This window comes from Ostrinia furnacalis, unplaced genomic scaffold (assembly GCF_004193835.3).
Source record: "Ostrinia furnacalis isolate ACB-3 unplaced genomic scaffold, ASM419383v2 OfSCF6417, whole genome shotgun sequence".
Classification (NCBI taxonomy): Eukaryota; Metazoa; Arthropoda; class Insecta; order Lepidoptera; family Crambidae; genus Ostrinia; species Ostrinia furnacalis.
The window spans coordinates 249642-321370 of NW_021136656.1; the positions used below are offsets into that span (position 1 = coordinate 249642).

Here is a 71729-nt window from a genome sequence, read left to right on the forward strand (position 1 = left end):
CAATTCAATTAAATACACTTGTTCATTCATCTTCATCATCATCAGGTCATTTTAATCATTTAGTTCGACTCTCTCTAATTTACTTCTTATCCACGGGTAGAGCGGGTGAGAGTTGCCCTTTTCTCCGTTACCAGGTGCCAGAACCACGCGGCAAAGAATTCACTTTAATTCTTATTTGATTGTTCACTTGTTGTGTATTGCAGCGAGCCGTGGACCTTGAGGAGTTGCCCGCGAGCAGCAGCACCACCACCGCGGCTCCCAACATCTGCGCCCCGACCACCCCCTGCGGCTGGTCCATATATAAGCCCCAAATCAAGATCATCGATATGTTCGTCGTCAACGGCTAGTGAGTAACCTAACCATTAACTTACAGCCAACGCCTAATATTTATAGAGCCTTTCTACAAGCACCCGTCAGTCGTTGTAGAAAGTCTTGTATATTTTCTTACCCAAAAATTAGCCAAGTGCGTGTCGTGACACGCGCTTAAACTACTATTACTCTCAAACTAACTGATCTATCTTAACCGTTATAGTTTTCCTTGAAAGTTCATAAAAAGCACTATTATTATGAATTTTTCCAGATTTTTCTAGCCAACAGTTTAGTTTTTAGAAGGGGGACGCCCTACTCGACCAAAAATTGGCACTTTTAACTTTAATATTTTGCAAACGGATTTCTAAATCGAATAATAGTCTTAGAAACCCCTAAGCCATTTTAAAAGACCTATCCAACGATACCCCATACGATGGGGTAGAAGATGAAAGAAAAATCATCCCCACTTTACATGCTTTACCCTAAACATTTTTTTTCAAAATTTTATTCTACCACTTATTTAATCAGTCGGCGTGATTAATAATAGGTAACTACTTACATGTACTTGTACAAAATTACAGCTATCTAGTGCTAATAATTTTAGGGTTCCTTGTCACGACTACGACGAAAGCAAAGGTTAGAAAAAGCCTAGACTTGAAAATGAAGCAAGTTTCTTTAGATAAGATTCAGTCATAATAACTATCATTTAAAACTGAGCTGAGAACAAGCGACATTTTATGTTAATTTACACGTGTCAGTAATTTTGGCTCAACCTGTACCTTCCAGGTTCTATGTCTTCTACACAGATCTTCTGAAAAGTCTACAAATCTTCTGATAATTGTCATCTGATAAGTCAACTAAGCACCTTTATTGTAAATTTCAGTTGCATTTGCGAGGAAGGATTGAACTGCGCGATCGACGAGGACGACAAGTCGGTGAGCACATACGTGCACAGATGCCGCCAGCCCGGCAGCGTGACTGAAATTAGCATTAAGAAAAGATAGCATGTGGGGACTCCTCTCGTCTTTACATAAGCTGCATTCCACGTCGCCAGCAGCTATTCACACACACCCCAAAGGGCCCTATTTCGAAATCGAAACCTCATAAAGTCACATCAACAAAAGCAAGATACATCTAGGCCTCAGATTGGCTGAATTTCAGGACCGCTTTATTTAACAAACTGAAATGATCGTTTTTTCTATCGGTTGAGATAAAGGCATACTTAATTATTTGTTATGTAATTTTAATGTTTTTAATTCTAATAATATTTTATGTATTTTTTGTAGTATAAAATCACAAATACACATTATAAAAGTTTTTAAAACAAAAATTTAGTTACGTTACAGAAAGGATTATATGACCAAAGTTACTTTTTTTATTATCACCTTTTAATCTGCAGTGTTCTATCATGACGAAATGAAAGTATTTAATTTTGTTTGTAATGACCAACAAATACAAACTTTGTGGGGGTTTTGACAAGAAAATGAGCCTTAGGCTAGATGACAAAATTTCAATTATTAGTCCGTCAGATAGTTAATTAGAAAATACTCGTATTTTTATTTTCTTTCTTAATTAAATGATAACACACTACTACCACATACTACCACAGCTACTACATAGAGTTGAAATGGCGTGTTACGTCACGCCTATGTAGAATTTTTACTTAAAAGTGACGTCACACGACCTTTAATCTCAATTAAGTATGTAATTATTCGATACGTGCCCAATATTTTTTTTCGGCTGTTTGGTGTAGTGGTTCGAAACGGACTACTATTCCGGAGGTTGCGGGTTCGATTCCCGCACAGTACAAACATTTGTGTGCATGAACATATTTGTTTGTATTGGACTGGGTGTTTTCTATGTATAATATGTATGTATTTACAAAAAAAAAAGTATTTAAGTATGTTTATATCCGTTGTCTAGTACCCATAGTACAAGCTTTGCTTAGTTTGGGACTAGAAGCGCAGTGTAAATTTCCAAAGATATTTATTTTTATTATCTGTCTGACGGACTAAATCGAATTTAGATTTCATTACCAGTCATCATCCGCTTTTTTTTTGTTTAGTTACGATAAGTTTTTTAGATTATAAGGCTGATTCAAGAATATGCCGAGGTACCACTGCTAGTCCTCGGTTTCTGAGGTCCTACATCCAATTTGCTTTTTATTCTAATATTTTTCAGTATTTGTTTTGTTAGGTGATTTACTATGATTTTTTATGTTCATTAGTGTCAACAAAGTTTAGAAGTTAATTTTGACGCTTAACTCAGAAACCGGGGTTCGAAAATTAGGTTCGGTCTACAAAAGTTGGTAAACTTTAAATCGTTATGGTGACAGGTTGAAACCTGGACCATTCCTTGATTCAATCCGTCATCAAAACAATTTACTCAAATTGTGGGTGCTTTCCAGATGTTTGTAGCCTAAACTAAATAAGGTATAGGTACTCACATTGCTATGTGGCGTGCATATGCGTGTGACTTTTGGATGAGATAGTGGAGACATAGAAAGGAGAGATCCTGATGACCAACCCATGTTATTCGAATGTCGTAATAGGTATGGCCTCGTAGCAAAGTGAATAATATTCCTGTGGTAGTAGCCTCAAGCGTAAAGTTTAATGACAAGCCAGGCCCGAACGGCTGGGCATTTCCTTCCACAACATCTATCTATTATGTTCAGAGCGAATCAAATAAAATAAATTTAGGCAAGAATTAATAAAAATACTGTGACCGCCTAATTAGCGGCTAGCTTAAATCCTTAATAATTATAATTTGATAATGTCTTTGTTTTAAGTTCTGTTATCATCATTGAAAAATATTATTATTTTACTGATCTGTTCTTTTGTAGTTAATAATTCCGCCTCGCTATTAATTATTATTTTTAATGTAATGTACCTACCTCATACGTCACCTTTTACTATCAACTTTAATAGAAAATGAATAGGTAGGTACCTACTTTTTAATGTGTATAAGTATAATTCATAAATTACAATAAATGTACTTATTATTAGATTAAATTAGAATTAACTATTTGATGAAATAAAGAACAAAATTGATTATTGAGTTAAGTAGTTTCATTTAATTTTATTCAGTGTTAACAAATGGTAACCATTCATTTATTTAAAACTTATCCTAATCCTATCCTAACTAATATTATAAATGCGAAAGTAACTCTGTCTGTCTGTCTGTCTGTCTGTCTGTCTGTTACGCTTTCCCGCTTAAACCTCGCAACCGATTTTGATGAAATTTGGCATAGAGATAGTTTGAGTCCCGGGAAAGAACATAGGATAGTTTTTATCCCGGTTTTTGAAACAGGGACGCGCGCGATAAAGTTTTTCTGTGACAGACAAAATTCCACGCGGGCGAAGCCGCGGGCGGAAAGCTAGTATGCACGGTATCCTTCCGTTTGGCCAAATTACTTTTCGCCAAATTTCACTTCGCAAACAACTTATCGCCAAAGTTTCATTTCCCAAATAAACTTTTAGGAACTGTACTTTTCGCAACTAATTCATTTGGTCAAATTATCATTTGGCCAAATTTTACTTGGCAAATGTTTATATAGCAAATGTTTTATTTTGCCAAATATTATATCCCAAATGATTTGTTTGGTCAAATTGACACTTCACCTACTTATCCACCGTTACCCACAAATCAAAGCATAAGCCACGATCGTGGTTTTCACAAGAATTTTATGTAAAACAAAGAGATTGCAGAAAATAGTATGATTGCAGGAAGTAGGTATTGCAGAAAATAGTAGGTTAGGTTAGGTTAGAACAGTGACCCTTAACCGCGCGAAGGCGCGGTTAACGGCGCGGTGCCGCGGTAGCGGCCGCCGAGCGCTAGAATCACCTCTATTGTTAATGAATCATTTGGAAATTTCGATAAAAAGAATGAAATATGAAAAATAATTTAGAACAAATTTTATATTAACTACACACTAAACAAAATAATTCCATTCTATGCACCAATCAAATTATTTTGTAAATAGTTTATCGTGGAATATTTTTGCCAAATGTAACATTTGGCAAAACATACTTTGCCAAACAATAATTTGCTAAACAATAATATGCCAAAAACGACATTTGCGAATTAAAAGTTTGCAATAAGTGGTTTTGCCAAATGAGAATTTGCCAAATGAAAATTTGCGAAACGTTGTTTGCGATGTGATAATTTGGGAAACGTTTTTTGGCCAAACATTAGTAATCCAGTATGCACATAAAACCCTGTACAAAGGCGAACATTCTCTTCCAGTTAACCATTGGAGGTTGGCAGTTCGTTGGTCATAAATAAATAGTGGCTATAAATCCACTGAAAGTAATAAATCATAGAAATGTAAACACATGTAACAACACTTTCAGTAAATACCTAAATGCATCAAAGAATCATCGATTAGATAGGTGCATAAAATTGTAAAAGGGTTTTCAGGATTCTGAAAAAAATATATCGATTCTCGGCAATAAAATATAGGCGTCTTAAAATAATGGGGAACACTCATTAAAAAAATAAAAATAAACTGATTTAAAAACCTTTTCCTCTTTACGAAGTCGATTAAAAAGTTTCGCTTAGATAACCGCAAATCCATGTTAATGGTTGCAGTCATAAAATAAAAAATTGCTAAATTAAATACTGAGTCTGTTTTCAATAAAAGTATGTGAAGGCAAAAGTAACTATGTACTGACGGAGGATGCCCAATGGCATTAATTTCGCATATTTACTTATGTAGGTACCTACTGTGTTTTATGTGGATGTTTTAAATAAATAAAATTGGTAACTAGTCGCAAATGACTGCGGCTTGATTACAGCAACTGTGAGGTAAGCTTAAATTGTAACTAAGCAACTTTAGCTATATTTAAAAGCTACGATTATAGATATATAAATAAATTACTCTAACAATTAGGTGCTAGCTTATTATTGTACAATATTATTAAATAGAACCCGCCACTATTAATAATACCAAAGGTTGATTATTATGAACATTTCCAAGCAGCGAGTTGGGCGGTCCGCCCGACGAATCAATTACTTAACTATGTATTATAAGACTACCCGAAACATACGACATAAGTTTAAATTCTTTCTAGAACTCTCGGCTAAATTACGACTTATAACAAATTGTGAGGGTAGTCGAAACTTTCAAGTTCTTGCTGCACGGGAGTGGTTTGCAAACATAGACATTTGTATAATATCGATACCACATCCGTATATATTGCGGCCGCCCAGTCCCGACCGCTCCTTTCATACATCGAGTGCGCGACTTGAAGGTAGTCAATTTAAATTATTCTTTGTGTCATGGATTCAATCACGTACAATAATTTCGCCATGGAAGAAACGAAGCCGATATTTACAACTGCTAGTGATGCAAAAGCTACCACAACAACAGTAAGTAAAGAAGAAAACATCGTACCCACGTTTTAAATTTACGATCGAGGAAAAGTTGTAAAAGTTTGTGATTATGAGAAATGTTTAAATTTTATTTTGTGATTGATAATAATTTAAGCTACAACATAAATATCTGGCGGTATCAACTGTTACCCGATTTTAAACATAGTTAACGGATATTAAATATTTTATGCAACATCATAGAAAACACGTTGCGAGCACGTTATTTTTTGTCAAACGAGGGAGGTACAGCATTAATCTATTTAATATTGAATTAATTAGAATGTTCTTCATCATAGGAAAGTTTTGCACCGTCGGACAACAGAAACATGTCAAATCCATCGGAAGGCGTGTTTTCTCCGATGGCCCCTCCTTTCCAGGCGCGTGGTGGCAACGAGCTCATGAACCTCCTGGCGCAACAGGAGCCGAGAGCTGCCGACACAGGTATTAGAACCATATTTGCAATTATTTTGTTGTCATACGGGATTATTTCCATTATTTAGCCATTTCATACGCTCATTTTTACAGACCTAAGGTTTTAATGTTAAGGTGATTATACAATTGCAGTTGGATAGTTTTTGAAATCTCAAGCAACGACTTTTGAACCAGTAAAATAAAGTTTTAATTTGGTCCACATGAATTCTTTAAGTATGTATGTACGTACAGTCTTGGTAATTACGGAGTACTAGGTAATTCTAATTAAATCAGGTGCTTAATTAAATAAAAATAATATGAGTCCCAGGTTGTGGTAATTTATATGGCTACCAGTTAACGAAGCTGCTCATTAGGTATTCTTTGTTGCAGCTCCAACGGCAGCAAATATGGACGATGTCCTCATGAACTTCCGTATGAACGGCTCTGAACTGCTCTTTGACGACATGGATCAAAATTCCCAAAATTACTTCAATATGGGTGTGTATTTGACGATTATTATATTATTCAAATTATCTGTTCTTTCCATTTGCTTCTGTTAAATTAGAGAAGGTCGTCCTCCTGATCTGATAGTAATGTTTTGAAGCAGGATTAGGTACCTGCTGAACTTACTTCGATATTTACTAACCAATTTTAAAGTTCTTTTACAGTTAAGTAGGTAGTTTTTTTCGTACTCGTATTTGTACCTATCCTAATTGCACAGTTCCCATGGGATAAATGACTTAATGTATGAAAACTGGCAGGTAACACCAGGTCGGAGTCCGTGGCATCATCCAGCGCGAACCTCTGGGGCGACGGCTCCTCCGTGACGGCTGGCCGTAATGGGGAGATGATGGACACTTTCGACTTTTTGATCAAAAGTAAGTGAAGTAAATAAATTTTGTCTTCCTAATAAAATATTTAATTAGGTACATTTTATCCTAGATTTAGCCCGAATAGGATAGGAATAGGAATACATCCTATTTGAATGCAAAAATCCAAATTATCGCAACAAAATATTACGGTTCAATTATGTTGTAAATGGAGATAGGTTAATCATAATAAATAAATAAGTAGACTACAGAATACGTTAGATCTGGGGGCGGGGGGCCCCTGTTAGTTTGAGGGACCTTTTGAACTTAGCAATTTGTCATGAAACAGTGGTTGCCCCTTCGATCTTGAAGCGCTGGCCACGTGCCGAATGCCCAAAGAAAGGCGGGCCTGCTTCGCCCATTCGTAGGTTCAAATTCAAAGTCATTTTTTTTATTTGTATAGATAGACTATTTAAATAGTACTTACAAATCGTCAAATATTTTGCTCATAAGGAGCCTCTACATGTCTCGTAATCTTTTTACCCTACCTGCAGCGCTTCGAGACCAACATTGCCAAGTGCTGAGAAGAAGCGCCGCAACAAACTACTCACATTGCTATGTGGCGTGCATGATGCGTGTGACTTTTGGATGAGATAGTGGAGACATAGATGATAGAAAGGAGAGATCCTGATGACCAACCCATTTTATTTTATTCGAATGTCACTCAGTCGGTCAAATATATTGTGGTTTTCTCAGGTCTGTCGTCGGCCAACAACTACGTGTCGATGCTGACCAGGGAACAGCTGTCGGTGCTGCGCTCGATCCGGCCCAGCGTGCTCTACGAGTTCCTGCAAGAGGTCGCCAAGGTCCGCAGCGATAAGCGCATGCGCCGCGCCCTGCCTAATGTAAGTCCTATCGCCCGTATTTACAAACATTACTATGAGGTCTCACAGTGCGCGTGAACGCACAGGATGACATACGAACTATTCAGCTCTATTCAACGCTGTGCGTTCAATTTGCTGCTTCACTTAAAAAGCAAGCTTAAAGCTTTTATGTAATGAACCGCCTCTGTGGTCTAGTGGTAAGACTACCAGACGCAGAGGTCCCAGGTTCGATTTCCAGTGGGGGCAGATTTTTCTGTTCAGTTTGTTTGGTGGTAGGGTTTGTTTTAAGTCCGCCTGGCTAGCTACCACCATCTTACCTAAGTCTGTCGCCATAACAACAATGCTAACAGCATTGTTGTGTTCCGGCAGTAAGAGGTAAGATAGCCAGTTCCTCCGTGGTTGAGGATTCCGGGTGAAGCTCGCTTCCACCTTCAGCCTGATCATCACTTGCCATCAGGTGAGATACAGGCCAAGAGCTTCCTTGTTGTGGATAAAAAAAAATTAGAGAGAGCTACGTACTCTATTACATTATATAGCTTCAACACATAAGTAAACTTCTGTAAGTAAGAGATGATTGGTTGGGTTTCTCTCTTTTTATCCATGTAGGTAGCTCGGATTCGATTGTGATGAAATTATTTTGTGCTGAAACTTTCCAGCCTATGCTCAATTTCAAAGTTGATTTATTTGCCTAGTAAAAAGGCCACGCTTTTACGGTTTCCTTAAGTTTACTAGCGTCGATTTCTCACCGCGATATCTTTTCCAGGAATGTGCATTCTGCAAGAACAACGGCGAGAATGAGGAGTGCTACTCGTCGCACGCGCTCAAGGACTGGCGCGGACGCGTGCTGTGTCCCGTGCNCCCAGTACTCCGCGCCTTCCGCTGCCCGCGCTGCGGCGCCACCGGCGACCACGCCCACACCATCAAGTACTGCACCGTCAACAAGTACCCAGAGAACTCCGATGCAGGTCAGTACCTCTAGCATGAACAACTTTCGTCTTCGAATCGTTTGCGTATTCGACAAAATTCGATACTCAACCTTCGAATTAAACGATGACGTGACAATTTTGATTCTCAAAATAAGTTTCGTGCAACCATTTCTCATACTAAGTTCACGCATATGAATACGCAAACGTTTAGAAACTCAAAAGTTTTTCGTGCTAGCCGTACAGTTTGCGATATTGCAACGCGATTTTTCCCTTTTTGGCTTACAATGTATGTTTACAAATATTAAGTTTCGGTAGAGTGGAATAAACTATCCCTACTCTTCCCGTGGTTGTTGTAAGAAGCGACTATGGGAGAAATATTCTAACATCAAGCCTCCTCAACCTTTCTACCCATGCGTGTGAGTATAGATGAAATCTTCTTTTTACCTCTGATAAGTCAGTCAGGGTCGTTTACTGCAATAGTCTTGATGATTTCAAATATGTGTCATGCCCTTGTCTTTCTTGATGATAAAGTTATCTTAACTGGACCTTAAAGGTAGTTCTCATTAGCAAGGCACTGAGGAGGTAACCATGCTTGGTTTAATGCAAATGTACGAGAGCTTTAGTAGCATAATGGGGAGTTCAGCAAACACATCCTACGCCCACAAGATGTAAAACATATCGCCCCCCAAAAGATACTGCACTTCCTAATGGATGCAGGACTCGGAGGCGAACTGTAAGGAAAATAGCGGCGATCACAATAGGTCGATAACGGTCGCAGTGATACTAGGACTTTATTGAACTAGAATAGCCGCTCAACACAAAAAAAAATGGGGAGTTAGCTAAATGGGGATAAGTACAATCGGCTCTTATACAATGGTGAATTTGTTCCAGGTTCGGATCGTTCAGTAGGAGGGCTGTCGCGTCGTCGCGCGCCGACCGCAGGCCTGGCCGGGCTGACGCTGCGTAGTGCGCCCGCCACACCCGCGCCCGCGCCGTCACCCTCCCCGTCCACCGCTGCGCTCACGCACGCTTCTCTCTGGTCCACGTTCGGAATCAACTAAACCCAACGAAGCCGGGGCTATCTGCACAGCCAGCGTCAAACAGTTCGCGACACCTTAAGCCAAAAAGTTCGCAACACGTCTTTGTTACGTGGAATAAGTTTGTTGTTCACTAAAACTTTTTGGCCACTTTGGGTGTCACTAAGTATTTGACGATGACTGTACGATAGATCTTTTTTGTTTATGTACTTTTTGTAGATTCCACTGCCGTTTATATAGGACAGTTCCTAATGTGTGGGAGGGGCGAAAAACAACTTGATCGATAACGCTCTTTTCAATCAGGAATGATGTTATTACTCTGTCTGCCTCTTCTTTCCGTAACTTTTAATAGGTAGGAGAATATCTGATTCTAGCCTACTTGGGACCTACCCAAGGTTCTTGCCCTAGCTAAGAAATGTAAAATCAATAAGTACAGGTAGTAGAGTACCTAGGTACATGGAGTTCGTCAGCAATTAAGGTCTTTTATCAACACGTCACATTACTTCTTCCAGAGGTGTGGCCCCGGCATTATTCTCAGATCGATAACTAAGATGACTCTAAGCTATGTTTAAGGTATATTTCATGTATGGCCAGACATAAGAGCCGAAGTTGAGACCCAGTATGATAACGGTTTCATTTTAGACGGTTCGGCTTTTTAAGAAACAGGCTGGAAACCATTGCTCTATTAAGTTCTGAAGGTTATCTCTTCTATACGACGTAAATCACCAACATTAATTTTATGTATTAATACTATTCGTATTATCATTTTAGTAAAACAATGTTATTATTGGTTTACACATTTCTTTAATTTAAAACTTATTGAGTAGTGATAAATATGAGAACATGGTGTAAGCCGATAACGTGTCAAATGGTTATCGATTGTACTACATGTACTTAACCATTTTTATCAGGATTTAACCTGTATTTCGTTCAACTGTAGTTTCTATACAAACTGTATTGTTTTTGAACTCGTGTGCTGTGTAATGTTCACTTTCTATAACTCAATAGAAATGTGAACAACAACTACGTATACTACAAGTCATTCCAATGGTTCAAATACACATATGCAGGTCATATAATGTTTGAACCCTTTGACTTTTAAGTTTAAACACAACTCAGTTTTTCTATAGTTCTTCATGTAAATTTTTCATTGGCTTTTTAAAAGATTTTTAATTAATTATATCCACTGTATTTCCGTCATCGATTCTTTGTTCAAATACAATTAAATCATTGCAATTCGAAAATATAATGAATTTATTGTTAATCGCTGATGAATTCATTCAATTATCAATTTGTTAATAATTAATTTTAAACTTTGTCCAAATTAATTATAATATAATTCACATCCCAACCAACCAATGAAAAATTACTTACTTTCTTTCTTTTGGATGTTTGGTTTCTACTGTCTAATAAACTTGTGTGCATTATTTATGAGTGTTTTATTTGTAGCGTGAGTGCTCTACTTATGAATTTATACGGAGACTTTACTTTGGCAGATAAATCTAATAGATAATGATCTGAAATACTTCTTGGTCTAGGTACGTTACTTCAAGTTCGTGAGGGATTTTTAAAATTGAAAGTAGCTATAGTCAATTACGACGATTTTATTTGAATAGGTACATTGTTTTCGAACATACGACATTACAATAACAGTAACAGAGTATTGATATACCTACCTTGATTGTAGATGAAAAAAAGTTTTTAAACAAAAGCTTATAGCATTCATTAATTATTATTAGACATCAGCATCATGTTACATTGGAATTAAATGTGCTTCCTGGCAATGGCACTTCAAGGTACAGATAGTTTAACTGTCAAGGTAATTTTGACGATAAATACTATATTGGTTTTACTACTTATTAAGTAGTATAACAAATAATAATATCCGCAGTTCATGGGGTCCTCATAGGATCATCGCAATGTACGAGTAATTTAAAGTTTTTAAAGCATTATAATAACAACAAGCATTGTTGTAACAATGATTTTCCTGTATTTTCTACACACTTTTCTGATTTAAACAACATCTAATGAGTACATTAATATTATCGACATATGATATACTTACTACAGTAAAGTATCAATATAAAAGCATTTTAACAATATACCTACTACGTAAGACTTAATAGTTATTAATATAATAAATTCATCGAAACACGATTGTATACTGTTAATAGTAATAATTCATAGGTAATTTTGCAAAGTGAGTAACAAACAAATATTTTAACGATAATGTTTAAAAGATGGCATAAAACAGATGTAAAAATTGGCAAGTAGGAATAGGTATATTTAATAGTTAACTACCTATACGCATAATAGTTACATTAATAATAATTAATAATGTAGCTTACAACAATAAAAAATAAAATAAAAAAATAATTGCTTAGGTATAGAGCTTAGGGTGTACATTTTTTTCGAGATTCTGTTGTTTAAACATGTCTTCAGTAACAAATAAAGAATCAAATGCTTTGTCTCAGGGAATGATTTTTTTTTCAAATTTATAGCTAATCAAGTTGGAATGTTATGGCAGTTTCATATATTATCGAACAAAATGTTATGCAAATTACGAGTGGAAGATATGAAAAAACACATTTATTTTGAACTTAAATACTGAAGACTGAAATTTTATATCACATGTATTCGATCTAACCTAAAACTAGCGGTAATTTCCGTCAACGTAAAAAATAGACAATTATCAATGGGATCATTAAAACAACTTCATTAAATAATTTTGAAAAGTTACATTATTATGATATTGATTAAATATTTACCCTACAATTAGCACTTAACGACATACATAGGCTTATAAGTTATTACCAAATACTCAAATCTTTGGTTCAATAAGTTATATCAATAAATACATATAATAAATCAATCCGTTATTACCGTTATTTCGTTATTTCATTTCATATTGTATGGCTCGTCAAACTATTATCTTTTTCGTGACAAAATGTCATTAGATATTTTAAATTAATCACTTGTTTAAATATGCAAAATGATTACATAGTTTTTTTTATAATGTAAATAAATATGACACAAATATTTTATGTTAACAGTGACAGAAATACTGAACAAAAATGAGTTATTTAGATATGTATAGTATTAGGTTGCTGCAAGTTTTAGATAACCACTTTACTTGGAAATTTTAAGACACAATGGCAGTGTCGTCACTTCCTGTCACTACATGCTCAAAATACTAATGAATATTGACTAACTTTTACGAGTAAAACAATAAAATGTATTGAGGACTTAAGTTCAGTCGATTGGGTTCCACAAACAACCAAATAAAATAATACATTCCATACAATTATCATGTCTAATGTGAGAAAACAGTTTTAAAGCCTCATAAAAAATATGTAGAGATCATGAATACATTGTAATACAATTACTGTATGTTACTCTCCGATTTACTTGTATTTGAATATTAGGAATATTTATTTTACATAAAAACATTGTATTGAATACTACATTTTATGGAAAAGTCAGTTTACTAACTAGCGTGCAATAATTTGCTGTGACAATCAAAACTTTTCAATTTATATCCTATAGTAGGCAATTATCTATAATCTATTTGAATATTTTTGATTGGTTTAAATATTTGAAGCTCAAATAATCAATTAAAATACCTTTTTTTTTTCATTTTTAGGTCCTAAAAAGATCCTCTAGATCGAACCAAACTTTTGAATCTAATGATTTATTGAAATGTCTACAATACAAGTTAAAAAGTAGTTTAAAATTAAAAACTGTACTAATGGAAGTAAGCTATTAATATTTGTTGATTAAAAGAGGTAGCTAAATTTTTGACCACGAGGAATGGAAGATATAGATGCTAGTTAACATGTCATATTTAAGATATGGATATGAATTGTCAGTAAAATAACAATAAAACAATCTTGAGTGTTGATTAAATACACGCGCAGTGAGAGTATCGGATTGAGTTGAAAACAAACACAAAAATGTAGGCTATATTTCCTAAATTCATTTTGTTACTAAAGCGTCCTATTTTATAACCATTCGTTGGCATTTATGGTGTATTTTAAATCTTATGTCAATAATAACTTTAGTTTTTAATTTTAACATTATTTATAGAGATAAATAGGCATTAAACTACCATTTTCGATCATGATTGACAAGCATCGTAATGGGCGTAAGTGTGACCTATTTTTTCTAATCTAACAAATAACATGTTTTAGCGCCATATTACAATTCATTAGTTACACTGAGTTTTTATCATCGTAGGCCTTCGTTGTCTACTGTTAGCGTCAACGTCTATTTGTATAATGGAATAATATACCTCGTAGTTTTCTTCACCGGTCGCAATGCACATGTGACGTCACCGGCGTGACGTCATCCAGTCGTCGTGTTACCACAGCCATCGTCGCTTCACCCCTGGGGCGTTTCGTCATTCAGTTGGTTGTTCCCCTGAGAAAAATTAGAAGTCAGTAAGAGAAGCGTCTACATAATATTATTGTTTTTATAGCGACATACTTTTGTTTTTAGACCTTAAGCAGGTCAATAAGGTTCGAAATAATAGGTTGAGTAACCTTGCTTTCCCTGCGTGATCGAATCAGAAATGAGGAGATCCGCAGGAGAACCAAAGTAACCGACATAGCTCGCAGAATTGCTGAAATCAAGTGGCAGTGGGCGGGGCACATAGCTCGTAGAGACGATGGCCGTTGGGGCAGGAAAGTTCTCGAGTGGCGACCACGGGCTGGAAGACGTAGCGTGGGCAGGCCTCCTACTAGGTGGACCGACGATCTGGTAAAGGTCGCGGGCGGTCGCTCGCGCGTAATTATGTTGTTATACCCTAGCTAGGTGTCATTGGTCAAAATTCTATGTGCTCACGGACCGGGCTTTACATGTAGTCGCGAAACACGTCTTCTGAGCTTGTTAATACATACCTACCTAGCCTTAGGTCTAGCAAATTCCAAACGTCAATACGGTTCAAAATCCTTAGACTCAGCAAGTCCGATTTTTTCTATGAACCTTAAGTCAAGTCAATAAGGTTGAATATACCTTCGTTGTTGTTGTGCCGCGCGCGCACCAGCCGCTCGGGGTGCGAGAGCGCCAGCTACATGTAGTCGCGAAACACGTCTTCTGAGCTATGTTAATACATACCTAGCCTTAGTTCTAGCACATTCCAAACGTCAATACGGTTCAAAATCCTTAGGCCCAGCAAGTTGATTTTTTCTATGAACCTTAAGTCAAGTCAATAAGGTTGAATATACCTTCGTTGTAGTTGTGCCGCGCGCGCACCAGCCGCTCGGGGTGCGAGAGCGCCAGCTACATGTAGTCGCGAAACACGTCTTCTGAGCTTGTTAATACATACCTAGCCTTAGGTCTAGCAAATTCCAAACGTCAATACGGTTCAAAATCCTTAGACCCAGCAAGTTCGATTTTTTCTATGAACCTTAAAGACAGGCTAATAAGGTTGAATATACCTTCGTTGTTGTTGTGCCGCGCGCGCACCAGCCGCTCGGGGTGCGAGAGCGCCAGCTACATGTAGTCGCGAAACACGTCTTCTGAGCTTGTTAATACATACCTACCTAGCCTTAGGTCTAGCACATTCCAAACGTCAATACGGTTCAAAATCCTTAGACCCAGCAAGTTCGACTGTTTCTATGAACCTTAAGTCAAGTCAATAAGGTTGAATATACCTTCGTTGTTGTTGTGCCGCGCGCGCACCAGCCGCTCGGGGTGCGAGAGCGCCAGCTATAGTCTGGTCCGTGAGCACGTAGAATTTTGTCCAATGACCCCTAGCTACCCATCCTTATCGCTCGCGCGTAATTATATTGCTGTCGCGACTGTGCGAGTGGCACCCGCAGTGAGTGTGCGAGCGCGATAGCAACATAATTACGCGCGAGCGATAAGGATAGGTAGCTACCTATCCTTATCGCTCGCGCGTAATTATGTTGTTATCCCCTAGCTAGGGGTCATTGGACAAAATTCTACGTGCTCACGGACCGGGCTTTACATGTAGTCGCGAAACACGTCTTCCGAGCTTGTTAATACATACCTACCTAGCCTTAGGTCTAGCACATTCCAAACGTCAATACGGTTCAAAATCCTTAGACCCAGCAAGTCCGATTTTTTCTATGAACCTTAAATCAAGCCAATAAGGTTGAATATACCTTCGTTGTTGTTGTGCCGCGCGCGCACCAGCCGCTCGGGGTGCGAGTGCGCCAGCTGCGTGTAGTCGCGAAACACTTCGTTGTACGTGTCGTCGTTGGAAGCCATTTCGCTTTCGCGCATTTCTTCGTTCAGTTTTGTCAGGCGAAGTCTGATGGGAATAAAGAAATATTTAATGTTAGAGAGTTATAATTGGGACTATTTCGAACGTTAAGCTGTTGGTCTAATACTGTTTTGGTAGACCAGTGCAGCTCATAAATACTGACGTCCATGGTTAAGAGTTCTACACTTCGTATGATTTGTGTTGTGACTTTTTGTCGAACGTAGTTTCGCACTATGCAAGATTCATTGTAGGCGTAGTCTTTGAAACAGTCGTCGTTACACCAAACACCACATACCTATTTACAGCTGGTTATTTAAATACAATTCTCCTACATAACAAAAACTAAACGTTCTGAGCTTCCGAAATTACAACTATCACGTTTTGCCACTTGTCTAGAGGGCTGGTGTATTAAGACAAACTTTGGACAGACGTGTCCTGACTTACAAAGTAACAATGTCGGCGTTAGCGTGTCCGACAGCGATGTCAAGCGGCGTGCGGCCTTCGTTGTCGGCGATGGACTGGTCGGCGCGGTACCGCAGCAGCAAGCAAACCTGCGCGAAAAAAGTCAAGGGTTAAACCAAAGATTATCTGGCAGACAATATACATGACATTAAGTTCGCCTTAGGAACTTATTGATGTGGCATTAAAGAATAAACCTAATTAGCAAAAAGTATGTACTTTTTGCTCAATAAGTTTAATATGAGCTATAATTTTAGTGTATCCAGTGTGCTTACCATGAGTTTACATTAGGTGTGCTCGCTAGCGAGTGCATTAAAGTCTATGATTTTATTTCTTGAGAGTAACACACTGTACACACGGCCACACTGTTAACTATCCATTTCCGTTTTTGCTCTCGCTCTTATCAAATGGTGATTCTTTGCGACAGAACGAGATGGCATGACAGGCAATGGATAGTTAACACTGTTGCCGATGGTACATGATGATACACATTTAATGCTATTTTTTTACGCAGTCGCTAGCAAACACACCTAATGTAAACTCATGGTAAGCACAAAGTTGGCGCCATTGAGTTAGGTCTTGTCACTTGGTAGTGGCGAAGACAGTAACGCCAACTGGCGAGCGCTGAAGTGGTAAGAGGACTACCGTATTTGCACTAGAATGGCGCCACTGTAGAGTAGGCCCTGTCATTCGCCAGTGGTGCCAACTGTTAAGTTTAAAAACTAATTTCTGTTCGCCTACTTTAATTTCACGTTTTGTTCCTTATTCTATACGCAATAAAGTTTTAAATAAATAAACATTATGTTATGCTCACTGAGTATTATTACCTGTCCTGTGTGGCCAGCCTCCGTGGCCAGGTGTAGGGGCGTCTTCCCGTCTTCGTCTTGCATGTTTAACTTGCTGCCGTTTAGCAATAGGAACGAGCACGCCATTACTGATCCCTGAAATACAAATACTAATTTGAGAGAAGTTTTTTCAAACCCCCTCGCACTTTGAGGGCTTCTAAACACGCCTTACATAACAACACGATATTATACAAATGGTAGTAAGACCACAGAATAATATTTAAGTACTACGTACAGAAGTTTTACTTCGCGAAGGTATTTAAAAAAATGTATGCTCAATGTTATTAACAATATGGTGTAATTTAGCTCGTCTCAAGAGTCAAGCACCATTTTGTTGACAAACGTCAGTGATCGGCACCGCGCCGAAGCTATAGGGCTGACTTCGGTAAAATGATGTGACGTGAGGCGCCAAACTGCGGAAAATGGCGGAGGAAATTCATGATTTAGTATGAATTATCATGAATAATATTAACTACTTATTTACCTCTCAGTGTCTTGAGGGAGCTTAAAAAAGTACATTCTGTGTTTTTATTATTATTTAGGCAGTTAAATACTGCACAGTATTTAGTACACCATTTTCTTTATTTTCTTCCATCATACACAAGAATACGCGTGCGTGAGTCAATGTTCGCTCGTAAGTGAGGCCTTGTCGAATAGTATCGTGTAGGTGGGCCATCGTGCGTGTTTTGTTTTCGGTGTAAACTCGCGGAGATGAACAGGCCTGGTGAGACTCACGCTGAGCACGGCGGGTGATCGACCCATTACCGTGCGTGTTTATACCGCAGTGCGGTCACGCACGAATTTGTTGGACTATAGTATCTTATCAGTAACACGCCTTACATAACAACACACGCCTTGCATACGGAATGTAACTTCACCAAACTATATTCCGTAAACATACCTCCCAGAGACAAANTTATTTAGGCAGTTAAATACTGCACAGTATTTAGTACATCATTTTCTTCCATCATACACAAGAATACGCGTGCGTGAGTCAATGTTCGCTCGTAAGTGAAGCCTTGTCGAATAGTATCGTGTAGGTGGGCCATCGTGCGTGTTTTGTTTTCGATGTAAACTCGCGGAGATGAACAGGCCTGGTGAGACTCACGCTGAGCACGGCGGGTGATCGACAAATTACCGTGCGTGTTTATACTGCAGCGCGGTCACGCACGAATTTGTTGGACTATAGTATCTTATCAGTAACACGCCTTACATAACAACGTGTAAGCCGTGGCTTACAAGTGGTATTATGGTAAGACTCACGCTGAGCACGGCGGCGTGCAGCGGCGTGCGCGCGCGCGCGTGCGGCTGGTTGGCGTCGGCGGCGGCGGCCAGCGCGGCGCGCATCACCGCCACGTAACTTCGTGCGCGGCCGTCCTACGCCCTAACAGACGGTGGCGGGGACGAGGTGTCAAGGTGTCAACGGGTAGCGGGTGGTCGACCCGCTACCGTGTATACTGCAGTGCGGTCACGCACGAATTTGTTGGACTAATATAGTATCAAGAATCACGAGCCGGTAGACGTAGCGTGAGCAGGCCTCCCACTAGGTGTACCAACGATTTGGTGGAGGTCGCGGGGGGTGCCTGGATGCGAGCGGCGCAGGATCGCTCTTTGTGGTAATCCTTGGGGGAGGCCTTTGTCCAGCAGTGGACGTCTTTCAGCTGAAACGAACGAATATGTGAGCACGACGGCGTGCAGCGGCGTGCGCGCGCGCCGAAATATAGCGATTATAGCGACTATAGCTACCACTTCAACTGGCGGCGCTGGTTCACCTAAAGATAACTTACGGAACCTAACTTCGCGGCAAACCCCCTCGCACTTTGAGGGCATCTGAACACGCCTTACAAGTGGTATTATAAGACTCACGCTGAGCACGGCGGCGTGCAGCGGCGAGCGCGCGNTGCGCGCGCGCGCGTGCGGCTGGTTGACGTCGGCGGCGGCGGCCAGCGCGGCGCGCATCACCGCCACGTTGTGCGCGCGCGCCGCGCGGTGCAGCACGGCGTCCGCTGACAGGCACGATATGTCCTCCGCTGCTGGGGGATATAAAAACTCATTTTATTTTTGCAAGTAGGCTTTTTGCCTTGACCACTTTTTGGACTTTTTGTCGGTCGATAGTTGGGTCAGGCTGTTAATCAGCATGGACATGTATGAAAGTGCGCACATTAAACTAACTGTCGACCAACTAAACGTTGGTGGTCTGCGCCTAGGCTTAAAAGCACTTTTACACGTCCCAGTATTAATCCTACCACTATAAATGGGCCAGTGCTAAAAAGAAGCAGCGCAAGAAACTGAGTCACTATCGGTACCTATACATTTTCAACTACTACAGTCTGATTCCGTTTTTATTAGACAGAGATCGTTTAAAACCGATTCCTAAAACAAAATCACATTTCACGTCGACAAAACTAGCGCTGTTAAGGTTAGGCCGCACTTGAGCGGCTCTGGACTACTTGTGTGACGTATTAGGGCCGCGTTGCAATGAGTATCGCTGAATCGTTCGTCGTTCGTTTGATTGATAGATTGACACTCAATTTGTCAAAAACTTAATGTAATTTGACCAAGACTGGATTCTTCGCGATAGAACGAGACGACATGACTGGAAATGGGTAGCTATACCCTTATTGATGGTAGAGTGACACTCAATTTGTCAAAAACTTAATGTAATTTGACCAAGACTGGATTCTTTTTCTTTGCGATAGAACGAGACGACATGACTGGAAATGGGTAGCTGGGAGTGTGGCCCATAGTGAAATTTTTGTGAGCATCAGTAATTTTTTTATCAAACTACAATAAAAAACTGCAGTGCCACGATAGCCGAACGGTGAAGGGGTCGAATTGGTCGAATCGTGATCCGGGGAACGCGGGTTCGATCCCCGCTGCCGCTCGACTATTGTGGTGAGCTCACTCGTGACACAAGCATATTTAGCTTAGTACGAGCGAGGGGCTAAAGGCCGTTTTGTAGACATCCGTTTTTTCACCGGACGACGGACCGTCAAAAAACGGATATCCTTTGTTTGCTGTCAATTTTCTCGCCGGACCTATGTCCGATGCATGTGCACACGTTCATTATAAACCATACGCCACCGCTAAATCCGGTGAAAAAATCGGGCCGTTGTCCGGTCAAAAAAACGGATGTTTACAAGCGGCCTAACGGGAGGCCTAAAAAAACATTAAAGAGTGTGTTACGACACATACCGACGTCAGCCGTGTCCTCGCCCTCGGTGGACTCGTGGTCGGAGGGCAGGCTGAGGTCCACGGCGCGCTCGCTGGCCAGCTCCGTGCCGATCAGCAGCACGGGACTGTCTGGCAACGACTTGCTGGAGCTTTCCGACACTGAAACATTGGTTATTGACACCATAAAGTACCTAATAATACCAGAACATAACTTGTCTATAGATTATGCAGCAAGAGTTGAAGCGATTGACACTTTTTAAATATATTCTTGATAAAATACAAAATTGAATATACTTTTGTTAATAACGTGACATCTAAAAATGTATAAAGAAATTATGTAAGCAATTTTTTTTTATCTGTATACACTTGTCGCGATAACGTCTTGCTTATTCTGATTTGGGTTCTCTATTCAAATATTAGTTTGAATATGTGTTCGCCTCGACTTTCGTTGTGCGACCTATTAGGAATTTGCGCCTAGGCAATTTTGTTGGAAAATAGCCCATTAGTCAAATGGATCCGGAAAAGTAGAAAATGATCACCCACACTTTTTATTTATTGATCCCAAGCTGAGTAATTTATAAATAAACTGTTGGAATGGATGAAGTGTTTGTTTACCGCTCGTATTGCTGTTGTCGTCGCTTTTCTCGTCAGTGATAGTTTCAGGCACGGCAGGCGCGGCGCGAACCCTGTAACCATATTATGCTTTTTAATATAGTACACAGAAATTTAAAATAATTTTATTCTTAATTTTCTATGAATATCTAAAACCACTAGCTGTTAACGAAAGATATCAGCTGTGATAGCAAGTGACACCAAATAATGTTTCGTAGTCATAGCACAGGCACAGGCTTTAACAGCCCGTTAAATAATTTAACAATAAATAGATAGTCCGCAAAACTAGATCTGAGACGTGGTCGGGTACTATGGGCCTCATAAGAAGGCTCAAGGTCACCCAAAGGGCGATGGAGCGTGCTATGCTCGGAGTTTCCCTGCGTGATCGAATCAGAAATGAGGAGATCCGTAGGAGAACCAAAGTGACTGACATAGCTCGCAGAATCGCTAAAATTAAGTGGCAGTGGGCGGGGCACATAGCTCCCAGAGCTGATGGCTGCTTAGGCAGAAAAGTTCTCGAGTGGCGACCACGAGCCGGAAGACGTAGTGTGGGCAGGTCTCCCACTAGTTAGACCGACGATCGGTGAATGTCGCGGGTGGCGCAGGACGAGTTATGATGGAATTCCTTGGAGGAGGCCTTTGTCCAGCAGTGGATTTCATTCGGGTGAAACGAACGAAAAATAAAGCCCGGTCTGTGAGCACGTAGAATTTTGTCCAATGACCCCAAGCTACCCATCCTTATCGCTCGCGCGTAGTTATATTGCTGTTGCGACCGTGCGACAGGCGCCCGCAGTGAGTGTGCGAGCGCGACAGCAACATAATTACGCGCGAGCGATAAGGGTGGGTAGCTTGGGGTCATTGGACAAAATTCTACGTGCTCGCAGTCCAGATTAGGGGCCATCCATAAAGTACGTCACACGAATTTCATGATTTTTTGACCCCCCCCCCTCCGTCCTTGTCACAGGTGGTCACATTTCTGAGACCCCCCTCCCTAGTGTGACGTCACATGTTTTGCAATTTCACATCGAAAAATTATTAAATTAACAGCAGTTCCGAAATTAGTTTTATTTCCATTTAAATTAAGTAATATTTTTTATAAAATCAACATTATATCAAATATTTAAAACAATTGAAATNACTTGCTAGAGCTTTCCGACACTGAAACATTGGTTATTGACACCATAAAGTACCTAATAATACCAGAACATAACTTGTCTATAGATTATGCAGCAAGAGTTGAAGCGATTGACACTTTTTAAATATATTCTTGATAAAATACAAAATTGAATATACTTTTGTTAATAACGTGACATCTAAAAATGTATTAAGAAATTATGTAAGCAAAATTTTTTTATCTGTATACACTTGTCGGGATGACGTCTTGCGTATAGTTCCAAAATACTGAACTGTCCTATCCATGACATTGACAGTGGGGCGCCACCGTCAATACCGGATCGCTGGTTCCGATTTTTGCCATGTTGGAAACCATATAGTTGAACGATGGTAGCGCCCCCCTGTCATTGAGTTTGGTGGGACAGTTCAGCGTGGGTCATCTATATTCTGATTTGGGTTCTCTATTCAAATATCGGTTTGAATATGTGTTCGCCTCGACTTTCGTTGTGCGACCTATTAAGAATTTGCGCCTAGGCAATAGACATGTTGACACCACAGTCAATTGACGTACTTTTTAAAACTGTCAAAACGAAACTCTCCCGTAGATTTTGTATGGCACTACAAGCAAGTGACGTCACTATTTTGTCAACCCAATTAAACTACTTTTTTCAATTACAATTCGAACAAAAATCGAAATTAACAGGTAATTTAAAATAAATTAGGTTTTTAAGACCAGAATGAAGTCTTTTTAAAACAGTTGTGGTTTCGAATTATTGGGGTATGGTGTCAAACTGTCTATTTTGTTGGAAAATAGCCCATTAGTCAAATGGATCCGGAAAAGTAGAAAATGATCACCCACACTTTTTATTTATTGATCCCAAGCTGAGTAATTTATAAATAAACTGTTGGAATGGATGAAGTGTTTGTTTACCGCTCGTATTGCTGTTGTCGTCACTCTTCTCGTCGGTGATAGTTTCGGGTACGGCAGGCGCGGCGCGAACCCTGTAACCATATTATGCTTTTAATCCAGTACAGAAAATAATAAATAAACTATGAATATCTAAAACCACGAAAAACCTGTTAACGAAAGATATCAGCTGTGACAGCAAGCAATAACTTTAACAGCCCGTTAAATAGTTGAACAATAAATAGTCCGTAAAACTAGATCTGAGACGTCGTCGCTTACTATGAGCCTCATAAGAAGGCTCAAGGTCACCCAAAGGGCGATGGAGCGTGCTATGCTCGGAGTTTCCCTGCGTGATCGAATCAGAAATGAGGAGATCCGCAGGAGAACTAAAATGACTGACATAGCCCGCAGAAGCGCTAAAATCAAGTGGCAGTGGGCGGGGCACATAGCTCCCAGAGCTGATGGCTGCTTAGGCAGAAAAGTTCTCGAGTGGCGACCACGAGCCGGAAGACGTAGTGTGGGCAGGTCTCCCACTAGGTGGACCGACGATCGGTGAAGGTCGCGGGAGGTGCCTGGACGCGGGTGGCGCAGGACCCGTCATGGTGGAATTCCTTGGGGGAGGCCTTTGTCCAGCAGTGGATTTCATTCGGGTGAAACGAACGAAAACTAAAGCCTGGTCTGTGAGCTCGTAGAATTTTGTCCGATGACCCCAAGCTACCCATCCTTATCGCTCGCGCGTAGTTATATTGCTGTTGCGACCGTGCGACAGGCGCCCGCAGTGAGTGTGCGAGCGCGACAGCAACATAATTACGCGCGAGCGATAAGGATGGGTAGCTTGGGGTCATTGGACAAAATTCTACGTGCTCGCAGACCAGATTATAGATCTTAAATGCTAAAGTATTAACCTGCGGCGCGCCCTGCGCACGGACCAGCGGCGGCCGCTGCGCAGCGGCGACTCGGGCAGCGAGTCCGCGGCGCCGCGCGCGATGTTGCGCACGAATGATAGCGACACGTACTTGGCGCGGATCCACGCCTCGCGCACGGCTCTGAAAGATAAAATAATCTTAATTACTTACACAAAATTTGTACTGAGATCTTAAAATGCAAAAGCCCATGGGTTCAGAAGGGTTATTCTGAAAATCGTTATCCGAAGTTTCGAATGTAACCATCCCTCTCCTAGTATGAGCGATGGTGGCAGATGGTTTCGACGGAAACAGCATTTCGGAGTATGCCCGCAGGGGTCAAATCCCAAATCGATCTACTTCTACCCGTGATTGTCCGATCTATTGAAAGCTTGAGTTCGTTCCTATAAGACACTAAAATACCCTAGGAGAGTAGACTGGAGTAGAAAATATAAAAAAAAACTGATATCCGTTCTTGTTCAATCTTGTTTGTACATAAAGACAGCGAACGGTCGGAAATTGAAATGGGATAAGTCTAATTATATCCCTTTTCAACCGTTCATAAAACAGAATTAAATGTTCAAATCACATTGTAAATTACTGCTATAGAAGTTCTTACGTTTCACAATCCGGAGTTGCTCGAGTGACGGTGGTTCCTTCTGTGTTTGCTTCATAAATTAAGTTTACTATTTTATTTCCCAGTTCGGCCATGACCTGTGGAAATAAAGCAAGAACATGTAATGACAAGATAAATGTAGCTATAAAATTACCAACAATTTCACAAAAATATTTTCAAACTATACCTTTATAATATCAGGTTCCCAGTCATCTAAAGTAAGAGATCTGACTTTGCTGACGTGCACGCCAAGTGAGCGATGAATTCCAGAACATTCTGCAAAAGGAATATAAAAATCATTTAAAAATCATCTTTTTCCGTTTTCCACCATAAATTATACGCTAATAAATGTCATGATCATGCAAACTTTACTATGTAATCACGCTAAGTATGGCGCACGCACTCGCGGGTAGTTACATAAGTTTACGGTAGTGGATCTAATAAATTGATTAGGATAATAATAAAACAAGCATCAAATTTTTTGTCAAGAACAAACACCTAAGTTGACGACAGAACAACTAGTTTCTAATTCATATTTTTCATATTAAAATATGAATTAGAAACTAGTTCAGTACATTCAACATTTTAACGACTATAGCGTCAAATTAGTTGCAACAGTTATGAAGTCAGTATTAATAAAACATCTTCAAAATGACTGAATCAGCGATCAATTTTATAATTTGGTAACACTATTTCTTTTTAATCAAATATATTGCAAATATAGTATGAATTATTTATCACTAGCTTTTGCCCGCGGTTTCACCTGCGTGAAATTTAGTTTGTCACAGATCGTCATAAATTATAGCCTATATGTTAATCTGGGTTATAAACAGTAATACTGTAAAGTTTCAACAAAATCCGTTCAGTAGTTTTTGCGTGAAAGAGTAACAAACATCCAGACATCCAAACATCCAGACATCATGACATCCAAACTTTCACATTTATAATATTAGTAGGATTCACGTCTGTCAGTCAGTGAATTGAGAGAAACAAGCGATATTTAAGTTGTTTGTGTACTAATACTAGTACCTGTAAAGACCATAAGAATTTTGATAATGATCACTGAAAGTCAGTGACGAAATCGGGTTTTTTAAGGTATAAAATCTAAAGTATAAGAGCTATAAGCGTGTCCAGTCAAATAAATAATTTATCGGTTGTTGGAACTGATGTTTTTTGTCGCAGAAACAGTTTTTGTTGCCTGTAGCTATTTAAAATCGTTATGTGTATTTTATACGTACCTATACAGAGAGTGATTCCAAGGTTAATGCTAGCCCACCGCGGGTTAGGGCTGCCACAGTCGCAACAGTTGTTGTTACCGGGGATACTAAGCAGCTGCTCCCAAATCCTAAAAAACAAACAGTTTTATTTTGTGTGAAATAATAACACTCATCTTTTACTGAACTTTTTTGTTTTCACAATTTATTAATCTGGCAATACAGATTTAAGGGCTTTAAAATTTCTCCCGGGACTAATTTGTCCTTCCTTTTTTAAATTTTATTGGTTCCTGGCTAGGTACATTAGGAGTAGTGATGGGAACTACATCTAAAAATAGTCTAGTTCCTTATGAGTTGAAACCAGGCCACCACAAACACACTACATTACCGTACAAGCAGCGTTGAAATCTAATAGAATATATCTCGAAATGTTTTAGAGGGAACACTTGTAGCCAGAAAATGTTAATGTGACCCCACAAAACAACATCTATAACTTACACGAGCCATCTTAATCCCTATTCATTCATCTAACACATTGAATAACATGAATAAATGTTTATCTTTACCTCACTTTCCTCATCCTTACATTAGCGACGCTATTCCTATTGTCGTTAGATTTAGAGTCGTCTGGCACGAGAACTAGCTGGGACTCGGGGTTCTCTCGGCTTTGACCGTGCTGTATGGCTGATCGGATCCCGTTTTGGAGCGCTGCGATCCACGAATTTAACATTTCTTCCGAATCAGCTTGAAGCATGTGACTCCTGGAATTAAGTAAAAAAGTACGTCATAAAAACTCATTAAGACTTTTAAAAAGCGCTTTAAAAAATCTCATAAAACTCATTTATTTTTGCAAATAGGCTTTTAATAAGCACTTTTACACGTCCCAGTATTAACCCTATCACTGCTTCGGGACAATAAACGGGCCAGTGCTGAGAAGAAGCAGCGCAAGAAACTCAGTCACTACTGATATTACTACTATTTTACATGTTGCAATATTACTTCAACCCTACTACTACTTCGGGATAATAAATGGGCCAGGTCATTATTTATAAACACGTCAATATTTTTAAATTATNCAATCGATTTTGTACCATAAACTATGAATAATTAACTTAACATAACATAGCATCTCTGGGTCAGTGTGCCAAAAGGAATGAATACATAATCGTGTCTATATTACATAACCGATCTTCCATTTTGTTTGATGGAGCTATTATTATGCGTGTGGCGATTTTGCTAGGATCGTTCCAGAACTTTCGCGCCAAATAGGAACAGACAAGCATATGGTAAACCTAGAATATAATTAAACATACAATGATAGTTTAAAGAAGAAAGTAGTAAATGCAAATTCAAGACACATTCAACTACTACTCGTGAACTAAAGTTACGTTACTTCCTGTTCTTTCCAAAGCCCAGCATTACGAGCAGCAGTATTACGAGGTGATTACAAATAGCCATTAAAACAAAAAATCTATGCTTTGCTTTAAGCGACAACTGGCCGCCCTATATTGAAGAATGCATTCCAGACTGCTCGATACGACCAATAAATAATCTTGACTGGAGGATTTTTTTGTGTGGTTGAAAGGGGGTGCGTCTCAAATAAGTTTGGGAACCAATGCTCTACCTACACTATAATAAATTAAAAAAATCCTTGAAAATACTAATGACTTACTTAGAAGGNAAATTATTTTGGACCATAAACTATGAATATTAAGTTATCAAAACATAGCATCACTGGGTCAGTGTGCCAAAAGGAATGAATACATAATCGTGTCTAATATTACATAACCGATCTTCCATTTTGTTTGATGGAGCTATTAATATGCGTGTGGCGATTTTGCTAGGATCGTTCCAGAACTTTCGCGCCAAATAGGAACAGACAAGCATATTTTATGGTAAACCTAGAATATAATTAAACATACAACGATAGTTTAAAGAAGAAAGTATAGTCTATCCAATATAGCTTGATTAGAATGATAGCTGTCAAACGAATGTGACTAGTGCTGGGTATGTTTCGTACGGTTCACATAGATGTATCGATAAGTTTTCGAAAAAATTATATGAAAAAATGCACCCAATTTTTTTTCATATCTTTATTCATAAAAATGACAATTATAATTTAAATTTAAAGACAGTAAAATTTAAAATTCATGTCAAGGGTGTACAACCTAAGTCGTAGTCATTATCATCAGTGTTCTTCTGTGGTTTTTTCCTCTCGCTAGAGGGCGGTGGGCATCTCTTCTAGAGCAACGGTGCTATGAATACCCAAAAAGTTACCAGTGATTGATTTCCGATGTTTGATTATTTATAGTCTTTTTCACCTAAGATGATCCGTATGACGTTTCGAGTTTGAAAGATTTAGAGATAACTAAACCACTGCGATTTATCTATCGATTTTTTTCGAAGAGTTAGTAAAACCTACTTTTAAGAGAAATATTTTGTATAGGTGTTATTTAACAAAAAACATGTTTTTTTTAATTACAAATATTATTTTTTATTAATAATATTCAAAGNGAATGATGTCCTTTCATGGTTCGTGTTCAAATAAACGATTCCTAAAAAGTACTGGTTCTGTTTCTTTAAATTAAAAACTATTAATTTATTTTCAATGCGTTTATTAAAGTCAATAATCGAAAAATATAGTTTATTTTTGTGATGTTTTTAATAACTAAGTATTCACTGCAATCGATTGATGAACCGCGGAAATAATCGATTTTATTATACAAGAAATACCCCAGCACTAAATCTATTCCGTTTCACACATTGCGTACATTAAATGAAAAATATTTTTACATCGCATTTAATTAAAATATAATCAATAGATCCAGATTTTACTATATACTCGTATTTCAAGACCAGTAGTTAATTTTTTTTCATTATATTGCTAATAAAATACAAATATTTTTTCAAAAATATTCTGCATATGTAGTATGCGTAATATGGATAACCTTGAAGTGTCATACGGATCATCTTACGTGAAAAAGACTATAAGAATGAAATGTTTTTTGGTTTTTAATAGTGATTTAACATTTAGAAAAACGTATAACTTGACTTAAATATGTTAAAAAATTTGAAAAAAAATTTGTTAAATATGTTAAAAAATTAGTTTTAATTTAATATGAAATTTGTCGATATGTCCCATCACTAACATTTTTGTAACTCGAGATAACCTTGTAGAGACGTCGTTAATACTCTAGCTTGATTTTTATAATTTCGAATTACTAGTTATTGGTGTAATTTAACGCTGCATTTACACGAAATTAACATTTTTATTGGAAGCACTGTCGTCGAAAATATTGTTTGTAGGTCAGACGTGAATTATTTCTTGTCCGCCAATATTTAGTACTCATTGATCGCTACTACAAAGTTATGTCGTTACTTTTGATGGCAGCTGTCATTCTAATCAAGCTATATTGGATAGACTATAGTATTAATGCAAATTCAAGACTCATACAATTACTAATCGTAAACTACTAGTTACGTTACTGCCTTTTCTTTCCAAAGCCCAGTAACTTATTTCTTCAGGATGGTCCGAGCAGGGTATTACGAGGTGACTACAAATGGCCATTAAAACAATAAATCAATGCTTTGCTTTGAAAAACAACTACGCCCCTAAGACCGCCCTATATTGATGATTTCTTCTATTCTTTACACTATAATAAATAAAAAAATACTTACTTAGAAGGCGAGAGCACTTCGAAACAGAACCGCCTTTCGCCGTCAAGCACTGGCTTCACTGTGCACAGTCTTAAGTCCTCTTCCATTACAGTCACGTTCAATTCGCCTGTTCTTTTCCTGCAATCGGTCAAAAATAAATCATGAAACCATATACAAACTTGCGTGTAAATAGTTTTCATATTAAAGAGGACCACTTATAAAGGAACACAAGTTTAGATTATTTATGTATCGTTTGTGTATTGTTGCTGCCCAAATAAATAAAAAAGCAGCAGAATCACGCCTAAATGTAAGTAAACAAATAAATCAACACTTCATACATGCAATGTAAGCACTCATCAGTGTTTTTAGTGTGATCCATAATACCATAATATTGCTTTTATTTACTTGGGAATCAAGAGCTAAAACCTAATGTATAAATCAACTAATAAATCAATACTTGCAGTTGCAGTTTACTTTAAACACTCATAAATGTTTTTGTATGATCCATAGTATACTATTTATTCTATTTATTAGGGAATCATTAGCCAAAACTTGATGTTAGTTAGTACCCAAATCTGACCATGAAGTAAGAAACAAAAACAAATACATATGACTCATCATACTCATGATCATGACTGTAGTGAGGTAATTGCATATTATTATTATTATGCTAACGTTATGTATGCCCATTAATATTCTGATCAGAACGGAAGATGTTTTGTTATGTTATGAAACGTCACGCAATACTAATTGCTTTTGTATCTTTAGGTGATAAAAACTATGTTCTTAACCCGAATTCAACTTAAATGAACTGTAAAACAATACAAATTATGTGAAAAAAGGCCGTGACAATCCTATCATAACAATTAATCGCTGACGACCTACATCCAATAGCCTTTAAACACACGAATCGTTGTAAAAGTTTAATTCTTACCGGTTTTTATAGACACGTCGTAAAAACAATTATTACTGCTGCTAATTGGCGTTCAATAACGGACTTTTCATTCAAATAAATTTTTCTACTGTTAAATAAAGAAGATATTTTATTCTTTCTAATTCGTGTTTAACAGGTAAAGTAATGAGTTCTGGCCTATGTACACAAAGAAAACAATATTTGTTCTTAATTACTGGTCGTTCCAATAACAGTATTTAACAAGCAATAGTTTTTATTCGAGAAAAAACGTGTTATTTAGTTCATACCTGTACACTAATCTGTTGTCGTACAAATAGAACCATCGCCTGTTCCACGTTTTGAAAGCATTCGAGGTCCTCTTGAAGAGATAGCCCTGCATTCTGGGAAGGTTCTTGAGGCAGGGCGCGCTCAGCATTCCATCCTTCGCTTCTGCCTCCGCGTCACCGGCCTTACAACTCGGCAGCACAGTATCTTTACTATTCACAATCGTATGACGATTCTCCATCTCTTTGTCGAGTATCTTTGTATCGTTACGCATTGCTGAAACCTGAAAATTCGATCATTAGCGAGTGCACGGGTTATTAAAACCGTATTTTACGATTAAAGTTATTATCTCACTTTCCTGATTTATAATTATTTCAATTAACACTAAATGGCGTTATTCAATGTTAGTATTTGGTTTATGGAAGAAAATGCGCATTGGCATTCATAGTGAAGGATTTTCAGTTAATTAAAATATTATTAATGAAATCGCGTGAATTGTTTTCACCGACATTGCGTTCTATAGTAACTAACTACTCCATTTCCTTATATGGTCTGATTTACAGATATGATAAATCGTATTATTTCTCCAAAAATCGATGACTCTTCTCACTAATTAAGTTATTTAGCTACGTTTATGGCTTTTAAATTATGATTAATTCGATAGCAGTTAACAGGAAGCTCGATTATATTATTTAATATGAGGTAAACGACAAAGAAGGTCGAATAGATATAGATATTGGATAAGATAAAACACACGATGGGTTAATAATACAGCTCACGTTTTAGCACACTTCAAACACATCTACTTAGCAGATATTATTATTGGAATTAAGAACTGGTCACGGAATGAAAAACACGTAGCTAAGATATTCCAATAATAAATACAAGACAACAAACAGTATAAAAGAGTGAAGAAAACTACTCCAAAATCACCTGTAGGTTCATTACTGACTAGTTAGTAGTTGCAATAATAGAAAGACTGATGAAAACTACATCTCTTTAACCTTCGATCAGGTCGAAAGATAACTAACCTAATACACATAATTATATAATTTGTATTATTTAACAATATTACACGATAGGAAATATTATAGAGTTGTCAAATTGAGGTTGAGGTTTTAGCATCCTATAAATATTTACAAGTTGAGTAATTCTTACCTCCTCAGCGGTGGCTTTGAGAAAAGGATCCAAGTCTTCAGTCAAGTCCGCGCCTTGGTGATAATAGGTGCAACACGCTTGCAGGTACGACAGGAACTGCAAACAAAATTGTGCTTTAGCTACCGAGCATACCGTTGGTTATTCCCCTCTACTTGATATCTTGTTATTGTCTATTTTAGGATTTATTGCACAAAAAAGCAATAGTTTCACTCAAATTTTCGGCTTTAAGCCTTCAGGCTTTCGCGTTTGCGATTTGATCGTATCGTCTAGCTACACTGAGCAGTCAAAGTGGGTCATAGAATCACTATCCGTGACTGTACTGGTTCCTAATATTATCTATGTCTATCTAGACTAGACTCACTGGTATTTAAACAAAATCCTATATACAAATACATACGTAACGTATTTCTATACGGTGACGACAGTACCTATCGTGAACATCGGCCATCATGAAAGTTTATGCAGTCTTAGTGTGTGTTATGTATTTATTTTTTCTATTGTGTAGGATACTCGACATCTTTTCACTTTGAAAGCTGTTCTATGCTTACAAACATGACGTGTAAAATGGAAAACCCCAACCAAGCACGACTTATACTTACGAGCCGAGGGTTCTGTTCATATTGATTAGATAAAAAGACCTGAACTGAACAGATAATAGGTACTCGTACTTGTATATATATTGTTTATGTAAGCATTAAATAAGAACTTATATTACTTTTTTCACTTGACAACAAGTCAGGAGTTAAAGGGGAGGGAGCGGTTTTTCATACATTTTACTGCCCCAGTTTGCACAGTTTTCCAGTCAATCCATCAAGAAGTATCGAGAGAAGATAATTGGCTATGACACACTTTACTACATATTTTTAAATCAAGATTTGCAAGCGGAACCCTTAAATAACAAAACAGTTCGTGTAGACAGGACCGCGTCATACACCTATTACTTATTTAAATCATATAACGGATGCAGGTAATGTATGCAAAAGTGGGGTCTTGTGTCATTTAAACATTTATGGGTCGCTCAACCGGCGCAAATACACTAAAGACCGGCTAAGGCTATTATTAAATGACACTCAAAACTAGATTCAAACTCGATTGGTCGATTACCAATAATTTATACCAATAATAAACTTTTTAATGAGCTTGAATACAGATCATACATACGGGCTACTTTCTCCGTCGTACAAACTGTATAATTTATTTTAGAATGAACGAACTAATTAATTATTTAATTGTTATGAGTTGTGCCTATATTGTAATTTGAAAGATAATCAATCATAGTAATCATTATCTCAAGAGTAGAGCTTGGTAAACAAGTCGGAAAAATTACGCGCAAAAGCACTTAAACATAAACATTTTATTCATCTATTGTAATTCAATAAACAAGACACAGGAGAGCTGTTGACGTCAATGCATAATATGTGTTTTTTTTATGTTTAAGAGTGCCTGTTGATCCAACAACCACTTTTCTAGTTATTAATGCGATTTAAACGAGGTTTTTTGCCAATGTTTACACTTTACACACATAAAAGCGATTGCGGACAAATCATGAAAACAATACATTTATATAAGTATACTAATAGGTAGGTAAGTAATAGATTATCTAACTAATCAGATCAAAGCCAACACCTATGTAGAACATGATAATAATATGTATTAGCTATACCTAGTTTACACTTTAAGCATAAAAACGTTATAATACTTATCATGGGCGATGGAAACAACTTAATTACCCGATATTCGCTAAAATGTTTCCCCGATCAGTCACCGAACCACTCAACTATGAACACAGTTACTTTTTGAGTAAAAAGTCCGTCGTTTGCGCAACACAATTGATAACTGTCGCCGAAGACGCCGCGCGCTGACGCAGCGCTCCAAGGCAGACTAACCTTGCCTGCAATGTTTGCGTGGTCGCAACACTTGCTAAACTATTGAAAATCAGCGACTTGCAATGGGCGTTGCTAATGAATGACTAATAACATCATTAGATAAGATCCCACCGGCAGATTACGTTTGTGTCGCTGTTAAAAGTTGTATGACTAGATGTCTTTACAAGTGTGAATGTACGTAGGAATGATAACATCGTCAATGCCTTCATTCAAGCATTATTTCTTTTAAGTTTGTGGTTATTATCAAGCTTATATGTACCTAACTAGCGGCCGCCCACGATTTCGTACACGTGGATCCCGTTTTACCCTCTTAGGGGTGGAGTTTCGTAAAATGCTTTCTTACCAGATGCCTATGTCATAACTTCTACCTGCATGCCAAATTTCAGCCTGATCCGTCCAGTGGTTTGGGCTGTGCGTTGATAGATCACTATGTCAGTCAGTCAGTTACCTTTGAGTTATACAGGGTGTTAGGTAACTGGGTATATGAGCCGACACTAGCCCATGTTAACATGGTCATATAAATGGTATGGTGAAGTCAGAAATTTGATATCATCATTTTTTTTTTTCTTACAAATTTATTCTATAAAATCCGATTTGGATGAAAATTAAAATAATTAATTAAGGCTCATATAACCACTTACTTAACATCCTGTATATATTTAGATAGATATCAATCACCCACCGCCTTCCCTTTTACTTTATTTAACAACTGTGTTCTTTCTCTCTAGGTTGTCTGGTAGAGATCGCTTCATAGCGATAAGAAATCGTAAACTACCTACGCCGTCTTTTTTATGTCTTTCTTTTCTTACTTGTTTTATGTGGTGTTCAACAATCAATTAAGTATTTTGTCAATAGTAGCCCATATTTTTATAGCAAAATATGTAGAATCCATAACTTCCTTCATAAGATACCACAGTGCTATGTACTGCCGTCCGTATATTATAAGTACAATTATTATAATATGTATAGGTAAGTAGTAGGTACCTTTTTACAATATTATATCAAAACGAACCCGTGTCCGTGCGGTCATTAGTCCGAAGTCAATAAGGAAAAATGGTAAATAAATACACGAGGAAGTATCAAGAATCTTTGCGAAAATTTAAACAAAACTAAACAACTTCTCTAGGTTCTCTGGAAGAGATTGCTTCATAGCAATAAGTCGCTGAAATTGTATGTAGCATTGTCACTTTTGTGTATTTCTTTGTTTTCTTGTAAAGTGTTATTTATAATGTATCTATCCAAACTGTTCAAAAAATTGATTCTCAATAACATTGTACCTACCTATTTAAGCTTTGGTTGAAAAATTCAACATACTCGTAAGTTACGATGATAACTATGCTATAGGTTAATAAATGAATGATGTAAACAAAACACAATTATGATGAATCACGTCTAAAAAACTATTATCCACGATAAAGAACGCACAAAGCAAAGTTCTCACGAATAAATGGTATTCCACGATTGTCTGTCTACACTGTGTACTGTGTAACAATTACAGTCGCATCGGTGGCATAGTCGTAGTTTTGAGCTTAACATCAAATAACTAATTGATGACTCTTAGAACTCGACACATCAAACGATAGTCTCTTTACAAAAAAAATAAACTAAAGAAAATTATTAAAAGTTGTTATCAATTTGATAGTTGATGAAAACTAATTTAAATGGAGTTTATTCTAATTCATTAATGTTTAGGATAGCGCCAAACGACTATTAGAATCTTTGAAAGCCCCCGAGATGTCCGCGACTTTTGAAATGTGGTTTTTATAAAAACCTACTACAGAATATAAAAAAATGCAATGTGCATTTTACTGCACTTTCTTAAAGCGGGTCACAGTCATTGTGATACTTATACCAATCTAACAAAAAACATTATTTATATTTCACGATAAAATTTAGATAGCATAAATACCTAAGTAAATAATATAATGGGCGTAACGTTTATTAACACGTTCGCGATAACCCATATTGCGTGCTGACAGTGAGTTTATGAAATACTTATTGGGTGTGGTTCATCATAAACCCACGACGCTCATACTAAATTTTAACACGACAATCACATTACTGACCTAATTAAAGTAAATGATATTACAAAGACTTTTATGGAAATAAGAGAGTTGCAATGTTGTTTTTCTTGATATCATGTAGGTACAATCAATAAGCACTGGCAATATTAAAATTATGCTGATAAACCATAAACTCAAAGGATACTTTGTTAAACTTTATTGAACATTTTATTCATTTATACTTTTGCATATAATACAGTACAGTGGTAGACTTAATGCCAGGTGACATTCTCTGCCAGTCAACCACAGGTCAATTAGGGAGACTAAGGCGGTGCAAAACAATGATGGTTTATAATTTAGATAATATACTTAAAAAGGATTGGACAACATTTACTCATTTTAGCAAAAAAAAAAGTTCAATATTAAAGTTACTTACAGTAGCAAGTATTTCATGCCTTTTCCGTGCCTGCAACATTGTGATCTTGTGCACGTGGTCCAATGCTGTGTGTCTGAAGCACGAGCGCGTTGCCAGCAAGAGATTAACTGTCTCCTCCACATCAGTTACTTTATTACGAGATACCTACACAGGATCAAATAAAAAAACAATATTAGCTATTTCTCTTTATTTATTACTTTCCTTTTTTTTATTATGTCATAAACAGAAATATTCACTAGAAAATTGTCTCAAAGAATAAAAAACTGTTACATGTACAAACAAGGCTTTTTTTTAATCATATAAAACAATGTAACACCCTGTATATCATTAGATAGCTGCCAGATCTGATGTAAATGTAAAATAACTTACATAGCAATACAAATAAACAAAATTTGTATGTTTTCCAAATAAAATAAAATAATAAATAAAAGGACATTGGGAACTTTAATATGAGAAAATGCCCCACGGCGGACAAAGATGGAACGTATTTTATTTCAAAGCTTTATACTTGTAGGTATATTCACTTAAAGCGCTATGTTGTGATATATGGGAATTCTGAGATATGACGAGTCTAAGTTGAAAATATATTTGTCTAAAATGATTTGATATTTTTATATGTTATGTTGTTTGGCATTGCAGAGTAACCAATAAAAGTAAATAAAATAATATAAATAAATAAAAAAAATTAATAAAATAATATAAATAAATAAAATATAATAAATACTTAAATTAATATTAGACAACATCTCATATATTACTCCAACCCAAAATAAGTAGCTAAGGCATTTGTGTTATGGAAATCGGGAACGACGAACTACAACACATCCAAACCAGAGACAATGTGAAAAGATCGTTTTCTATATTGTCCCGGCCGGGAATCGAACCCGGGACCTCAGGATTGGCCCGGCACACCTTGAAAACCGGTGTGTGCGCCTCTCCGCCACCGAGGTCGTCAAAATGTTACCTAAATGTAAAATAAAATAAAATATTAAAACTTCATTTTCTCAATATTATTCCCATATAAGAGAGAGAAAAAAATGCACGGAAATTCATTGCATATTAGTATGTATCATCTGTGATAGGTTTCGTTTGTGTCCGCTACTTTTCGAAAAGTGGGGCAAAAAGTTCCCAATGTCATTTGTTATTATCATTATAATACAATATAAAGAAACATTGTTTATTTAAGAATTTTGACAATAACTTGGCCTTACCTGTGAGTTTCTGTTTAAAGCTATATCCAGATCATTGGAGATTTTATCAAAATGGTGCTTACTTTCTTTAACACCTTTAATATCACTGTAACAAACATATAATTAGCATGTACTTAAAAATAATGTAATAAGTATAATGTTTGAACATTGATAACAAAATGTAGTCATTTACTGCATAAATTATCTGTGAACACAGGCAGGGGTAAGTATTGTGATTGTAAGTGGAATTTTGCATTCCACTTTATTTTTAAATATTAATAAAACAATAACTTACACTTTAATAAAGGCAGTGAGATTCTTCAGTACAGTCCTAGAAGCTTGGTCCAACAATATAGAGTGGTACTTGTTCATCTCTTGCAAAGCATGTATCATGCGGTTGAGGGTGGCCATCACTGTTGGGTCCTCCGAAAAACTCCCACTTAAGTCCCAGAGTGCATTAGTAAATGTCCTGCAAAGTAATATGTAATAGTTTGCATAAACTTAGCTTTTCCTGTGTGCTTGTATTCTTTAATAAATTGAATTGAAGAGGTGTGTGCATTTCATTATTCTAAAAATCTATTGCACTACATAGTTTAACTTATTATATCATTATCAACACAATAATGAAGATAATGCTGTTGTATTATTCATTTTCTACCAGTAAAGCATTAATCAAAATGATAAATAAACTGGCTGTATAAGGAAACAATATTTTTATTCCTCAGTTTGTGTACATTATTGCTTCCAAAGTAACTGACGAATTTGAGTACTATTTAAACATCATTAGTGCAGTGTCATTAACTCTTGAATAGTGGCTTTAATTCAATTAAAAATTGCTTAAATGTTTACATAGTAACCTTAGCATGATGTATATAAAATAATATAGTTTCCAAATAACATCTAAAGGAAACAACGTGAAAGTAGTCCACAGCTTCACTCACCCTCTATGACTCATGTATACTTTGCCAGACTCCACCATAACAGTACATGCTTTGAGAACCTTATCCAACTTCAGCTCCAGGGAATCAATGCTTGCTTCTTCTGTCTCCAATTGTTCCCTACAACGTTACATTATTAGTTATACAATAGCAATTATCAAACACAACACGTACAAATTCACTTTCTATCAATAACTTTCAATGATTAACATTACCTAAACTTAGGAGAATCACGGAGACATTCGTCAAAATCTATAAGTGGCTTCATTTTCACTACAAAAATTATATTCACACAACTATTGTAACTACGACACGATCAACATTTTGTTTTGCAGTCGAACAAAAAACTTATCTCCCATCTACAGCTCCGTTTGCAAGAATTGCAACCCATTTGACAGCTGTTGACTGTTGGCTTTTAGTTTGACGTTGACTGACAAATGACATAACATCCAACTGACATATAAATAGTGCTGCCAAAACCTATCGATATGATTTGCGAGTATGTTTTGTTTCATTCACATTCCATTTAGTTTTATAGCCTGACCAGGAACATAAAAACCCTCGCCATGTTGCGGAAAACTAATGGTACTAATTTCTTTTAATGGCAACAGTAACTGAAAACTTCATTGACATGTCACCTTGCATGTCAGTCTATTGCTGTCAAAGTGTAAACAAACTTTATTTTAAATGTGCGCAATTGGTTTTATGAATTAAATTGCTAAAATATTTTTATAGTCGTGAAAGAAAAGTGGTTCACAATGTGTTAAAGTATTTGTCGAAGAGAAATACTAAGGGTTCGGACAAATTTTCATAGAATAATGTTTCCGACAAAGGTTGTCAAATTGACTGACATGTTTATCGTATAGTACAGTCCACTATGAAAATTAGCTGTGTTTTGTTTCAACTACCTATTTTAAAAAAATTGACACTTTCTAAGTGTTGAATTTTATGGGATTAGGAAAGAAGTACCGAGTTTGAAGCGTTCATGAGCAGACATTGCAGTTGAATATTCAAGTTCTGAATTTGATTATTGATGAATAATAAAATTAATCTACTAGCTCGATTGATGGTTTCATTTAATTTATTTAAATCAGGTTAACCTATAATAATATTTTTTCGTTAATTTATGAAAATATCAAATTAGTCCGTAATCCTGAATCCTGATACATAAAGTAAGCCTATTAATTTAACACAGGTACGACTGTACTCAGTGTTGCACTATCAAATGCAATTGAAGTGCCTCTATGCCAGGGTTTTTATGTTCCTGGTTAGGCTATAGCATAATTATTATGACTATAAAAAGAAAAAAAAAGATTCGTTGTTTTGTGTACAATTTTATATCATAACATTAAAATTTAAATCGCTTGTTTATGACTTTTCGCTTCTAACCCCCTTACTAATAAAACTTACACGCTCGTTGAACAGTGTTTTAAAGTGACGTTTAGTATGGAAATGTAGAGGTTTTACCTTCCAATAAAACCGCCATTGTGCTCCGAGCCTTGTCCGGGGGAATGGGTGAGAGAGCTATTGCTGATTTCATCGTTTTAACAGGTTTTTTCGTCTGGCAACACTGGTTTCCCGCCCTTTTTCCTGCAACATAGACTACAAACCGCGCGAATCATCCCCTCCACCAAGTGTGGGCGCCCATCATGGCGACCGTCCATCGCTCATTGCTCTCACCAGGGGCAATAAAATGCCCGGACAAGGCTCGGAGCACAATGGCGGTTTTATTGGAAGGTAAAACCTCTACATTGTGCTTCCTCGCCTTGTCCGGGGGAATGGGTGAGAAATGTCTGTTAACACCTGGTGAGGGATAGATGATTAGCGCCTTGACCATAACGGTCCACATATTGTAAATTAATTTAGTTTAAGGTACAAAATTATAACACATTAAATAAAGAAAACTAAACTTTATTTCAACTCTTCATAAAAAAAGCAAATATTTATAATATTATGGTTATTAGTTATTAGCATTATCTAATCATCTAAAGGTAAAAATAAATTTGACATGTTGATAAATTGATTACTCCTAGTATTTCTAATTTCCCTACAATAATGTTTAAGAAAGGTCGAAGCCTGATTCCAATTACCTTTTTTAAGAATTTTGTCAATTGGAACATTGCAAAGCCAATTGAGCGATGCAACAGCTGATCTACTGCTTCCTGGGCTAGCATCAATACCTGCGGCCTTAAAAATAGTTCTTACCCAATTAGCAATTACTGTCCTGGAAGCAGGCTTCGCCTTACCTTGGGTTGTAATAAAAAGTTGCTGAAGTGAGCCTCTTCTCGTAGCTGATAATTCGATGACCTTATGTATCCAATACACTGGGTCCAACATTTGATTTTCGTGGGGGATCAGCTTCCACCCCGATTGCTGATGCCGGGTGGTGTCAGTCTTCGAGCCAAAAGTTGGCCATAGTATAATATTGGAGCCGTCATGCTCCAAATGATCAGAAGACACGTTTAAAAGTGTCAAATCATGAATACGTCTACCTAGAGATGTGCCGCTGAGAAAGTTCTCGTTCCCGGCAATATTCCCAGTGAGAATATTCTCGAGAACCGAGAACGCTCCCGGGAATATTCTCAGTGTTCTCGACAGAATACATTTAGTTTTAATATAAATTTTCTTGTTTATATGTGATATTATTTGTAATGTTTCGATGTTTTATTAACTGGGCGTTAAGACTAGTCGTTATAAACAAGGCATAAAACGTGTGAGTGAGATATTGCAGTCTTGCTCACTCTTTTCGTGGCGAACGCGTGCTGCGGCTTTAGGACTCGGCTACGGTATTTGAACATCAGTGTGCCTCTGAGTTTTAAGGCCCTTGCCACCCTGGCGGATTGCAAGCGGATTCAAAGTGGATTTAAAGCGGAGAGGCAACGCGACGGAGAAGCCGCGTGAAAATATCGTGAAGCTTCCCGAAGGCTGCCCAGCCGAGCTGGATTCGATGATTGACCTTTTTTTCGAAGTTGGACCTACCTAACTGGACTGTTTGCCCCAGGTATACATTATATTCAACAACTTCGAGTAATAGAGTCTCCAACTTTTAGAGGAGTGGGTGCAACACGGTTTTTAGACATGATTTTTAAATCTTGTCCATGTTCATTTTGAGACCCACTTGTTGAGAGACTCTATTGAGACCATCGAGCCTTTGTGCCTAGATCTTCCACGATCTCAGCCATGACTACGATATCGTCTGCTGTCTGGGTTATGTACTCGCCGTTGATATGTATGCTGAATCCGCTCCAGCCCAGAAGCTTGAAAACATCGTCCAGGGCGGTGGTGATGACGTCTCCCTGTCTCACCCCTCTCTACAACTGGATAGGTTTCGGGTCCTGATCTTAAAACGGACTGTCACTGTGGCGTGTTTGTACAAGCCTTTCAACACTTTAATGTANAACTTCTGGATTATTGTCTTTAAGCCACTGGACTACAAGCTGCGGATCCCAAATTGGCACTTTTTTAACTCTTGGTCGTGTAAGTGTAATAGATTTTAGTACCTGTCTTACGAAGATGTCCTCGCTTAATTTTTTACCTACATGAGGTTCGCATATAGTCGATATTACCGACTTGTGCAAATGAATTGTAGCAGGCGCCAATTTCTCTGTCAAATGAAGATGTGCTAGAAACTTTGCCAGGTCTTTAGCCAAGGGAGTTGAAACTGTGACATTATTCTCCGCGCACCATTTCACCCAGCGGTTCCACGCCGGTTTATATGATAACGTCGTAGACTTACGCCAACCATTAAGCAGCAGAGCCTTTTCTTCTACAGTCCAACTCTGGAGGAGAGAGTCCCAGCTCCAATCAACCATGCTTCCAGAATAAGGTCCTCTACCCTTGGAAGTGAGTAACCTGTGGTCATGTCCACTAACGTCTCGCTCAGGTTCTGAATTTGAACTGGCCCGCTGAGGGCTCTGTTCTGGAGGTCTGGTCTCCAAAACGATTTCGGCCATTTTGGTGCTATCACTATGTATAGGCCGCTGCAACTGTTCAGATGAATTAATACTCGTGGTATGAGAGACGGGGGTGGAAACACCCACCCTAGATTGTAATTCCACTGCCGGCTGAAGGCATTGTGAAACTCCGCTCTCTTGTCCCACGGGTCCATCGACACGTAGCGCTGAACTACGTGCGCTCGAACAGATGCGAAAAGGTCTATCTGTGGAACACCAAATGTCCGAAATAGTTCCGAAGTTACCTCTGGCAGGAGATGCCATTCCGGGATTGGTTTTCCTCGAGACATGCGGTCCGCGATGCCGTTGAAGCATCCCGGTAGGTGTTGACATATGACTACCATCTGTAAGTCCTGGATGAGTTGACATACCTCTCGAGTCTGTGCCATTAGCATTGGAGATCTCGTCCCACCCTGGTTGCGTAAGTAGGCCATCGCCGTCGTATTGTCCGATTGGATCAAAAGACAGGCACCGTGAAGGTCGTGTGCACAGGCTGCTATTGCCTTCTGGATGGCAACCAATTCCTTGATGTTGCTGTGCCAGCGCTGTTGATGAGGAGCCCACTGACCCGACAGGTGAGTGTCGTTCAGTAGGGCACCCCAGCCCTGATCTGATGCATCGGTTACAAGGTGATGTGTGACCTGAGGTAAGTGAATTAATGAGTGTTCGCTCACCGATCGACGCCACCATTGCAGCTCCTCTATTACTTCCTTGGGTAGGCTGTGTCGTTGCTTTGGATGTCCCTGGCGTAGGATTCGTAGGTGACTCTGAAACAAGCGGCAGTGTAAACGACCTTGAGGGACTACATAATTTGCGAAGTTCAACCTTCCTAGTATCGATTGGGCTTCCCTCAATGAGCATGTTTTCCTCGTTAAGAGTCGCTGAAACTCCACACGAAGTTTTAGTACCTTCTGCTGAGGAAGGTATTTTCGATTTGAGGCTGTGTCCCATCGAATCCCTAAGAACTCTAGGTCCTGCGTGGGGCACAATATAGATTTTTCGAAATTTAGGATCCAACCTAGTACTTGAAGTAAGTGTACTGCAGCCGAGGTCTGCTGCTGAAGCAGACTTCGGCTCTGGTTCACAATCAAAAAATCGTCCAAATATACTACTACCCTCATTCCCAGTTCTCTTAGCTTTTGGGCTAAAAAATTTGTTATCATTGCGAAACATCTTGGTGCGCATGCTATACCGAATGGAAGACATGTCATCTGGTATAGTTTTTGCCTGAAAATCAATCTTAGGAAGCGTCGATGACTTTGAGCTACATTCACGTGAAAGTAAGCTTGTGACATGTCGATTTTTGTCAACCAATCGCCTGGTTGAAGGAATTTGGGTATCTCGAAGTGCGACACAAGATAAAATTTCTTTACCGAAATATATTGGTTTAGGCATTTTAAATTGAAAATTGGTCGATATGATTGATCCGTCTTCTCTATTAGGAACAACGGTGAAACAAAACTGGGACTCACCTGAGCTGGTTCGATTATGTTTGAATCGATCATTTTTTGCACTTCTATACACATTTGTGGGGTATCCGGAGTCTGATAATAATTTAGATTTGGAATAATCAGCGGGGGCTTTTTTACGAATGGTATTCGAAAATTTGAAATCATATTCAAAATCACCTTTGGAGATTTTAGAGCTACCCACCTCTCGAGAAAATGTTTCAAGCGCCCTGCTTGAAACACTCTCGAGTCAATCATAACGACGTCTTTTGGAATCTCCGCCGTGACGTCGTCCACTAGATTTTTTATTTGAGTCATAAGAGTACTTTCGTTTCCCTCGCGATGACAAGTCTTGTTTTGAACTCTGAACTGATGGTCCGTTAGTATTTCCTCGAAAGGAGGTTAAATATTGATTCTTTGGAGCAAATTTTGGAGGTTGTCCTTTAAAGGAAACATTAGTTGTTTTTGCAAGTTGGGGTTTTTGAAAAACTTTTGTAGGACCACCCTCTTTCTCTAGCAAAGAATTAAATTGATCCGGCTGAAATAAAAATTCCGGAGATGGTGGGATCTTTTTGAATTTATCAGCCGTGAAGTTATTTGAAACCGATTTCAAAAGTTTAGTTCGTCGATTGTTAATGATTGAAGCTCGTTTTCCGCAAATAATTTGCATAATATTGTTAGAAATTTCATTGTAATCCTTATCCTCACAAAATAATTCCTTGATTTTAGCACTAAATTCATCATAGGAGACGGACTGCAAGTCCTTCACCCAAGTCAACAATTGAGTAACATTATTTTGCAACATTCCTCTTTGTAAAAGTATGGCATTTGATAAAGCCGCGAACGTGCGTTCACATGAGGGTAGAAATTTATTTTTATCGTATGGTTTCAAATCGTCGTTCGTTTCCAACTCGACAAAACCAGGTTTAGATAAATAAGATTTTTGTGTATCAATGAAATTAATGTTCAACCAATCAGGTGACCCAAATAGTTGCAATGAGTTAATGATGTCAAATCGATCCTGGTCAGTTTTACCAAAACCAGATTCTTTTAATGTTGTTTGCAAGGATTTTAAACAAAACTCTTTACTACCCTCATTTTGCAATTCTGTTTCTAAGGTGGCCGTGGGTGTACTATCTGTAGCACCCGGCAAAATTGATTGACTTGGGATTTCGTTGTTTTGAACAATATTATGCATAAAATTCGTTAATACTTCAACTTGGTTACACAAATTTTCTAATAAAGTATCGGAATTGTGGTACTTAGCTCTTTTTGCAGAATGCCGCCAATTAGCCCGTTCTATCGAGCTACTTGAAGAAGAGGAACTTGTTGATGGTGCCCTTCGTCTTCTTCGCCTCCTCCGGCTCCTTTCAGCATCACCAGACGATGAGGCGTCCATGTTGAATATTTTTTCTGAATAAACTGACAGGACTTCCTCTTAACCTTGTTAATCCTGCGAAGTTCAGCAACGCAATGAGCGATGGACGGTCGCCATGATGGGCGCCCACACTTGGTGGAGGGGATGATTCGCGCGGTTTGTAGTCTATGTTGCAGGAAAAAGGGCGGGAAACCAGTGTTGCCAGACGAAAAAACCTGTTAAAACGATGAAATCAGCAATAGCTCTCTCACCCATTCCCCCGGACAAGGCGAGGAAGCACAATGTCATTTTAAAACAGTGTTCAACAACTGTGTAACTTTTTATTAGTAAGGGGGTAAGTCTAGTATCTAAAAGTTAGATACTATTAGAGGCCGGTCGATCTATTCTCATAAATAAAACACTGGATACTCATCTTTCACATTATATTGCCTTACACTATGACAGCATCTCATTGGCTATAACGATACCGCTATTTTAACGTTTTAGATTTATCATAATTAACAATACTTAAGACATTGTTCCACTTGGATAACTTTTATTCCCTTCGAAAATATAAAAATGTCTTACTAATGATTGATTGTGGTAGTAGTAAGAGTTACTTTTTTGGTTCATTAGTTTTTTTCTGTTTCTAGTTTTATAGGACGAATAAAATGAATATAAAGTATCGATAATGATATTAATATTATGATAAATCAGCTGCATCCTTATTTCGTAGCTTTTATGTTGGTAGCACTGAGCCATGATGACACTTGTGTACAAAGAGTGTGTAATCGTAAAGATAGATAAAGACAGCACTTGAGAAATTTTGTATGGATAGCTCATTAGCTCTAACTCAAATTCTTGTTTTTCACCCTAACCCATTACTGCTATTGTTGCGCGTAAGAGTTGATGTTTGGACTGTTTTGAACTGGTTGAACTTCAAAAATTAACAGGAACTCAGGTTGTAATAAAAAATTAATGAATTAGGTCCAATGTTAAGAAAAAAAAATGGATTTAATAAAACATCTTCTTTTTTTAATACATTTTAATGAACAAAATTAAACTTTGTATACACATTTCAGTTTAATGTAGTTTATTACATATACAATTCAAAATCAATTCTGTTGGAACTATAAAACTGGCTATCTTCGCCATGTTTTCTTACCCAAACACCTGATTCGAAATGGCCCTCTGTGGCCCATTTGTGCATCTGTTCTGTTGAATGCGGTCCTGATATTTCAGCATTATCATCTTGACTGCGTTTGAACTCCCATTTTACCTCAACTGGCTCATTGTCTTCTTCTACATCCTTTGAAGTTTCAGTTTTATCTTGACCAAGAGTTTGTTTTTCTTTTTGATCAAAATCATCTGCATACATATCTAAATCTACATCATCATTTTTACGTTTATCCTTAGCAATAATTGAACTTATTTTTTCATAAGTTTCTTGGTATACATCCATGTTGCCAAGTTTGGTTAAAATCTGATTTGCGAGCTCAGTTACTCTTGTGACATGTTTACTGTCTTCATCAACTATGCCTGCTTTTTTTCGTTTCCACCGCTCTGCACTTGAGATTTTAGATCCAGCACCTTGAAAAATTAAAAAAAAACTTATTACTCAGTAATATTCAAAATATTTTATGGAAATAATTAAAAACAAATGAAGATCCACAAATATAATGTGGCTCAATCAGTTTATCAAAATTTTCGACAGAATTTAATTAGAGATAGGTATACAATTAATTACCAAGACGCTGTAAAGTTTTTGCAATAGTTTCTTTTGGTTTCATATGTTGCAAAATCTCTGTATAGTTGTCTATCAGATTGAATTTCTCCTCTGGTTCTTCATCATCACTGCTCGATTCATCACCCAGCCCCTTGTTGTCATCATCTTTGTGAACTTTGTATTTATCTTCTGGTCTGCCTTTGATTTTGACCCAGTCTATGTTGTCTAGCCAGCCATCTCTTACTTCCTTTTCTTTCTTCCAATGATAATGTCCTTGGGTATCAAAATGACCTTCTTCAAGTTCTTCCTTCATATTGAATGGCGTTATAGCTATCTGAAAACACACACACCATTATTAACATTTGTTTTACCATATCACTTACAAATAAAAAAGACTAAAGCTGAATTTGTTATGGTTAATACAACTTCAATGAATACAACAAGTCGATGAGATCAAAATAGCACTATGGCCTTAATCAGAGCTTGAGTCATATGATTTTTTTGCCAGAATAAATAAAAAAAATATGTGAAAAAGAAACATTACTCACTTCACCTTCCATCCCTCCAACACCGTCTTCTTCACCTTCGATGTCATCAGCATTGAGAACATTGTTTTTTTCTTCTTCAGCGCCGCTATCTTCTTCATCCGAATCCAAAGAATGCTTTTTTCCTTCTTTCTTGTGGACCACCTGCTCTGCTGTATCGAACGCTTCGGATGCAGATCTTTTAGCCATTTTATGCGGTCGGTACACAGCTTTTACGCGATCTTATTGTAGTTTAGAAATGATTAACAAATTTCATTTATCGATTAAAATTATTGTGAAATAAAACAACACAATTTCAATGTTTGATGATGATCTCCTCTCCATAGAGAAAAGTTGATCTCGTTACCATTGCTCGTTTACGTTTACTGATTTTGACGTTTCATATTTTAACGACTGACTGCCCTGTCTCATCTGTGGTCTTCAAGTGTGAAGAAAGTTGTCGGTATGTCGGCGTAGACAGAGAAAATTTTTTCATTGTCTACGGTTGTCGGTGTATATTTTAACGGTAGATAGCAATAAAAACTTTTTCATTAAAAAAAGCAAAAGTCACAACTAACTTCCGTCTGTCATTGTCAAACAAATACGTCAAATTGTAGAAGAAAGTTGTTTTGGTGATTTTTTGTATTGTATTTTTTAACTTTCTGTGAAATTAAAATAAATAATTTGGTATTGAATTCCATTATTACTTTGATTTTTCAGATATAAAATTAATGGTATATTTGTAAACGTACAATAAAGCTGCTATATTTATTAAAATTCAAGTGGAAAACCAAGAAACGACGATATGGAACTTTCTAACAGTGATCCTAATAAAAAATACCTAAAAAATGACCATATCTTAACGGTCCTCTTATGTGCCATTTCAATTCCACTGTCCATGTCCATGTGGATCATGAATTTAGTTTATTCAAAACTTGTAAGAGACAGTGAAGGACTTGACGGTAAATATAATTTAGCTTTTAACTAATTACATGTCTCATAATCTGTTTACTTTAACATAATATTCCTCTTTTATTTTTTAGAACCAGTAGTAATATCACCTGCCAGGTGGATGGCTTCATGTTTTATACCCCTTGCAATGGCAGTTTATGGATATAAAAAGAAGAGTGTCAATCTGAGTGGAGCTGTGTTCGGGTTTCTCGTGGGTCTTGTGTTGACTCTGAGTAACTTTTGTTTTCTGGCAGCTCTGTTTACATTCTTTATGACATCATCAAAAGCTACCAAACTTGGGTCACACATTAAAAAGAAAATTGAAGAAGAATTCAAAGAGGGTAAACAAATCTATTTGTTTTCATAGGAATAGCACACAACACATTATTCTTAATAATATTTTTTGTTTTTTAGGTGGACAAAGGAATTGGATACAAGTACTTTGCAATGGTGGCATGGCAACCCAGCTAGGATTATTGTACTTATTAGATGTTGGTGCATCTGAGAGACCTATAGACTTTGTCAAGGACTACAGAGCCTCCTGGCTTAGTATGGGAGTCCTAGGTAATTCACATATTTTACTAAAATTTAAATTGCATAATTTTGAACTGATTTACTAAAGAAAATATAAATGTTTTACAGGTGTATTTGCATGCTGCAATGGTGATACATGGGCATCTGAATTAGGGACAGTCTTGGCAAAGACTGATCCAATTTTAATAACAACTTTTAAAAAAGTGCCAAAAGGAACAAATGGAGGAGTAACACCAATAGGAATTTTCTTCAGTATCGTTGGAGGATTCATTATTGGAATCTCATATTACTTAGCAATTTTATATTTCTCAGAAAAGGCTACATGGGCAAATGCTCCCCCACAGTGGCCAGTTATTTTATCCNTTTTGTATGGTGCCCTTGCTGGGTTTGTAGGTAGTGTTATAGATTCAATCATGGGAGCTACAGTGCAATATTCTGGTAGGTATTGTTTATGTAATGTTATTAATAAATTATTTGATAGCAGTATATGACACAATGCTTTTTATCTTTTTCAGGATTGGATAAAAATGGCAAGATTGTCTCACATTCCAGCTTAACAACTAAACACATAAGTGGCAGAAATATTTTAGATAACCATAGTGTAAATCTTATTTCCACTGTGGTCATGGGCTTACTTCTACCTACCATGAGTAAATGCTTCTGGCCCATATTTTAAGAAAACAGAAAGGTTGTTTTAAAACTATGCACCACTAACTTGAATTAACCTACAGATAAATCTAAACATTGTAAAGAATAATATCATAGACAACAAATAAATGTGATATTACTATGTTTTTAATTAGTCCTACAAAATATGGTGCTTAGTTCTCATTTTGATGCATTTGTTGAAGAGATTAATAGAACTGTTTGGGTAATAAAGTCAAATTACCTGTTTTCTTTATACTGTTGTTTTGTTTTTTTTGTCTTAATCATAGTCATTGTTAATTTATTTTAGAGTTTTAATGCATTATATATCTAATGCTTTCTATGTACTGACTTAATATTAATGTTGTTTAGGGTGATGGGTGACCTTTGAACGCGTTGACAGTGCAGTGTACCATTGTATTAAATGTTGTTTTGCTATTGTGTCTCGTTTTTGCACAGTAAAAGCGTTGGTTAAAGAAATATTTTTAAAATTAAATTCTTGTATGGCAGATATTTTTTGTACTTAGTTTTGTTACTTAAATTTTGTAGTTTAATAAATGGGAAATATTTTATGTTCTGTTTTTTATTGACTGGCTTAAAAACAGTGTATGGCACAGAATAATATCTAACTATCCTATTCGATAGGGAAAATGAAGTGATCCTGTTTGCGCCGCGCTAGGCTAAATAAAATCACTAACTTTTTAGAACAAATCGTAGGTATAAATCAGGAGATGTGAAATCAACGTAAAAACCGNAAAAAAATGGTATGGTCAATTTATTGGCTATATTATGATCTCACTCAATAAATATTTAGGTTTAACTTTTGAATCTAAAGAAAAAAAATAGGCTGAATAGTAACTTATTTCTTTGCTGCAAGGCGGGTTTGACATTTATGCCATTTTGACAGATTTTTGACGTAGTTGTGTTCCTATTTAAAAAATATGTCTTGTTTTTGTCTCGGCTACTATTCGACGATATTTTATTTCAAACAACAAAGGTGTCCTAAATCGTAAGAAATATTTAAGAGAATCTGCAAACTATTTGCCTCAATGGAACATAGCTAGATGGAGAAGGACGGAGTTCTTTGTTTACTGTAAATTTATTTAACAATTTCAAAAAGAGCTTGTGTGCATGACTCACTCAATTGATCGAAGAGATCATTAATCAATTTAGTGCTACTATCGCAATAATCTTATTTTTCAGATATTCCTGAAGTACTTCTTACCTTTGACTTGGTAACTGTATTTCGAGTTGTAAGTGGAACAAGGAAGGAATGTTTTTTGTGTTTTAAACCATGTCGTCGCCTGCGGAAGAAAGTCCTATTATTAATTCCGATATTGAGAATGATGTGACCAGCAGTCACCGAAATCTTATAGATAATGGACCAGGTTGGTTTGGTTATGTCTTGACAAGTACTTATTACAAAGAATTAGTATTTTCAAGGATGAAACTATGAAAGCGTACATTTCTTTATGTAATAAAAGAATTCGGTAACTATGTATTACACACAAACATTATTTAGTTAGATAATTCAAACTCCAATGAGTATGCTCTTATTTTTTTATTTTTGGTTACAAAATTTAGTGTTGTTTCAGTTGAGGAAACTACAGGATGGATCAAAAGTCGTACTGTGCTGGGTATTATGGGCTTCCTTGGTTTCGCCAATGTGTATGCAATGCGGGTGAACCTATCTGTCGCCATAGTTGCCATGATCAACTCCACGGAAGTTCCATCAAACGAGACATTAGACGTCTGCCCGGCCACTACTCCTAGCAACAGCTCTGTTCCAGCTGTAAGATCAATTATTTACATTTTTATATTATTACTAATTAATTTCCTTCATTGTTATAAATGTAATTAAGTGTTTTAAAATTTAATTCACAGAAAACTGGTGACTTTGATTGGACAACTGAACAACAAAGCCTCATTTTAAGTTCATTTTTCTTTGGATATGTTCTTACTCAGGTATAATTTTTCTCTGTAACTTATAACTGATTCAGTCAAAAACTAATGACAAATTACTAAATACTTCTTTTTCCACCCTTTTTCAGATTCCAGGAGGAAGAATTGCGGAAATATTTGGAGGAAAGCTTGTGTATGGAGTTGGTGTATTACTTACAGCTATTTTCACCATTCTTAGTCCAGTTGCAGCGTTTGTAGACTTCAAATTGTTTATAGTCGTGAGGGTGCTGGAGGGGCTTGGGGAGGGGGTGACATACCCCGCCATGCACGCCATGCTAGCACGGTGGATACCCCCATTGGAGAGGTCAAAGTTTGCTGCTTATGTATATGCTGGTAAGTTCTCAGTATCTGATAGACCTTATCTTATTTACCTATCTCCCTTATCAAGCCTTACAGCTAAGCTATGGCTGTAAGGCTAATGCCCGTTTTCATCACCAATCCCTAATTTTTAAGTGACCTCTATGAAAACAAAATTCCCGTGTTACCATCGGGGTCACTTAAAAATTAGGGTTGATGGTAAAAACGGGCGTAAGGCTCTTAAACTTAGTTAGGTTCCTTTTTATTTTGGCTTTGATCTTATAATCTTCTTTTTAGGTTCAAACATAGGAACAGTAATATCATTACCAATATCAGGGTGGTTATGCACCCTGGACTTTGCTCATGGGTGGCCACTGTGTTTCTACCTGTTTGGCTGCCTTGGTGTCATTTGGTTCATAGCTTGGATGTTTTTGGTCTATGATTCGCCACAGACGCACCCCAGGATATGTCCTAAAGAAATTGAATATATCACAGCTACTATTGGACCTCAGGTATTAAAATTTTATTCGATTATAAAAGATGCATAACAGAACAACATAATAAAAACAATGAAAATTTAAAGTATTAAATAAATGTTGGAGATTTTTTTCCAACATCTACATTAATTAACTAGCCATTACATTAATGCTATGCTCCCTTTGAGATTTAAACCTGCAACTGCCAGGTTGCTATCCAGTAAACAAAGGCCCAACATTAGGCTATTTAACTAAGAGAATGCTGTTTACATTATCTTTAAACAGAATTCCGAAATACCGAAAAGGAAATCAGAAATAATCTTATCTACTACAGAATATAATAAAAACACTATTATAATTATGATAATGGATCTTATCAGGAATGAAGTTGCAAATGCACAAGTTTTTAAATTAAACAATTGGCAGTATGCTAATGTGATGAATAATACAAATCTTAGGCATTAAACACTTTGTTGTATTCACTATTTTCGACAAATGTTATTTGCAAATAGCATGACGTATTCTTATCTGTTGTAATGTGGGCCGCAGATGTGAATCATGCCACTCTGACCTCACAGCTGTTTACATAATAAGCGCAACTGAGGTACATAGTCGGTACACTCCTAAATAGGCGCGCAAATTAATCGGCATAGAATTGCTGATTGCATGTATGTTAGTGTAAGATCTCTCCTCTCACGTGCGGTCTTCCGTCGCGTGACTCAGCGCGATATTTTATTGTAATAGTAAACATATATTCAACTTAATTGAACAATGATGAGCTCATAAATCGCATATCACTCAATAGTTTCATGAATTCTGGAGTAAGAGCTAGCAATAACTAAGTATACAAGTATGTATATGTTACGGTTAATGTGATAAATTGAAAATTATTAATAATAACCGGTTATTATGAATAATTACCATCAGTCGCGGTAAAAGTGATAAATTAATCACATTTAACAGTGATTATTTAATAATTCAACCTTAGTACTAACAAATTTCATAAAAGAGAACAACATCTTGTGTACGTGCTCGTGTACAGCCAAACTTTTGAACGTTTTTATATCATATATTAATATAATTTGGCATAATGAGTTTGGAATGTTTCTTGCACAATATTATTACTTTTCCATGATGCCTATATCATAATGTTTTGATTTAAAGTGAAAAATAGGTTAAGGTGCGGCGGGGGTAAGCCGCCTATTTAGTTTTATACACACATAAATGACCTCATATTAATCACATTTACCAAATCATGCGGTAATTATTCATAATAACCGGCGATTATTCATAATTTTCACATTTATCACTTTGACCGTAACATATACATTTTCGAGTCATGAAAATGCGTCGCACAATCAAATCAAATCAAATAAGTTTCTTTGTGGAATTAGGTAACAATATCATGTTGCGCGAAATCGCGTTTGCCGAGTCACAAGTTGCAAATTCCTCCTTTCCTGTCGTTTGATCTTCTGATAGCATATTTTCTCATCAAAGGTATTGATAAAATGTGACCTACTGCTATCGCTATGTAAACCTAGAGTTCGTGCGTTTTCGTGATAAGCTATAATACATATAATACTAAAGAAAAGGTTTAAACTAATATTCTCATATCATCTAATTTCTTTCCAGGAGGACAAGCCGTCTATGTCTATACCATGGTGTAAATTCTTGACTTGCGTACCGCTTTGGGCCATTCTCATCGCGCAGTGTGGCCAGTCATGGCTGTTCTACACGCAGTTGATAGAGTTGCCCACATACATGAACAATATTCTGCATTACGATATCGTTTCTGTAAGTTTCCATTCATGTGCAGTTCCTTCTGATAAGACATGACACAGGTCAGCCATTATTTGCCAAATTGGGTTTGTTTAACGTTTAAACAGATATTAATCTACCAGACAGGGGTTCATTGCAGTACATTGGCATAGGACTCTGAAACTTAGCTTATTCTTAGTAGTTTGTAATTATGGGTGGTGGTTATACATATACACTCGCGAGCAAAAGTATGGAATCACTCTATTTGTTATGAATGATGTAAGAACTAAATGACTAATAGAAGATAAATAAAAATGGTACCATTTTAAAGGTAATATTATATACTTTAAATTAATACCATAGATACATTGATAGGCATTCAGTTCTTATGATGGCTCGGAACAAAACACAAGGGGATGATTCCATACTTTACTCGTAAGTACCATAGATCTTACGAGGTTTACAGCTTTTTTTAAAGAAAATTACTAATAGTCCCGTTAACCACTCGTAGTAAGCTAAATGTTTGTTACGAGTGCATGGGTTCACACACCACAGCGAAGATCGAACCCGCGTTCCTCGGATCCGACCCGACACCGACACCACTGGGTTATTGTCACTTTCTAATTTTGTCAAGAAACCTGCCTCTTGTAACATACAATTATTGTCATAATTTACAGAACGCCCGATTATCAGCTATCCCTTACCTTACCTCATGGATTGCGGGAATTTTAATTAGTATATTCGCTGATTGGATACTTGTCAAAGGATGGCTGTCGAGGTTGACCAGCATGAAACTCTGGAACACTGTTGGTGAGAAGACACTGTTTATTTGTTATTTTGATAAAAGAAAACATATCTTCTTTCTTTTAATTCAATCACTAATGATGGTTAGGTATTATTATTGTTTGATCAAAAATACCAACTGTTGGTATTGTTTGTGGAGTTATTATTGGATATTACTGTCGTGTAAACAAAAGTGTAGTACTATAACTATTATTAGCTGATAATAAAATTATCAGTACTTGAGGCATTTTTATTGGTATTTAACCTTAGCACAATTGTGTCAATAATAAATAATAATATGTCAATAACAAAAAAGAGATTCTTACAACGATATGTTCGTCTCATAGCTACTTTTGTAAATTGCATTAACTTTTATTAATGTAAACGTATCAATGACGTCACAATTACTTAGTAATCAACTTTTGCAGCCGCATTCATCCCAGCCTTCGGGTTACTGGGCATCGCGTGGGCAGGCTGCGACCGTATGGCTGTCATGCTGTTGCTAAGCATCACTTCTGCGTTCGGTGGCGCCGTGTATGCTGGTAAGAATTAGGCCATATTTAATTGTGTTCTTAATTATGTTCTTCTGATTAATTTCGTTGCGGGTCCAATGACAGTTATAACATTCCCCTGGGACAAACTTGGTTGGGTTTTTATTGGCGGTCAAGCTGTAGATCCTGGCTACACTATGGCTATATGTATAACCTAGCTATGGGAGCAGCGCGGGAGGGTGTTTTTGTCACGTCATAATGTTAATGTCATCGCTACCATGTCGCTCCCATACCTCAGGCACTGACTAAGTTAAGCGCATAAAGTTAATATTCCTTCGGAATAGAGCAACAACCACGAGCTGTCATAAGAAAACCAATTTCGTGCTTCAGAAACACCACGTTTCTGAAGCACTATTTCTCACAAACATCCACAATATCATTAACGTAAAATCTGAAAATATATCAGTGTTCAAATTTTCAGCGTGCCACTGCGTGTTTCTGAACTGTCAAATAGTTGCAAAAAACGGTTCTGTTTGATGTGACGGCGACAGTATCACGTCAAACAGAACCGTGTTTGCAATCTTTATCACACAGTGTTGCTGCTAGTGACATCTCGCTCGCTCAGTTCTTTGTTGGTCTATTCCGCTAGATATATTTACTTTGTGGTTAACCGCTATAATAAGAGATGGCGCTGTGTATTTATTGAATAATGATTCCCCAGGCAACCAGATGAACCACATCGACCTGTCGCCGCAGTTTGCCGGCACCATGTATGGGATCACGAACGCGGCCAGCAACTTCTGCGGGTTCATGGCGCCCTACGCCATCGGACGCATCATCGGCAAAGACCAGGTCTGTACCATGACCACGAATAACGCCCGTATTCTCAAACATTACTATGAGGTCTCACAGTGCGCGTGGAAGCACAGGGTGACACACGAACCAATCACAGAGCTCTATTCAACGCATTTATAACTAAAAACAGGAATAATGCGAATGGAAGCCGTGTAGGCCGATAAGCACCGTGATAAAATCTTATCGACGACAAATGCATGGTCTTATCGCGTAACATGGATAAAATGGCGCGATAAAAGGTTATCGATTAGATGTCGTATACTCAGTATAATTAAAAATATAACAATGTCAATTTGTTTCAGCAAACACTCGGACAATGGCGTGTGGTGTTCTATTTGGCCGCGGCCATCGATTTAGGAGCCAATTTGTTCTACTTATTCTTTGCAAGCACAGAAGAACAGGTAAATAATATTCATTATATTAATTTATCTACTTTTATACTATGACTCCATGGATAGAGGATGAAGGTTGCGGGTAACGCCTGGACTCGGGCAGCGCACGGCTTATCATTGTGAAATCGTAATTGTTTTCGAGCATCAGATTGATTCACTAAAACCAGTAATTTCGTAACCATACATTTGCCCACATTGAAAACATAGTTAGCAACCTAAAATCTTTCAACAATTAAAATTCTAAATCACGTAGGAGAGAGCAACGCGTAAGCCGCGCTCTCTCTGAAATTCAAAATGCTCAAATTAAAAAAAAACATACATTTGATAGCACAAAGTGACCCTGTTTAGTGTAAACCACCTGAAAGGAATCCTAACCAACAGAGCCCCTGTATCAAGAGTGTTAACTTTATTAACTAGAACATAAACACGACAATACAGTCTTCTTCTTCTGCCTCACCTTATCTCGTTACGCGGGGTCGGCTTTCCCTATCATGCGCCGCCATTTGATTCTATCTTGAACGTCTAGTTTGTGGAGTCCCAATACTATCATGTCCTTTTGGACATTCGTCATCCAGGTGGTTTGAGGTCTTCCTCTTGAAAGAAACGAAAATACTATACTAATTTGAAAATTATAAATAACTTAAAACAATCGTACTGCCCAAGGGAATCGAACCCACGACTTTTCGCTTGCCGGGCGACTGCTCCTTCATCTGAGCTACTCAGGCACTGGATGAACCCGTCGAAATTTTCAAGTGTAATACGTTGTTACGGCCAGCGTTTTTTTCATAAACATCTGTGGGATATCACAATAAGGAAGCTAAGATGGAATCGCTTCTGTGCTCGGGGACCAATGACCGGTTATTTGCCATCTCGGTTTTTTTATATACCTACTCAGTTAAGCAGAGAACTCTGTCACCGCGATGCAGGTTTGTAGGCGCGGTGATGTGTGCCATAGTAAGGTAATCGGTGTCAACGCCATCTGTTGGTTGATGACTGTAGTGGCGTGTCGATAGATGTCGCCACACATCTAACAGAAATATTGTGGCAAATACTATACTATACCTATTTGTTGCAGGATTGGTCGCGACCAGACAACGACGACATGACTGCGTCTGCCCCTGTGGAGAGCATCCTGTTCCCGGAGTCCTAGGGCTCGCGCCCGCCGCCCGCGGCCCCCGCTACGCGCACCTGTAGCGTATAGCGACACGCTGTGCTTGCGTGCAACGTACGCGACACTTACGTGTAGCGTGCAACGTACGCGACGCTTGCGTGTAACGCGGAACTTACGTGTCGCATCGTTCCAACTTAACGTACGTATATGAAATTCCAGTGCAGCATACACGTGGAACGTACGACACTAACGTGTAGCGTGCATAGTTTTTATTGCTAAAACGTACTTACCTATATAAAATTCCAGTGCAGCGTGCTACGTAGGCGACACTTACCTACGTACGTATGTCAAATTCCAGTGTAGCGTGCAATATGCGCTAAACATCGCGTACAAAACATTAATTCTGTAACGTAAATGCATGTTACTTTTTGATGTAAGTGTAATAAGATGTACGCGTGCAGCGTAAAAAGTACGCGACGCGTAGATTTAGCAAGCAGCACGCGATGTAACTGACATTCGTGTGTAGCGTCGTGGTAGCGTTCAATGTGCGGAAATGTTCCTTGTTGATGCATCGTAATTCGTATGAGACACTCATTGTACATTTACGTGTGAGGACGTGTAACGTGTAGCGCCCGCGGGCGGGGTCTATTACGATTGGTCGCTTTGATATTCTCAATAAAACATCTAATTTGAAGCGAAGCTAAAGGCTGTAAGCAAACAAAGCCATTAAAGAAGCCGAAAAATAGGTATCCTACTTCACTGAAAAAGTTTTTAATCAACTGATCTCTAAAATTCAAACTTGTCAAATATTGATAATATTTTTATACCTATAGTTTGTGTTTTGGTAGAACATAAAATCCGTTCTACCTGATAAAGTGTGCGGACCTAATTTTTTTTATCTTAATTAATATTATCCAGTAACATACAAATCATGTATGATTTAGTCCTCTTAATTAAGCGATATCTGATATTTGGGTGTTTGGGAAATGAAATGCCGCGGTCGCTAAGGTATAGATAGACTCTTAGCAAACTTAAAGTATTTGTATAAGAACTGTACGAAAAAGACTTGTAAGTTCTGCGTAGCCAATAGACCCCTGGAAAAAGTTACTTCAATATTTATAAAATTGTATGTTAATAAAACATTCCTTCATTTTACATTACGAACTTTTTAGATTGATCCAATCGTTTTAATGTAGTCTCATCCGGGGCCACTTGATTGAAGTATGTATCAACGCTCAAAACTTGATTCAATCTCAAGTAAAGATTCTGTTTTTTGATTGGTCTAACTACTGAAAATAAAGAAACGTATCTGTGTTTTCGTTTGAAAAACTTTGAGCGTAATTTCGTGTTAAGNTTGTTAAGATACTAGGTATCCCTTTATTTTTAATGTCATCGCCAAAGGGTAAACTATTGATCAAAATCGAGTAATAGTTCGATTAGCTAACTCGAAATTATGCTACTTCTTGTAGACTTTATTAAACGTTGGTTGGATGGGTTTTAAACGTTCATTTTCACGCACAATATATTTCCTTATAAACACTGGTTAAAATGTTGCAAATACAAGTAACTTTTCTATCCACATTTTTATTTTTTTAACCTTAAGACATGGGAATACTGTTAAAAATATGGCGGGAACTATATTCCCACTGTCATATTAAGGGTTAATATAAGAAAGTATTCGTTACTTTTAAAATGAATTACTTAACCTATTGCGTACCATTGTTATGAAATATAGCGTATTTTAGTAAAATACATTTAACTACTTTTGTACATTTGATGTTAACTATAACATTATTATTTATCGATTAATCTATTATTTAACGGTAATTTAATAAGTGTAGTAGAGAAATTACAAAGGAAAACATATTAAAAGCCCAATGTGATAAATGTGGAGTTAATATTTTTATAAATGTAATCCAAATAATTAGTAATATTAGAGTTTCGAATTATAATAAAAGCAATGAACTTACTCGTGTTAAGTAGGTCACATCTATGGTGCTTAGCAACAATAAATACCTACGTATTCTTATTGCTATTAAAATAAATTTGGTTATTTTGTCAAAGATTCACCATTTCCATCTTTTAAATACACAAATTAAGATCCCCTACGCACTAAGCAGCTTGGCTTCGAAAGATTTAAAAAAAGTATGTTAATTACAATGGTTGCTGCCTAGTGCGTTGGTGCCTTAATTGTATGCACACTAATACAATCTTTTGCTGAAATAAAGAGGTTCTCTCTATTTGTAAACATTAAAAAAGTTTATAAATAATCTGTATCGTAAATAATTTTAACTTACTACGATTTTAAAACGTAAAATCTATTATTAACCCGGCGAGGATGTGGAGGGGTCAATTTGACCCCGTGCTTCATATTTTTGTGTACAGTTATTTATTCTGTAGCCGTGTGCTGTTGAACGTCTCAGTAGCTGGAGTAAATGAACTCTGCTACCCTTTGCACGCCACTAGTGAGTCAACCATCGCTGGTGAAAGAAAATAGACGTGCGAAAACGTAAAAATGACGAAATTTTGCCAAAATCACATTGCTCTATTTTGTTAAGAATGAGCTAATTTGTACCTTAGAAGACTAATTATGAATAACTAATGATATAAGATATTGATTACCAGAAAATACTAATTAATATTATGAAATATGATGAAATTGCTTTTTTGTTACAAGATAACGCAAAGGACAATGACCAAAAGTGGTCCAAATGTCCACCACTAATGAGACCTATATTGGCTTATGGTCCATTAAATAGAGATTAACTTTTAGTATGGGACGAAAAAAAAATAAACTGTCAGTAAAAAGTTATGACTGTATGAAAAATTGTAGTAGTTTACGCGCTAATCTCAGGAACTACTGGTCCGATTTGAAAAATTCTTTTTGTTATGGATAGCCCATTTATCAAGAATGGTTTAAGGTTATATAACATCACCCTACAACCAATAGGGGCGGAGCAGCGACCATCCGACCATAATAATCCAATATTGTTATCTTTCTTCTGAGTTTATTTTTTTTTCTTTTAGCGATAATCTAACACGGCACACTAAGCGACATGACATAACATGCATAGATTAATCCAAAATGTGCGATGGATATAATGATATCAAGAACATTTTTCAAATGAAAAGGTAAAAAACATGACTTTTCATTCAGTCATAACTTTTTACTGACAGCATATTTTTGATTGCGGTTTGGTTATAATGAATCAGTATTTAGTAGACTATTTTACTACATAGGTCTCTTTAGTGGTGGACATTTGGACCACACTCCATACATTTTTGGTCATTGTCCTTTCACTATTTTTTAGACTTTTAGAATAGCTCTATTATCTAAACATGTATATGGCTATTGGTGAATTTTTCAATTTAAATCCATTAACTACTAACTATTACTTAAGTTTCTTGATAAATATTACTTTAACTACCGCTTAGTAGGGAAAAATCTACAAATAAAATACAGGGTCATAAAGACCCTCCACATCCTCGACTTATACCTTTTGTACCACATCCTCGCCGGGTTAAATTTTTACAACATACAATTTTAAAAGCGGAATACTTAATCTGTAGTTGTAGAGACAACTCATCAATGCAATGTGAGTAATACACATGACTGTAGTTTTTAAAGATATCTTATTTTTAGCAAAGTTCCTTAGGGTGGATTCAACCAAACAAGAGTAAATAAATATTAATCTCAGAATAAATCGTCAGTTTTGACATATTTCCCATACTGAAACTGTGAATGTGCCAGTTATTCTCGGATTGGTCGAATCGGACCTTAACATCTTAGTTGCGATTGTAAGCATACATTCGTGCGAACGTTTTTGCAATATCTTTGACACGCTTTATTTTTATAATTTTACAAAATATCTTAAATAGCAATTCGTCAATTATTCCTTTATGTGTTCATCCGTAAAGCCGTCTCGAGTATTATTTGCTTGGTGGCAATTTTTCCTCAACGTTTTTTGTGTACCCTTGGGAACGAGGCCTTATAGCAATAAAGGTTACAGATGACTGCACATCGAGGAAAACTTATGCATCTTATGCAGTTGCATTTGGTGCTAATTTGCAATAAACATCCGTAGTCTGATGTGCTGTCGACTGTACATTTACATTGCCGTGTGGCGTGTGCGGGGCGTGTGACATCTATGTACTAGCCTTTGCCACGGCTTTGCCTGTGTGAAGCTCAGTTTGTCACAGATCGTTATAAATTATAGCCTATATATTATTTTGATGTATAAACAAGAATACTGTAAAGTTTCATCAAAATCCGTTCAGTCGTTTTTGCGTGAAAGAGTAACAAACATCCATAATTACCAACTTTTGGCACAGATAACATAATACATACACACTAGTCTTTTGCGTTTATAATATTAGTAAGATGAGATTGCTGAAAGGCCCGGGTACCCCGGTTTTGTAGATATTTCGAACGCCACGTGCACATCACATAGCAATTTGAACATACCGTATATGTATTCCATAAAATTGTTTACTGTATCATTTTCATGATTTCGTTTTAGTATAGCTCAATGTCTTTCCATTATAATTATAGTTAGTCTAATTTAAAAATATTCGGTGGTTATTTTAAACATCTACCACCTAAGAATTTACTAATGATTCCAACATCGTTTTAATTTGTTTACTTAATTGCATATTTTTAATAATCAGGCAGTATTCGTTTGTGATTAATTGTTTTAAATATCACATATTTTATTATGATGTTATTCTTATCAGTGAATGCGATTTGAGTTTTTCTGATCCGCGTATATGAATACTTAATTTTTAATTTGTAATAGATGCATGGAAGAATTATGTAAGTGTAATGGAAGTCACATACATGTATTAACAAGTATTGTCTGTTAGACATCAAATTATACAGAGTACACATCCTATTTGATTTTAAATAGACCGATCACATGACATGAGAAAAATTGAGTCGTACGAGTAGTTTTCTTGCCTTCATTTATTAGTAAGATGCATTCCTGAGATGTCCATACCTTGTCTCTTACTTGGAGCTTCTATTTGATATCGAATATGATGTGTTTACTCTATTCTACATTTATGTTATAGGTGCGATTCGATTTTTAATGTAAAGTCGAAATGTTATGTACAATCGAATGTATGTGACCGTTCATATTATTTGTTATTCAGTAATACGTTATACTCGTAGAATCTCTATGAATTTGTGTAAAAGCTATGAAATCCAATAATTACTTTAAAAAAAATACAATTAATTCCCACATAAGTGGCTGTGCTACGTTTATTTTGCTGTGATTATTGGTATGACACAATGCTATAAGTAATTTGACATTAACTATAAGTATAGTTTAAAATAAATCAGTGTTTAATCCAAGTTATGTATATTTTTGTAGCGAAATAAAAATTTCATATTACAAAATAAAGAGTATTATTTGGAGCCCGGCTCTCTGAATTTACATAAACAAATTATTAAAACGCGTCGGACCAGAGTGATTTTAAAAGGGTAACCTTCAATAATGACCGCTTATACACGTGCGTATTTTCTGCTCAAATGCCAACGCAATTTGTCGGTAAGAGATTATTTGTATTACGTATTTCTTGTAATGTTACTGTGTTTTGTAAAGATTAATTACGAAAAAGCTGAGCGTTTTTTGTTGAGAACCATTGATCTGTTTGTCAAACATTGCTGGAAGTGCTACACGATACCCTTATTTTGTATTTATAATTTTATTATGTATAAAGTCATTTATTAGCAGGTTTCAGGCGATACTCAAAAGCTACACAAATAAGGAACTTTAATATACCTAACTGAAATAAGAGTGTTCAGATCCGATTTCTATTTCACTAATTTGTGTGTGGCACCTTCCAAAAACTGAACTGCTTGCCAGAGAATCTATCTTTATGACCATTAGAGGATGTGTTGTGAAAATAACTAAATGTGCCAAAAATAAATGGAATGACTTTTTTGTTCTCAAGTCCATTGCGTTGGAATTCATGTCGGGATATTATATTGCAACACGACAAGTATACTTTGTATCTTCTGTAGATACAGTATTTAGCTCTGATGATTTTCGGTGCGTGCATCCAAGCGTTTCCGGCGTTTTAAAACGTTCGTGTGAAGTCGACTTCGACGCGTTAGTTTTTTGCGGCTCCTAACTTCGCTCGTTTCGGCGAGAAAATTATTACTTGCGGGCAAAATAAGGGTGCAGACGAAATGTGCCGTCAATCTTTACACTATCGGCGGTTGGCGCGGCGCATAATTGCCTGTGTGAACGACCGCGTCAATACTAATATTTGTTTTCGCCCTGGAGAGTGTTTTTTGTACACTACGGTAACGTTTATCATGTAACGAGGTGGCTCGCCATATAATTATGACAGTCCTCGATTTTCAAGTGGACGCTACAAAAAAACGCAGGTGCGATTCTTCGCTCCCCCGATGTCGCAATCACGCACTCATCATTCTGTACTGATTAGAATTTAAATAAGGGGTACAGTTTGTTAAAACACTAGGTGTTGGTCGAAAATCCTGAATTGCAAATCGAGGCATCGGAAAACATGTGGCTGCAAGCTTGTATTTGCAGGAGAACATGAGGCAGCTTAATGTGTTTTAAACTTTCATGGTCACTAACAACTGAATTAATTATCGGGATTTATACCGTGTAACCTTTTTGAAGGAGAGAGGTAGGTGGGTGGGTAATTGAGTTTCTGATATTTTGGCTCAGTTGCATACAAGCCATCATCGCGAATCGAAAAAATATTATGAACCTTGTGCACGTAGACAAATGTAGGTAGTTTTTATGAAAAGTAGGCATTATGATTAGACATATGAAACAGATTTTGGCATAAAAGTTTAAATAAATAAATAAATATGAAACAGATACACATAGTTTATCAGTTTACAGAGTGATTAGGCCCAAAGGGAAAAGGATAATTAAGCTGTAAAACTAAAATGTTGTAAGTTTTTTGCCATATTTTTTTCTATTTTCCAAACATGCTTCGACAAATTAATTGAGTTTCTGATATTTTGGCTCAGTTGCATACACGCCATCATCGCGAATCGAAAAAATATTATGAACCTTGTGCACGTAGTCATTTATGTAGGTAAGTTTTTATGAAAAGTAGGTATTATGATTAGACATAATATGAAACAGTTTATCGGTTTACAGAGTGATTAGGCGCAAAGAGAAAAGGATAATTATTAATTATGCTGTAAAACAAAAATGTTTTAAGTTTTTTACCATATTTTTTTCTATTTTCCAAACATGCTACGACAAATGCCACTAATTACTCTTACCCAAGAACCGTTATCCCCTTTGATGCAAACAACGCAAATATCGGCTTTACAACAGAAACTTTAAAAGGCCACCGCCATAAACGAGCCGTTAGCATTGTCCCCGTGCGCCGGCGCAGCGCCTTTGGCGGCGCGATCGTTTTGGGAACTTATCACAGATCGCCATAGCCGACGGCCTTCGCACCCAAATTGACGGGTTGAGGATGATTGTGAAAAGCACAAAGGCGGACTGTTTGCCAAACAACTGCGAAATACTTTGTACAGTTAATTGCAAGGGTTCGCCAATAACAACCATTGTCCAAAACTCTTTTCGTTGTTCATGTGTTTTACAACGTAGCAGAAAGGTTTGGGTTGTTTTATGCATTTCTTTAGTTTATCTGCAATAAAACACGAAAAGGGGCGGCGGCAAATAATATGGGTAATGATGTTCCTTAAAAAACATACACATTTAAGGTTCCATGAAAATAATGAATATTTATGTTTCGTGTGAATCTTTCATATTAGGAATTCCATAATTTCATTTTTATCTCGGCTTATCTTATAAAAATATTGTAGTGGCTTTTATTTGTATTCTAGTGTTAATGGTGCGGGCACTTTGTTCCACCGTAACGGAACAATGAATCGAATCTTCTTATATTTCCAGGATTTCTTCAGAAATTTAATTATAGAGCGGTTCCGAAAAGCCCTGTTGGTTTCGGTAGCTATAAAACTCGTGTTGACATAGACAATAAGGTTTACTGCGTGCCCTTAGGAACCTTCCGCGAAGTAGTGTTCAACAATAAACAATAGAATAGAGGGTGAAAACTGTGGTGAGGGTAGTGGTTTCATCGTTTAGTTAAACAGAAAGTTATTGCTTACTACGGCTTTGAAGAATAGTAAAGAGCCTACATAAAGTATTAGGTTTTAATAATTAAATAAACGATAAAGCGTAGAGCTTACAAAATTACCTACAGATTAAGGATGATTTAATAAAGAGTTTTAAGGAAACATTTAAAATAAGAATTAGTATAACGAAAAAAATAACTTGGTTACCAAAACTAATAAATGCTTGTACCTAAACAAAAAACGATTCTCCATTTTAGCGCAAAAAACGCAAGTAAAATTGTAACGGTCCATATTTGCATGTAAAAAAAATTTGAAACAAAAAACTTCTTTCAATAGCACGTCTGTTTGCCCACCGTGCTCCATAAATAAGACATAAAAATGTGGAATATAGAGCAATCTTTTGTTTAGAGGCGTATACAACAGTAATGGAACCTTAAAAATATTTTGACCGTTAATTGTAACAGTTTGTTTTTTTGTAAAATAAACAGTTACTCTATTCAAGAATTGTTGATGCAAAAACAAGTTGTTTGGCAAAGAAAATTAATAAGACGTATCGTTGAGTAGGCAGTGTTCGAAGTTAGATTGGTAACAATATGTAAATCAACGTAGCCACATTAATTTAAATAGTGTCGTTAACGCTAATTTGTTGTAACCTTAATCGACTACGAATCGACATGTCTCTAGTCACGTTTCATTTTTCATTAATACATCATAAAGGCTTCATTAACTCACCTTATGCAATATTATTAAAGTATTTGTTTCAATATGAAATGAAAACATTCACCGCCGATTTGATGTTAGGAGGATTTCAGGGAATTACAGGGGGTTTAGTATGTTTCTCTTAATGACAGTGTTTAACTAATGGTAAAACCTCTAGTTATGATTTTGTTTGGGCATGGTTTAGAAATTGATTTGCACGAATTTCACGAAACCGAATTCAGCATGCATGACAAGTTTGTACAAAGTTCGATCTTCATAGAAAACCGTTAAATTCCACGCGCAGGCGACGTAATGAGCTGTAACAAAGTCGAAGCGTGCGATATGTACAGACAGCTCATCAAGCTTACAGTAGCATCTTATGTAGTTGTGTTAGGTTCTATTTTGCAATAATATAGTATGGTCTAATGTGCTGTTGCCAGTACCTACGTATCAACCATTGTTTCCTCCGACCTGCAAGTTCGTTCGTAATTAGTTGCAGTCGGCGTTTGACAATAGGGCATTTGAATAAGACCTGAGGCGTGTAGAAGTCGGGCCGGGTGGTCGGACGTGTCGGATTTGCATATTCATCTACGGTTGCCAAACGGAATTCGTTCTGTAGGATGGTCCATAACCATAATAGATCCTACGGCATTCAAGATCATCGGGATAACTAATTTAGGGCTGTAACTTGAATTCTAATTAAATTGAATCGAGGAAGTGTTTAAAACTCGAGCTTGCTCTACATTTTAGTGTAAAAAAATATTGAATTATGATTAAATTATGATTAAATTATGATCCAAGCCGCGTTTTCTCCTGTCATGGATTTAAAACCTGCGATCGATCGTCAAATCTAAAATCCCAATATGTAATATTCTTCTATGTAATCTATAAAAACTCTGAAATACTGTTTCAGTGTATAAGTAAATAATAAGGAAGTGTTCGTAGCAGTATTGTAACTTGTAACAGTTGGTTTTTATGCAACGAATATGGCTATGGATTTTTCTACTTAGCTTGGATTACGTGATGCAGTAGCGGAAAACTTTACACATCATTATTCAAATATTGGCTGTACTCATTATGATGTTTTTACCCAGGTTTTTTACGAACTCTCTTTTATATCTCGTGACTCTACTACTATAATAAATCATTACATATCTAGAATAAGTTTCTGACTTCTATTCTTCGCAAGTTTTAAACACCATACTATGGTAACCTACAGTTTAGTGATTTGCTCATTAATGTAGAGCTTTCCAAGATCGTCTTTAAAGCTTTGATTGGCCATTTTACACACCAAACTGCTATGTTAAGCGTTTGGCTGTTGCACAGCTATAATATCTGAAACTGTACAACCTGGATAAAGATGAGAGGGTTTATGAACTTTACACCCTGTACTTTTATAGTTAACTTTAGGTGCGATGCGGTAAAATTCTGTTAGTAAATAGTTGAGTAACTTTGTGAAATTGTCGTGAAAAGCTGAGAATTAATTCTACTCGGACTGAGTACTTGACGGCTGTACTGTGTAACTTATTTATCTGTGGAGCCACACGCTTTGAAGCGACGCCGGTGACGCGGGCGGATTTACGCCCGCTGTGAAGCCGCCGACGCGCCTAGGGTTGCCAAGTGTCCGACTTTAGCCGGACATGTTTGGCTTTTTACGGTCTTGTCCGGTCTGTCCGGCTTTTGTTAGGCTTTTTATGTGGCTGCCGCGCCAGGCGATAGTCGAGCTACAGAAAATATCAAGCGCACGTATCAGGATGTTGGGCATTGCCCAATGGGCAGCCGATGATGATAGTAGGTACTCACTCGTGGACTAGGACACTCTTATTGCACCCGCCCCCGTGATGTTATGTCCGGCTTTTAGGGTAAAATGTCCAGCCAAATGAAGCACAAAGTCCAGCTTTTGTGTTTCTGGACCTGGCAACCCTAGATGCGCCATCACCATTTGAATAGTAAGCCTCTATACACTGGCCTTCACTTTGTAATGCAGCAGATTATTGCGGTACTAATTATTCGATAGAGATTCATACAGTGTATTGTGTACCCTAGAATTAGTGGGCACGTTTCGTTTATTGACTCTATCAATGCTGAAGCGAAATGTTTTTGGCTGAGAATTAAAGTAAGATAATACTTGATTTTGCATTTTAATCAAGTCTATAATGTTATTAATGTACTTCTTTCAGTGATTTTAAAAACAAACAATAAAAAAATGTATTGCAGACAGAGTTATCAGTTAAAATGGTTCAAGGCTTATCATCCTGTAGACTCTACAGTATAAAGCCTTAAAATTATATCGATTTTACTATTTAGAGTTATTTTTTATTAATTTTGAATTCTAATCTAATTATTTTAAGTCCTCCCAGCTGGATTGATTTTACTTTTCATCACGTGGACCGTCCGTTCGCTGCCTAGCTACTACAAAAGGAGCACTTAGATACATGTGACGTTGCTCTATAAAGGCTTATCTAACGCGGCTTCAGGCTGTGAGCAGGCGGCCTAATAATGCGGAGGCACGCGAGAACCGCGGGAGCGTGCTCGGTCGCGTGCCGTCCACGACCGACGACCGACGACCGACGACCGACATCGACGATCCGCCAGTCGCGCGCCGACTATTCCACGCGACAGACGTACGCCAGCGCTTCGCTGAAAAAAAAACAAACGAAAAAAGAACTAAGTGAAAATTCAGCCAGTGATTTGATGCAGTGACTTGGATTCGAGTGTGCAATTTTAACACTATGGTGACGGGTATAGCCGGCGGGCCGCAGCAGGGCGCCTCCAATCCGGTGGTGGTCGGCGGAAACATGAGCTCGCCTGGGCAGACGGAGCAAAAGAAGTCCAGCGATAACAGAAGAGTGAGTAATTAATCATTTAAAAATTAATTTTATTTTAATAAAAAGTTATACTTATTTTTTTTCATTTAGAAATTCATTTTTGAAAAGAGATAATTTTCATATTTTAAGTGTCAATCTTAAAATATTAAAACTTAAGTTTGTAGTATTAATGCTCGTAAATATTAATTTGGATTTTAATGTGGTAAGATTAAGATTGTATTTAATATAGAAAATTATAATTTAAAATGAGATCCTGCGTCAACTTAATAAGGATTATAAACATAGTCGTTAAGTAATAGACATCAACGCGCATAAATGTTTTTGTAATTTGCGTGTTTTATAGCACACTTTCAAAAATCTATTAATTTTTACAATAATTAATTCAAATGTTAATATTTTGCCTGCTTTATAGAGTCATAAATAGACTACTCGTTACTATTTGTTAAGATGTTATGTGCATAAGTCCTGTTTTAAATTAGCACCAAAGTTCACTCTGAATTAATTATGTTACTGTTACCTTCTTACGTGTTTTAATAATTCTGTAATAGAGCATAAATGAAAAAATTACAATACGACATGGAAAGTTTAGCAAACTTGAAAATAATTGAAAAATTATTGACTCTATACTACGGGTGGTGAAAATTTTTCATACTAAGTACCGACAGGTCTTCCCTATAAAAAATTGAGCTGTTTAATTTTCAGTTTCACTACTTACTTTCTTGTGAATATTACATCGTATTGGAATAAGGTTCAGTTAGCTCTGAGTAAATACAGTTCTTTATTATTCACTGTTAATTGCCTAGACTAAGTTTGAAGAATGCGTTTCCAAAAAGACTAGGTATTAAGGCTTCGTTGTTTGAAAAACGTCTCAAACTCCGTGAGCGTGCTAATACTCGTATGTCCATAATAAGTCACTCGTCTCATGGCTCGGCCATTAGCGAATCGTCGCGAACTACGAAAACGATCGTGTCACGCTCAGTCGTGGACGCGCATCGTCACGACTGACGGACGGTTACTTATTACTGAAGTGTTTAGACATAGGTACACCTGCTATGCGCCTACATAGCCAAGATAACTGGAAGTACCAATAAAGGGCGCTTCAACTTCAGTGTAACGACTATTTTCCGTAAATAAGATGAAAAACTATTAGGGCAGCGTTCGTAGCAGCAAGTCCTGTAGCATGATGATTGAGATATCATTTATCAGATATTTTCCTGACAATTTTCTCTTTCATCAATCTTTATCGCCGCCAGCATGTAATTTAAAGTACATAGCTTGAATGGATCCAATACAGTCGTCTATAAAATTACTTTCAGTCAGTCTTTACATAAAACATATCAGTAAATAGATAATCACTAATCTACAATTATTCTGTGTCTATCTTATAAAACTTCTCGATTTGATTTAATATTTTCATGGGTTTGAAATTTTAGCGTACAGACCTCCTACGTACTATCTGAATGCCCGATGTACGTGGGAACCGTAGCAGCTATAGGTGTTTATTGTGCACGCGCGCGATGCCAGTACAAACATTTGTTTTGCCATCGGCTACGTCCGAGATTGAGTCAACACTGCAAAAAACTACAACGCAGTTTGAATTTAGTCTACCAAATAAAATTTCAATTTCAAAGTTTTATGTTTGTTTCGAAGCGACGCATTCATAGAATATTGGAAAATTGGAATACTAATCAAGTTGATTATTGACGTCAGAAATGTTTTAAATAGGAATTAAAGCGAGAATTTACCATAAGTATCGTTAAATTGTATAGTGCTCAGTGAACAGGTAGACGTGCAAAGACGTGAAAGTATCTACGTCTTAGCAGACGCAGACGTCACCAGCTCGTAGCGAAAATGATACGTTATTTACGTATAGAAATATCAGGAAAACGTCATAAAAATAAGAAGCTCGAGCAGACACAGACGCTACGCACGAGGCGTCCATGAGCGTCGACTGCTGAAATATCGCAATATTGTGAGGAAAATATCAGTCGCATTAGTCGTTTCATCGTGAAAATGCGTGAAACATAGGGCACTCGCACACTGTTATTATACGGGTAATACGAGCATAATCATATGTTTGTCCAGTCCATTCCTAATCTCTACGTTGCATATTTTTTAGCCGTGTCGACGTCATCTACTTTCCAACTTCCCTAGATGATTTGTCTTAATATTCAGTTCAGCGGGTCTTGGAGGAGCTTTGATTGATTCTTGCTTCTTTATTGATTATGAAATGTGAGGAATGTGTGTTAGCCCTTACAGTCGAGGCGACGATGCGTGATGCGGCGTGAGTCAGACGCGTGGGCGTTGCGTGGGCTGACGCCGCGGTTAATAGTCGTGGGAACGAACGCGCCTCCTCCGCCTACCTCCATACCGCACACTTTGTTTCCTCGCATCTCGAGTGCCTTGTATTTACCGCCACCTACCTCCGCCAGTGTCTGTCGGAAGTTGCTGTATCTCTACGTGTAACGAGTGGGCCTGGCGTAGGATTTATACTGTTATGGGAGCGTCGATTTGCCTCCATCCGCCCTCTTGTTGCAAAATAATGCATTTATATTCTATGTTAATATTTTCTTACATCA

General features: G+C 37.2%; 8 protein-coding genes across 12 annotated transcripts in view; 5 read left to right on the forward strand and 3 right to left on the reverse strand.

Moving 5' to 3' along the window:
* Positions 1–1718, forward strand: part of LOC114362364 (uncharacterized) — an 11042-nt gene extending 9324 nt beyond the window's left edge. Inside the window, exons 2-3 of the mRNA XM_028317745.1 lie at positions 204–346; positions 1193–1718. Of these exons, the coding sequence (XP_028173546.1) occupies positions 204–346; positions 1193–1313 (264 nt within the window). The 3' untranslated portion in view covers positions 1314–1718. The remainder of the gene's footprint in view (positions 1–203; positions 347–1192) is intronic.
* A 3776-nt stretch (positions 1719–5494) lies between these two features.
* On the forward strand, positions 5495–10689 carry LOC114362386 (uncharacterized). Its single transcript, XM_028317772.1, has 7 exons — positions 5495–5679; positions 5979–6123; positions 6484–6591; positions 6855–6971; positions 7659–7807; positions 8550–8751; positions 9604–10689. Exons 1-7 carry the CDS (start codon positions 5590–5592, stop codon positions 9771–9773), a joined length of 981 nt encoding a protein of 326 aa, XP_028173573.1. The 5' UTR covers positions 5495–5589; the 3' UTR covers positions 9774–10689.
* Positions 10690–13739: 3050 nt separating this feature from the next.
* Positions 13740–38697, reverse strand: CenB1A (Centaurin beta 1A). 3 transcript variants are annotated; one of them, XM_028317739.1, is made up of 20 exons: positions 38481–38697; positions 38269–38385; positions 37623–37796; positions 37349–37433; positions 36138–36281; positions 31813–31908; positions 30678–30937; positions 29499–29615; positions 26387–26581; positions 25845–25951; positions 24794–24882; positions 24610–24704; positions 23994–24134; positions 23113–23183; positions 20478–20615; positions 19149–19315; positions 17265–17378; positions 16423–16529; positions 15878–16026; positions 13740–14168 (listed from the first exon to the last, which is right to left on the reverse strand). In XM_028317739.1, the coding sequence occupies exons 1-20, from the start codon at positions 38531–38533 to the stop codon at positions 14149–14151; spliced, it is 2439 nt and encodes an 812-aa protein (XP_028173540.1). In that variant the 5' UTR covers positions 38534–38697; the 3' UTR covers positions 13740–14148. The 3 variants fall into 3 exon arrangements, with proteins under 3 accessions (XP_028173540.1, XP_028173541.1, XP_028173542.1); XM_028317740.1 differs by lacking the exon at positions 23113–23183 and adding an exon at positions 21072–21142 and having other exon boundaries at positions 13945–14168; XM_028317741.1 differs by having other exon boundaries at positions 13945–14168; positions 19149–19312.
* Positions 38698–41803: 3106 nt separating this feature from the next.
* On the reverse strand, positions 41804–45318 carry LOC114362382 (uncharacterized). Its single transcript, XM_028317767.1, has one exon. The coding sequence runs from the start codon at positions 45063–45065 to the stop codon at positions 43917–43919; it is 1149 nt and encodes a 382-aa protein (XP_028173568.1). The 5' UTR covers positions 45066–45318; the 3' UTR covers positions 41804–43916.
* Positions 45319–46088: 770 nt separating this feature from the next.
* On the reverse strand, positions 46089–47631 carry holn1 (CD2 antigen cytoplasmic tail-binding protein 2 homolog holn1). The gene is made up of 3 exons (XM_028317747.1): positions 47298–47631; positions 46771–47083; positions 46089–46613 (listed from the first exon to the last, which is right to left on the reverse strand). Exons 1-3 carry the CDS (start codon positions 47481–47483, stop codon positions 46120–46122), a joined length of 993 nt encoding a protein of 330 aa, XP_028173548.1. The 5' UTR covers positions 47484–47631; the 3' UTR covers positions 46089–46119.
* A 228-nt stretch (positions 47632–47859) lies between these two features.
* On the forward strand, positions 47860–49975 carry LOC114362365 (transmembrane protein 19). Its single transcript, XM_028317746.1, has 6 exons — positions 47860–47905; positions 47994–48235; positions 48317–48565; positions 48639–48788; positions 48867–49196; positions 49274–49975. Exons 2-6 carry the CDS (start codon positions 48079–48081, stop codon positions 49432–49434), a joined length of 1047 nt encoding a protein of 348 aa, XP_028173547.1. The 5' UTR covers positions 47860–47905; positions 47994–48078; the 3' UTR covers positions 49435–49975.
* Positions 49976–50312: 337 nt separating this feature from the next.
* LOC114362357 (major facilitator superfamily transporter 10) lies at positions 50313–58875 on the forward strand. 3 transcript variants are annotated; one of them, XM_028317734.1, is made up of 12 exons: positions 50313–50412; positions 50607–50791; positions 50999–51195; positions 51288–51368; positions 51455–51698; positions 51960–52174; positions 53771–53932; positions 54574–54706; positions 55108–55221; positions 55892–56022; positions 56328–56426; positions 57493–58875. In XM_028317734.1, exons 2-12 carry the CDS (start codon positions 50698–50700, stop codon positions 57565–57567), a joined length of 1545 nt encoding a protein of 514 aa, XP_028173535.1. In that variant the 5' UTR covers positions 50313–50412; positions 50607–50697; the 3' UTR covers positions 57568–58875. The 3 variants fall into 3 exon arrangements, with proteins under 3 accessions (XP_028173535.1, XP_028173532.1, XP_028173533.1); XM_028317731.1 differs by having other exon boundaries at positions 50405–50496; XM_028317732.1 differs by lacking the exon at positions 50313–50412 and having other exon boundaries at positions 50503–50791.
* A 9859-nt stretch (positions 58876–68734) lies between these two features.
* The window catches only part of hry (bHLH transcriptional repressor hairy), a 14839-nt gene continuing 11844 nt past the window's right edge, over positions 68735–71729 (forward strand). The window contains exon 1 of the mRNA XM_028317760.1: positions 68735–69171. Within this exon, the coding sequence (XP_028173561.1) occupies positions 69055–69171 (117 nt within the window). The 5' untranslated portion in view covers positions 68735–69054. The remainder of the gene's footprint in view (positions 69172–71729) is intronic.

Excerpts from the sequence above, each read along its gene's own strand:
- LOC114362382 (XM_028317767.1), bottom strand. The coding sequence starts at position 45,065 with ATGGACGCCTCATCGTCTGGTGATGCTGAAAGGAGCCGGAGGAGGCGA.
- holn1 (XM_028317747.1), bottom strand. The coding sequence starts at position 47,483 with ATGGCTAAAAGATCTGCATCCGAAGCGTTCGATACAGCAGAGCAGGTG. Across the intron at positions 47,084-47,297 it reads TTGGAGGGATGGAAGGTGAA|ATAGCTATAACGCCATTCAA; the intron begins GTGAGTAATGTT and ends GTGTGTTTTCAG. Across the intron at positions 46,614-46,770 it reads AAAAACTTTACAGCGTCTTG|GTGCTGGATCTAAAATCTCA; the intron begins GTAATTAATTGT and ends TAATTTTTCAAG.
- LOC114362357 (XM_028317734.1), top strand. The coding sequence starts at position 50,698 with ATGTCGTCGCCTGCGGAAGAAAGTCCTATTATTAATTCCGATATTGAG. Across the intron at positions 50,792-50,998 it reads TCTTATAGATAATGGACCAG|TTGAGGAAACTACAGGATGG; the intron begins GTTGGTTTGGTT and ends GTGTTGTTTCAG. Across the intron at positions 51,699-51,959 it reads TGCTGCTTATGTATATGCTG|GTTCAAACATAGGAACAGTA; the intron begins GTAAGTTCTCAG and ends TCTTCTTTTTAG.